This window comes from Nomascus leucogenys, chromosome 8 (assembly GCF_006542625.1).
Source record: "Nomascus leucogenys isolate Asia chromosome 8, Asia_NLE_v1, whole genome shotgun sequence".
In the NCBI taxonomy this organism is placed as follows: domain Eukaryota; kingdom Metazoa; phylum Chordata; class Mammalia; order Primates; family Hylobatidae; genus Nomascus; species Nomascus leucogenys.
In genome coordinates this window covers 9,843,075-9,915,163 of record NC_044388.1, presented here as the reverse complement: position 1 = coordinate 9,915,163, position 72,089 = coordinate 9,843,075, and the positions used below count along the sequence as shown (strand labels likewise).

Genomic DNA, 72,089 nt, shown 5'->3' with positions numbered 1-72,089 from the left:
ACGGGGGTCAAGGCACACAGGCCACCTGCCTCAGGACAGAAACACAATTCAGAGTGGGCTGAGGAGGGTGACTTGGGGCCCGTAGCTAGACATGAGATCAAAGTTAGCTCTGGACAAGACGCAGCATCCAGCCAGGCCTTGATGTTATGCCAACCCAATCGACCTTGACCTAGAAGCCAAGCTATATTTAATCAGCAGCCAGACAGAGCTGCCATCAGGGAAAGGAGCCCAGGGCCAGGTGTGTGATCAGCACGGTCAGCTAGTCTAATCTGGGACTAGGCTTTGGTTAATCACAAACTAGGTTTCTAGAAGATGCTCAGGTGTAAGGCAAAGGCGGAGGGGATCAGCATGCGGGAGTTTTCCATTTGTTTCCTTTTTAAGATTTAATTTGGGAAAACTTGGTTCAAACTCAGAGAAAAAGGGTATTTTTCACATCTTCATCAAGACACATGGAGACGGAAGGAGAGGATCAAAATTATCTTGGATTCCAGTACCTCCATATTTAACCTGGAACTGCACAAATACCCTAAAAAATCCAGGTATGTCAGGTCATTATTACCAACAGCAGCCGCAGCAGCAGCACACTAGTAGTCTGAAATCAAAGTTTGATGGTGAGTTTATTATGGTTGCATCTCTCAGTCCCAGGTAGGGAGACTGCCCAAATGGGATATGCCCTGTTATTATCAATCACTTCCTCCAGCAAGTCAACCCCCACATGATTAACCCAGCCCAACTCCAATCACCACCTTCAAACCTCAGAACTTATGTACATTTATATCCCTCACCAGGCTCTGTTTTGAGAAAATGGGTTTGTATTTATACTCTGTTTTAGCTAGCGCACCTTAGGAACAAGAGAAACCCAGCTGTAAATATTTTCCTGTTTGTCATTTGTTTTTTTAGTTTGCACATGGTATCTTTTTGCCACACAGAAAATTTTCATTTCTATTATCAGATTAATTAATCTTTTCTTTTATGCTATCTAGGTTTTGTGCCATGTTTAAATAAGCCTTCCTCATCCTAAAGTTATATATTGTTTAGAGTCTCACATGTTTTCTTCTAAATTTTTTATGGTTTCATTTTTTAAATCAACTTTATCGAGGTATAAATTACATATGAGAAAATGCACCTGTTTCAAGTATACACTCCAGTGAGCTTTGACAAATATATATAGCCAAGTAATGCATTATAAGTAAGAGCAGTCCCATCCCCTTAACAAGTCTCCATCCATTGCCGGGCTCGGTGGCTCACACCTGTAATCCCAGCACTTTGGGAGGCTGAGGCAGGTGGATCACTTGAGGTCTGGTGCATGAGACCAGCCTGACCAACACGGTGAAATCCTGTCTCTACTAAAAATACAAACATTAGCTGAGTGTGGTAGCAAGTGTCTGTAATCCCAGCTACTCGGGACGCTGAGGCAGGAGAATCACTTGAACCTGGAGGCGGAGGTTGCAGTGAGCCAAGATTGCGTCATTGCACTCCAGCCAGGGCGACAAGAGCAAAACTCCAACTCAAAAAAGAAAACAAAACAAACAAACAAACAAAACAAGTCTCCAACCCTTTATACTTAATCCCCACCCCGCCCTCACTCCTAGGCAACCATGGATCTGCCTTCTTTCTTTTTAGATTCGTTTTGCTTGTTCTAGAATGTCATGCAGAATTGTACAGTATGTGTTTTGTATCCAGCTTCTTTCACTAAACCTAATTAATGTCTGTGAGGTTCGTTTATGTTACTGTGTATATCATCTTTCTTTTTTATTGTTGAGTAGTATTTCATTGTATGGATAAACCACAATTTACCTGTCCCTTCACTTGTTGGATATTTTCTAGTTTTGGATTATTATGAATAAATCTGCTTGGCTTCACTTTGTTTTGTTTCTTTATTTTCTGATGGCTTACCTTTTTAAAAGACTTTATTTTTTAGAGCAATTTTAGGTTCACAGCATAACTGATGAGAAAGTACAGAGTTCCCACATATGCCCCGCTGCCACATGTGTATAGCCTACCCCACTATCAACATTCCTCCTGCACCACAGTTGCATATTTGTTAAAATCTGTGAACCTTTAGTGACACGTCATTGTCATTCGAAGTTCATAGTTTGCATTGGGGTTTAGTCTTGGGGTTGTACACTCCATGGATTTTGACAAATATATAATGACATGTATCCACCATTATAGATTCATAGAGAATAGTTTCACTGCCTTAAAAATCCTCTCTGCTCTAGTAAAACAAACTACCAACAGAGTAAATAGACAACCTACAGAACAGGAGAAAATATCTGCAAACCACGCATGCAACAAATTGGATCCAGCAAATCCAAAAGATTCTGCATCCAGAATCTATAAGGAACTTAAATCAACAAAAAAAAAAAACAAATAATCTCACTAAAAAGTGAGCAAAGAACATGAACATACTTCTGAAAAGAAGACATACAAACTCCACCAAACATATAAGAAAATGCTCAGCATTACTAATCATCAGAGAGATGCAAATCAAAACCACAATGAGACACAATCTCACACCAGTCAGAATGGCTACTATTAAAAAGTCAGAAAATAATAGATGTTGGCAAGGTTGCAGAGAAAAGGTAGTGCTTATACACTGTTGGTGAGAATGTAAACTAGTTGAGCAACTGTGGAAAGCAGTTTGGAGGTTTCTTAAAGAACTTAAAACAGAACCACCTTTTGACCCAGCAATCCCACTACTGGGTATATACTCAAGGAAAATAATTTATTCAATCAAAAAGACACATGCACTTGTATGTTCATTGCAGTATTATTTACAATAGCAAAGACATGGAATCAACCCAAGTGCCTATCAAGAGTGGACTAGATAAAGAAAATGTGGTACATATACATCATGGCATAGCATGAGCCATAAAAAAGAACAAAATTATGTCTTTTGTGGCAACATGGATGCAGCTAGAAGCCATTATTCTAAATAAATAAATATAAAAACAAAACAAAATAACACATATTCTCACTTATAAATGGCAGCTAAACACTGGGGACACACTGACACAAAGATAGGAACAATAGGCACTGGGGACTCCAAAAGGGGAGAGGGAGGGAGAAGAGCAGGGGTTGAAAAACTATATGTTCACTATTTGGGTGACAGGATTAATAGAAGCCCAAATCTCAGCATCATGCGATATATTCGTGTAACAAATGTGTGCATGTACCCCCAAATCTAAAATTTAAAAGAAATTAAGTATCTAATAAACAATATATCTCATCCATAAAAGAAATCCTCTGTTCTCTGCCTAGTCATCCTTTGTTCTCCCCAACTCCTAGCAACTACTGATCTTTTTACTGTCTTCATAGTTTTGCCTTTCCAAGAATGTCATATAGTTGGAATTATCTAAGATGTAGTATTTTCAGATTGGCTTCTTTCACTTAATGATATGCACTTAAGTCTCCTCCATGTCTTTTCATGGCTTGATAGTGGGTATCTTTTTACTGCTGAATAATATTCCACTGTCTGGAAGTACCTCCATAGTTTATTTATCCATTCACCTACAGAAGGGCATCTCGGTTGCTTCCAAGTTTGGACAATTATGAATAAAGCTATTATAAACATCCATGTGCAGGTTTTGTGTGGACATAATTTTGTAGTTCATTTGGATAAACAGGACATGGTAGGAGAAAGTTTAGTTTGTAAAAACTGTCCAACTATCTTCCAAAGTGGCTGTGCAACTTTGCATTCCCACTAGCAGTAAACGAGAGCTCCTATTGCTCCACATCCTCACCAGCATTTGGTATTGTCAGTGTTTTCGATTTTGGCCATCCTAATAGGTGTGTAATGGTATCTCATTGCTGTTTTAATTTGCAATTCCCTAATGACATATGATGTTGAACATCTTTTCATATGCTTATTTGGCATCTGTGTATCTTCTTTAGTGAGATGACCAGGTCTTTTGCCCATTTTTAAAATCAGGTTGTTTATTTTCTTATTGTTGAGTTTTAAGAGTTATTTGTATATTTTGGATAACAGTCTTTTTCAGATATGTTTTGCAAATATTTTTTCCTAGGCTGTGACTTGTCTTCTTACCTTCATGACTTGGCTTCACTTTTTTATTTAAATCTTTGATCCACCTGGAAATTATTTTGATCTAAAGAATGAGGTTAGGAATCCAGGTATTGTTCAGTTTTTATAGATATGCTAATTCAGTTATCTCAACACAACTTCTTGAATAATTTATCTTCCCCCAGTGATTTGAAATGCCACTTTCATGCTAAATTTTCATATGTACTTAGATCTAAAAAACAGAATGCTTTTTAAAGTCTGTATTTTGTGGTTACTTAAAATAGAGGGCACCTATATATACCTAACATTATATATATACCTAACATTATATGTATATACCTAACATTATAAACCTAACATTATAAACCACTGTTGTGTAACTGCATTGGGCTGGGATTTCCAACTGCATTGGACTTACTGGGGACTCCATGAGAACAAAGACCATTAGCCTGGGAGCTCCTTGAACTTGTCTACTCTTTCAAACTGACCATTCCCTAAGGACAGGAATCCAACTGTACCTATAAAAAGGCCTTCCCACAAAAAGATATTCCTTCCCCCATTAGATAAAAGGGCCCTTTTGCTTCTGCGAAGATGAGAATGCCAAAGGCAGAGGCTGTGGCCTTTGTACCATCTCCACAAATCACTGGATACCTGCCTGGAATACTGGCCATTCTCTTCTCTTTATTGATTGTCTCTCCATTTCTTAAAACTGTGTTCCTGGCCCCAGGGCCTTCTGAAGAGAGAGTGGCAATGTGTGTTGTGGACCAAGTAGAAGTAATGACCACCTCTGTTTGGTGTCCAGAGCTGACATTCCTCCTGGACAGCAGACAACCACTTGGGGATAGAGGGTTGTCTTCCCTTCAAAGTCAGGTCTCTCAGGAAGTCAGGTTCCTTACTTCTTGGCCAGCTCAGTGGTCTGGGCAGGAAGAAAAGGTCTTCAGCTTCGTAACCACTGCATGTCCCATTCCTCACCTCCTCCAGAACTGCTTTGCTTTTCCCTGCATTGCCAGCTGCTGCCCTCCCCACCCTGGGCTTCTCCTTCCTTTTGAATGTTTTATTTCCCTTTTCATAAAAGATAAGTTTGCAGCTTTCCTTAAGAGATCCGGATGGAGTTGATCAGAGAGTCCTCTAGGTGGAGTAGTTATCTATGGAGACACAAAGAAGGGGATGTTGATGAAACCCTCAATATCATCAGTTAGGGTTTCATCAATATCCCCTTCTTTGTCTCACCATAGATAACTACTCAGGAACCTGAATTGGGGGAGTTTCAGTATTTTCAAGAATTCCACATGTCAAAGTTACTCACTGCTGCCCAGACTTTGTGTTAGCAAAAATTCATTATTATTATTTCATAAGGAATAAATTAATAAAACATGCAGTCAAATGTTCCCTTTTAGCAACTCTATATCATTAAGGCCTGCAGGCTCGGGTCCCCACTGCTGAGCTTGCTCCGCAGGCAGATCTGAGACAGAGGCTCAGCTGCTCAGGTGAGATGGGGCAGCCAGCAGCCCTCCGCTGAGCCCCACAGTAAGCAGTGGAGGGCGCAGAGGACAGAAGGGCACTAAGGGATGTCAGGGAGGGGTTGGGAGGTCGGAGGGTGCATTTCCAGCTCTGATACCCACCACTGTTTTCACTAGAGTCTCTGTTTCTTCATGTCTAAGATGATGGTGGCAATTCCCTCTCACATGATTGTCATAAGGATGAAATGAAGCTGCATATAAAGCAGGTATCTGGCATATACGGACTTGAATGGCACTTACTATTCCAATCGAGTCATCCAAGACTCATTAGAGTGGCCTTGTTGTAGTCATGGAAAGTGTTCATAAATTAGCACCTCACACTGCAATGATGAATTTGGGATGATAATTATTTTACTTTATTTTATTTTTTTGAGAGGCAGAGTCTCGCTCTGTCACCTAGGCTAGAGTGCAATGGCGCAGTCTCGGCTTACTGCAACCTCCGCCTCCCGGGTTCAAGTGATTCTCCTGCCTCAGCCTACCAAGTAGCTGGGATTACAGGCACATGCCACCACACCCAGCTAATTTGTTGTATTTTTAGTAGAGACGGGGTTTCACCGTGTTAGCCAGGATGGTCTCAGTCTCCTGACCTTGTGATCCTCCCACCTCAGCCTCCCAAAGTGATAACTATATTTTTATAAAAGATGCCATGCTTTTTCTCTTTTTGTTTGTTCTTGATTGACTATAACAGCAGAAGGTGCCATGTACTTTCTTCCTCATCCCCACCCACTTACTCTCCCCCTTATCTTTGGCCCTCCATCTAGCAGAAAATCTGTATTCCTCTATGAGTACTCTAAGCCACACCTACAATCACCCTAATCTAATATGAGTGATGTCCTTATAAGAAGAGGAGACTGGAACACAGATACACACTGACAGACAACCATGTGGCAGGGTCCCAATGAGAAGGCAGCCATCTGCAAGCTAAGGAGCAAGACCTTAGAAGAAACTAAACCTCCCAAAATGTTCATCTTGGGCCTCTAGCCTTCAAAACTGTAAGCAAATTTCTGTTGGTGGAGCTACCTGATCTGTGGTACTTTTTGTTATGGCAGCTCTAGCAAACTCATACTACCCACCTCTTCACGTGTCTGGCTCCTTCTTATTCTCTGTTTTCAACATGAATGTCATATCCTCAGAAAGTGTGCCCCTAACCACTCAGTCTAAACAACACCCTCCTCTCATTCGTTTTTCCATAAAATTGTTTACATTGTAAAATTATTTTACTTACTGACCAGTGTATTGTCTGTTTTACAATAGAATATAACTTCAGCGACAGCTGTCACCTTGTCTGTCTTACTGCTCTGCTAGGACAGTACTTGGCACAGGGTAGGCATGTGGAAAATATTTCTTGGATGTCCATGTTGCCAACAGCCAATGAAGCTACAGAGACAAATATAAGATGGCTCCCAGCCTGGGACGGCACAGTGCCTTTTGTATGCCAGGAATCTTGGCACTCAGGGAGTACATGAGCCCAGGGTGTGGACAGAACGGGGTCTGGTGAGGTCAGCCCAGAGCTGCGGAGGCCTAAAGTGGGGGAGAGAGATTTTCCAGAGGGAGGCATATCTGAAAGCCCAGAGGAATGAAACAACTGTGTGAGTATGAACAACACCAGCAGCTCAGCAGGCCTAGAGTAACTTGTGCTTGTTCAAGGCAGGAGGGTGGGAGGGAGAGGTAGACAGGGACTTCACCATGAAAGGCTTGAGTGCCAAGCTAAGGGATTTGGACTTTCTTTTATCTATTCCCACCCCTCCTGTCCCTTATAAGTAGAAAAATGAATAAATTCAACCTACAACGTTTATCTCATATACTCATATGTGAGACAATATGTTACGTAAAAGCATCCGCCAATATGTCAGATCCCTAGCTGATAAAAATCAGTTGAATAAAAGTTAGTTGCGGAACTGTCAATAGACATTTTCCTTCTTAGACCTAAATGGATGGTGGACAATTTCTCACCCACAGTTACAATTCTACCAACTTATCACTTCTTCAATTATCTACCTATTACATACCCACATTTAGCAATTACTTCATTCCATTTTCACATCCTCTCTTTGCCCTTATAAGGGTGGAGTTGCACACATACTTAATTTAAGGAATCAAACTACATGATCAGTAGATGCACTCAAGCCTGAAACGATGCTACAGTTCAGCTAAAATCATCATTTCTGATTTAATTCCATTGTTCAGAGAACATCATTTGTGTGACTTGGGCCCTTTTAAATTTTTTGAGATGTGTTCTGTGGCTCAGAATATGATCTATCTGGTAAATGCTCCATGTACACCTGAAAAGAATGTGCATTCTGCTGCCGTTGAGAGAAGTGTTCTATAAAAGTCAATTAGGAGACATTGGTGGATAGTATTGTTCAAAGTTAGTATATCCTTGCTGATATGGTCTGTCTACTTGTTCTATGACAGAAGGGTATTAAAATCTCTGACTATGGTTGCAGATAGAATTTATAGTTCTATCAGTATTCACTGTGTGTATTTTGTAGCTCTGTTATTGTATAAATAAATATTTAGAATTATTCTATCCTTTTGAACTAATTCTTTATCATTATGAAATGACATTCTCTACTGCTGGTAATATTATTTGCTCTGAAATGTATTTTGTCTAACATTTATACAGCTACTCCTGCTCTCGTTTGACTACTGTTAGCATGGCATATATTTTTCTGTCTTTTTACTTTTGACATGATTGTGTCTTTATATTTCAATTTGGTTTCTTATAGGCAGCATATAATTGGATCTTGCTTTTTTGTCCTATTTGAATATCTCCTCCTTTTGATTGAGATGTTTAGGTCATTTACTTTTAATATGATTATCTATATAGTTAGCTTTAATTCTATCATCTTGATATTTGTTTTCTATTTGGCCCATTTGTTCTTTGTGGCCTTTCCCTCTTTTCTTGTCTTTTATTTGATTGTGTATTTTTTTATGATTCAATTTTACCTTCTTTGTTGGATGTTAGCTATAACTTTGTTATGTTACTGGGTACTTTAGGGTTTATAGTATACATCTTTAACTTATCACAGTTCACTTCAAGTGATACTATACTTCACACATAGCAAAGAAACATACAATAGTATTTTTGGGTCACATTTTCCTGCTTCTTTGAACGGATGCCAGACATTATAAATTTTATTTTGTTGGGTACTGGGATATTTTTGTATTCAATAAAATACAAAATACATCCCTTTGGTCTGGGATGCATTAAATTGCACACAGTTTAATTCTTTCGCATTTCACTTTAAAGATTTATTAGGCAGGATTAGAGCAGTGTTTAATCTAGGGCTAATTCTTCCCTACCGGTGAGGCAAGACCCTTCTGAGTACTCTACTTAATGCCCCATGATTTTTGAGATTTTTCATTCTAGCTGATGGGAATAGGCACTATTCCTGGTCCTGTGTGAATGCTACAAACTATTCCTCCTCATTCTTTGAAGAGGATCTTTTCCTTCCTCAGGTAGTTTCCTCACATGCATGCACTCATCAGTACTCAGCCAAAATGTCAAATAAAACTGTCAATATCTGGGGTTCTTGGCACTCTGACACACAAATCCTAACAACCTGGTCTTCCTAGACTCTCAACTGCATGTTCTCAATCCAAGATGTCTGTTCCTGCCAGGTTCTGCCTGGCTCCCGTCTTCCTGTGCTGTGGCTTGGAAACTCTCTCCAGATAATAAGGTGTTGCAATTATTTGACTTGCTTTGTTTCGCATCTCTCAGGAATCATTGTGTTTCATTACCCAAGTGTCTTAAAAACCATACATATACACGTGTGTGTGTGTGTGTATGTGTGTGTATAAATATACGTGTATTTATATATACGTATATGTTTATATATACATATATATAAATACACGTATATGTATATATCTCCTGGGTGTTTTTGTTGTTGTTTTGTTGGTTGGTTGGTTGGTTGGTTTGAGACTGGGTCTTGCTGTTGCCCAGGCTGGACCGCAGTGGCGTGATCATGGCTCACTGCATCCTCAAATACCTGGGCACAAGCAATCCTCCCACCTCAGCCTCCCAAGTAGCTGGGACTATAGGTGTGCACCACCATGCCTGGCTAATTTTTTACTTTTTGTAGAGATGAGGGCTTACTATGTTGCCCAGGCTGGTCTCAAACTGCTGGGCTCAAGTGATCCTCCTACCTCGGCCTCCCAAAGTGCTGGGGCTGGTTTTTAATGTTATCTCTGATCCTATTACTCCATCCTGTTTGGAAATGAAAGCCTTACTCAGCCAAAATTATGAAAAAACTGTGAAAACAATTTTAAGTATTTCACAATCAGTGACAGAATGAAAGACAAACTATTTAGCTGTGGCCAAGAAATTGAGTGGCAATGGTTTCACTGACATCTTGGAAGAAGATACTAAAAGATACATTGAAGAGCACAGATAAATATTAGTACAAAAAAAGAGTATCTCCTACTTCTGGGAGATTTCTAGGCTTTTCAGAGGTAATTCTGACTATATGTTGTGGGGTTTTCCCTTCCAGCACTTATCTTTGACCCTAACCCACGCACGATGAGACTCTCCTGTACTGTTCTCCATTTCCTACCTGTTCACCCAACTATTAAGCAGAATAAGAGGGGGTGGCTTTTAAAAATAAGAGGCTGGAGAAGCCAAAAAGTTGCTGAACTGGTTCTCTTAACCCCAGGCTGTAAAATGAAGCTGTTATCACCCCCTTCCTTACCAAATATTTGTCAGATGCTGCTTCTAACAGCAGTGCTGCCAAACCAGAAGTCTATCCTTTAAACTAATGGCTCTTGACCCCAGATGCTGACCCAGTGCTAACATTGTGCCAGGTACTGTAGGGGAGAAAAAATATCAATCACGCTTTTTGGCTTTGGGGAGGGCTCAGAGACCCAAGGTGGCACCCATGAAACCATTAAAGACAGTCCTAGGGCAAATTACATATTTTCCTTTTCAGACTGCAAAGGCCCACAGGGTACCCAGCACAGTAAATGTAGAGACCCCACCAACATCATGATACCTTGTGTCAAAAAACTTCCTAAAGCCAGAGATAAAAAAATATATATCCTAAAGGTTTTGGGGAAGATGGAACAAGAAAAAATGGGGAATAAGAAAATGGAGTAAGAAAGCTAAATCTGCATTTATTATAACCAGAAGTGTAATAAATAATATCTGAATTTAAGAAATTCAGAAAAACATCATACATTACTATTATTGAGAACTATAGAACTAAAGAAAGAGGAAAAAGTTGAATGTGGTTACTTCTAGGTACAAAAATGTGGAGACAGGAAAAAAATGTCATAGGGGGTCTGATGTTTTTCCTTATAACTTCTCCAGTACTACACATTTACTTTTTTATAACCATGTGCATCACCTGTAATTTTTTTTATTGTGGTAAAATATATGCATATAACATAACGTTTATCATTTTCATCATTTTTGAGTATATAATTCAGTGGCATTAAGTACATTCACATTGTTCTGCAGCCATTATCACTATCCATTTCTGGAACTTTTTAATCATTCCAAATGGAAGCCCAAACCCATTAAACAATAGCTCTCCATTTTCTCCTCCCCACAGCCCACAGAAACCACTATTTCTTTCTATGAATTTGACTATTCTAGGTACCTCACATAAGTGGAATCATTACAATATTTGTCCTTTTGTGTCTGATTTATTTCACTTGGCATAATGTTTTAGTTTCATCCATGTTGTAGCCTGTGTCAGAATTTCCTTTCTAAGGTTGAATAACATTCCATTGTATGTATGTACAACATATTGTGTATCCATTCACCTGCTGATGGACATGTTGACAAGTTGTTTCCCTCTTTGAGCTATTGTAAATAATGATGTTATGAACATCGATGTGCAAGTATCTGTTGGAGTCTCTGTTTTCAATTCTTTTGGGTGTAGACAAAGAAGTGGAATTGCTGGGTCATACAGTAATTCTATGTTTAACTTTTTAAGAAACTGTCATACAGTTTTTCACAACAGCTGCACCATTTTACACTCCCAGCAGCAATATGCACGAGTTTCCAATTTCTCCACATCCTGGTCAACACTCTTGTATCTTCTGGGTTTTTTAAAATATGCACATTTGTTTATAGCCATCCTAATGAGTGTGAAGTAGTATCTCATTGTGGTTTTGATATATGTTTCCCTAATGATTAGTAATGTTAAGCATCTTTTTATGGGCTTATTGCCATTTGTATCTCTTCTTTGGATAAATGCAAATTCAAGTCCTTTGCCCATTTTTGGATTGGTTGTTTGTTTGTATTATTTTTTCAATAAAAACAAGGAGTTAATGTTAAAAGCAAGATCTACATGCCAACATGGAAGCTGAGTTTCAAAGCAGTTGCCCTTGATGAGGCCCCTAGATGGGTTCCTAAATGGGAAGCAGGGTACTACTCTATTACCACAGTGTTGAAGAACTAGGCACGTCCATGCAAAATAAAAAAGTGTGTTACACCCTCTTCTCAATGAAATCTACATATTTCTTTGCAAGGCCTTCCCTGTCTTCTAATACCCTTCTCCTGAAAGATAAGAAAAACCCTGTTCGTTTGTTTGTTTGTTCGTTCATGACTCCTGGGACACTGTCCTGAGAAATACAAGGAAAATGTCGATTCACTATGGGGGAAATCCATTTTTACAAGTAAAGCTTCTTATCTAGCCCCAGTACTACTTCTGTAGGCTTGCCACCATTGTATCTAAGAACAATTAAACATTATTGATTCAACCTCATTCTTGTTGGAAAAAAAAAGAAAAAGAAAAACTTTTGAATACACAGAGTGGGTGATAGGAGTGGCAGCTCCAAAAGGAAATTAAGTCTGCATTAGGGAGCAATTGCCCTCATGACTTTTCATCTGGAGCTCAGATATAAGTGAACATTTTCTCTTCTTGGGCACCAGTTTCTCATTGTTGTTGTTGGTGGTGGTGGTGATTGTAGGAACTGTGGCTTATATTTTCAATCAACAAAGAAAACTATCGAAATGGTGTAGAAGAGAAGGTAAGAGTGTAGACTTTGGAGCCAAACTGCCCATGTTTCCATCCCAGCTCAGTTACATTCTAGCTAAGTCACCTTAACAAATCCCCTGACCTCTCAGTTTCCTCATCTCTAAAACGGCACCTCATTAGGTTGTAGAGAAGATTAAATACTGGCAAAGGGCTTGAATAATGCCTCTAAGTGTTGTATAAATCTGAAGCACTTTGAGATAATCACCAGCTTGGCACGGAGAGTACCCAGAAAAACATTCACCCAACTGTTGGGATTCCCCTGAGGAGCGGGATTTAGGAAGAGAGGTTGATGGGAGGATTTTAATTTCTATCTCATGCACCTTTGTACTCTTTGAATTTATTAGTTTTTACTAAAAGTAAAATGAAGAAAAAAATTAAATAAGATAGCATATGGCTAAGAGAATATGAACAAATCTCTTCCAATCTCCCACTAAAATAGCGAAGAAGACATAGAAATAAAATAAATAAGAATAAATAATAGAAATGAAATCAATAAAAATAAAAAAAAATAAGGAATTTTTTTTTGACCCTGGATGTTGACCCAGTGCTAACATTGTGCCAGGTACTGCAGGGAAGAAAAAATATCAAGCACACTTTTTGGCTTTTCCGAAAAGCCACAGGAATTTTCTCAACCCACAAGACCAACAGAGGCCAAGGGGTAGGGGTTGGGGAGGATGACATCAGTGGTCCATCTAAGCTCTATTCCACTATAGGTATTAACAACTTTTCTTCGGCTTATTAGCAATTAAAAGTTGAGACCAGTACTAACCTGGAAATCTAGTCCCCTTTACTTCGTAACGAGTTTGCTTGTTTGTTTTGAGACTGGCATTGGGTTGAGAACACCCTGATGGTGAAGATCCATTTCTCTTTCTTTATTCAATAAGAAACTACAACTCCCAGAAGGCCCGTCAGCAGGAATAGGGGGCGGGAGGAGGTGAAGATGCATCTAATACCAAAGCCTGGTCTTAGTCCCACCCACCCTGCCCTAAGGACTTTCTTCTGGAAGCATGTTTGTGCAAGGGGCACGGGCTCCAGAAACCTCGCGTTTGTACTGATCTTGAAAGAACCACTTGAAGAAGCACTCGAAGCAACAGGAACGAGGAGGACGGTTATAAAAGAGTGGGCAGATCACGCTTGCACCTCAGCAACTCAACCCGGGAATCCCAGCAAGAATGACGACTAAGGCAACCACACCCAAGTGGGCGGTCCCCAGGGATACCAGCCAGAATGCGCAGAGGGCAGAGTCGACTTCCATGGTGGCTTCTGAATCAGGTTCAAAAGGAACCCGTCACATTAGGAATTGTCATTGCCCATAGAAATAACTCTTATTGCACGTAAGAACTCTGGCTCCCTCCTTACCAGTTTCAGAAACTTCATTAAGTGTAATTACTATGGCATTCACTATGTCAAAAACATGAGCTACAGCTATTGCCTTAAATGAAATACACCTAAAATGCTGCAGCCACTTTGGAAAAGATTGGCAGCACCCCAAAAGGTTAAACATAGGGTTATGTGACCCAGCAGTTCCACTCCTAGGTGTATGCCCAAGAAAACTGAAAACATATGCCCATAATAAAGCTTGTACAAGAATGTTCATAGCAGCATTATTCATATAAACGGATAACAAACAAGCAGAAACAATCCAAAGAGCCATTGATTGAGAATGGATAAACAAAATGTGATATATACATAAAATGGAATGTTATCAGTCATAAAAGGGAGTGAAGTACTAAAAAACACTGCAACATGAATGAACCTCAAAAATGCTATGTTTAGTGAAAGAAATTGGATACAAAAATGCCTCATATTGTATGATTTATTTGTATGAAATGTCCAGAATAGGCAAAACCAAAGAGTTAGAAAGTAGATTAGCCAGGAGATAAAAGAGAGAAATGGAAGTGACTGCTAAAAGGTACAGGGTCAGTTTTTGGGTGAGAAAAATATTCTGGAATTAGGTAGTGGTGATGATTGCATAACCTTGAAATATACTAAAAACCACTAAATCATACACTTTAAGTTGGTGAATTTTATGGTATGTGAATTGTATTTTCATAAAGCTGGTATAAGAGAGAAATAGCCCTCAAATGTTAATGCAGTGGGTTTTTGGAAAGTATGGCCAGGAGTGCCCCAATTTTTATTTCTACTTTTCTGTTTTTGACAAATTTTGTCAAGTTTTCCCCTTCTGACGGCAGCTTGTTTACCAACTGAAACTCTGGAGTCAGACAGACTGGTGGATTCAAATCCAAGCTCCCCTTGGATGAACTGGATAATCATGACCAAGTCACTTACTTATTCTAAACTCAGTTTTCTCATGTGAAATTAAGGGGATTGTATCACTTATCTCATAGGGTAGTTGTGAGAGTTTAATGAGAAAATGTTATAGCTGGGCATGGTGTTGTATGCCTGTTGTCCTAGCTACTCAGGAGACTGAGGCAGGAGGGTTTTTGCATCCAGGAGTTTGAGGCCAGCCTGGACAACATAGCAATGTAGCAATTCTAGGCAGCAAAGAGAGATGCCATCTCTAAAATAACAAAGAGAATGTTATAAAGTGCTTAAAGCCTGGCACATTAGTAAGTCCCCAAGAAATATCAGCTACCATTTTTAAATTTTTTTTTATGAGACAGGGTCTCACTCTGTTGCCCAGGCTGGAGTGGAGTAATGCTATCATAGCTTACTGCAGACTCTAACTCAGCCTCCTGTTTTATTTTTTGTAAAGACAGGGGCCTCACTGTATTGCCCAGGCTGGTCTCCAACTCCTTGCCTAAAGCAATCCTTCTGTCTTGGCCTCCCAAAGTGCTAGAATGATAAGCATAAGCCACAGCACCTGGCCCATTTTTGTTATTAGAAATATGAAGGATCTTGAAAAGGTTCATGGAAAATGCATATTATAAAAAAAACTATGCATCCCGGGCAAAATGGCCAAATAGAAACAGCTCTGGTCTGCAGCTCCCAGCAAGACCAAAGCAGAAGGTGGGCAGTTTCTGCATTTCCAACTGAGGTATCCGGTTCATCTCACTAGGACTGGTTAGATAGTGAGTGCAGCCCACGGAGGGCGAGTGGAAGCAGGGTGGGGCATCGTCTCACCCAGGAAGCACAAGGGGTTGGGGTACTCCCTCCCCTAGCCAAGGGAAGCCATGAGGGACCGTGCTGTAAGGGACAGTGCACTCTGGACCAGATATTACACTTTTCCCACAGTCTTCACAACCCACAGACCAGAGATTCCCTCAGGTGCCTAAAGCACAAAGGACCTAGGTTTCAAGTACAAAACTGGGCAGCAATTGGGGCAGACACCGAGCTAGCTGCAGGAGTTCTTTTTCATACCCCGGTGGCACCTGGAACGCCAGCAAGATAGAACTGATCACTCCCCTGGAAAGGGGGCTGAAGCCAGGGAGCCAAGTGATCTAGCTCAGCAAATCCCACCCCCATGAAGCCCAGCAAGCTAAGATCCACTGGCTTGAAATTCTCGCTGCCAGTACAGGAGTCAGAAGTCAACATGAGACGCTTGAGCTTGGTGGGGGGAGGGGCGTCTGCCATTACTGAGGCTTGAGTAGGCGGTTGGTTTTCCCCTCACAGTGTAAACAAAGCTGCTGCAAGTTCGGACTAGGCAGAGCCCACCACAGCGCTGGAAAGCCACTGTAGCCCGACTGCCTCTCGAGATTCCTCCTCTCTGGGCAGGGCATCTCTGAAAGAAAGGCAGCAGCCCCAGTCAGGGGCTTATAGAGGAAACTCCCATCTCCCTGGGACAGAGCACCTGGGGGGAAGGCGCAGCTGTGGGCACAGCTTCAGCAGACTTACACGTTCCTGCCTGCCGGCTCTGAAGAGAGCGGCAGACTCCGCTAAGAGACAGACTGGCTCCTCAAGTGGGTCCCTGACCCCTGAGCATCCTGACAGGAGGACAACTCCCAGCAGAAGTCAACAGACTCATCACACATGAGAGCTCTGGCTGGTATGTGGCGGGTGCCCCTCTGGGACGAAGCTTCCAGAGGAAGGAGCAGGCAGCAATCATTGCTGTTCTGCAGCCTCCGCTGGTGATACCCAGGCAAACAGGGCCAGGAGTGGACCCCCAGCAAACTCCAGCAAATCTGCAGAAGAGGGACCTGACTGTTAGAAGGAAAACTAACAAACAGAAAACAATAGCATCAACATCAAAAAAAAAAAGGACGACCAAGCAAAAACTCCATCCGAAGGTCACCAACAGCAAAGGCCAAAGGTAGATAAATCCATGAAGATGAGGAAAAACTAGTGCAAAAAGGCTGAAAGTGCCAAAAACCAGAACGTCTCTTCTCCAAAGGATCATAATTCCTCGCCAGCAAGGGAACAAAATTGGATGGAGAATGAATTTGATGAATTGACAGAAGTAGGCTTCAGAACAACTCCTCCAAGCTAAAGGAGCATGTTCTAACCCAATGCAAGGAAGCTAAGAACCTTGAAAAAAGGTTAGAGGAATGGCTAACTAGAATAACCAGTTCAGAGAAAAACATAAATGACCTGATAGAGCTGAAAAACACAGCACGAGAACTTTGTGAAGCATACAGAAAGAAGTATCAATAGCCAAATCAATCAAGTGGAAGAAAGGAGATCAGAGATTGAAGATCAACTTAATGAAATAAAGCATGAAGACAAGGTTAGAGAAAAAAGAATGAAAAGGAACAAACAAAGCCTCCAAGAAATATGGCACTATGTGTAAAGACCAAACCTACATTTGATTGGTATACCTGAAAGTGACAGGGAGAATGGAACCAAGATGAAAAACACTCTTCAGGATATTATTCGGGAGAACTTCCCCAACCTAGCAAGAGAGGCCAACATTCAAATTCAGGAAATACAGAGACCACCACAAAGATACTCCTCTAGAAAAGAAACCCCAAGACATACAATCGTCAGATTCACCAAGGTTAAAATAAAGGAAAAAATCTTAAGGGCAGCCAGAGAGAAAGGCTGGGTTACCCACAAAGGGAAGCCCATCAGACTAACAGCAAATATCTCTGCAGAAACCCTACAAGCCAGAGGAGAGTGGGGGCCGATATGCAACGTTCTTAAAGAAAAGAATTTTCAACCCAGAATTTCATATCCAGACAAACTAAGCTTCATAAGTGAAGGAGAAATAAAATCCTTTACAGACTAGCAAATGCTGTGGGATTTTGTCACCACCAGGCCTGCCTTACAAGAGCTCCTGAAGGAAGCACTAAATATGGAAAGGAAAAACTGGTACCAGCCACTGCAAAAACAAACCAAAATGTAAAGACAACACTATGAAGAAACCGCATGAACTAATGTGCAAAATAACCAGGTAGCATCTTAATGACAAGATCAAATTCACACATAAAAATATTAACCTTAAATGTAAACAGGCTAAATGCATCAATTAAAAGGTACAGACTGGCAAATTGGATAAAGAGTCAAGAGCCATCAGTGTGCTGTATTCAGGGGAACCATCCCACATGCAAAGACACACATAGGCTCAAAATAAAGGGATGAAGGAAGATTTACAAAGCAAATGGAAAGCAAAAAAAAAAAAGCAGGGGTTGTAATCCTAGTCTCTGATAAAACAGACTTTAAACTAACAAAGATCAAAAAAGACACAGAAGGGCACTATGTAATGGTAAAGGGATCAGTGCAAGAAAAAGAGCTAACTATCCTAAATATGTATGCACCCAATACAGGAGCACCCAGATTCATAAAGCAAGTTTTTAGAGACCTATAAAGAGACTTAGACTCCCACACAATAATAGTGGGAGACTTTAACACCCCACTGTCAATATTAGACAGATCAATGAGACAGAAAATTAACCAGGATATTCAGGACTTAAACTCAGCTCTGGACCAAGTGGACCTAATAGACATCTACAGAACTCTCCACCCTAATCAACAGAATACACATTCTTCTCAAGACCACATAGCACTTATTCTAAAATCGACCACATAAAACACTCTTCAGCAAATGCAAAAGAATAGACATAATAACAGTCTCTCAGACCACAGAACAATCAAATTAGAACTCAGGATTAAGAAACTCACTCAAAACCACACAACTACACGGAAACTGAACAACCTGCTCCTAAATGACTACTAGGTAAATAACAAAATTAAGGCAGAAATAAATAGGTTCTTTGAAACCAATGAGAACAAAGACACAATATACCAGAATCTCTGGGACACAGCTAAAGCAGTGTTCAGAGAGAAATTTATAGCAATAAACGCCCACAGGAGGAAGCAGGAAAGGTCTAAAATTGACACACTAACATCACAATTAAAAGAACTAGAGAAGCAAGAGCAAAAATATTCAAAAGCTAGCAGAAGACAAGAAATAACTAAGATCAGAGCAGAGCTGAAGGAGACATAGACACAAAAAACCCCTGAGAAAAATCAATGGATCCAGGAGCTGTTTTGAAAAGATCAACAAAATAGATAGACCGCTAGCCAGACTTATAAAGAAGCAGAGAGAGAAGAATCAAATAGACACAAATAAAAATGATAAAGGGGATATTACCACTGATCCCACACAAATACAAACTACCATCAGAGAATACTATAAACATCTCTATGCAAATAAACTAGAAAATCTAGAAGAAATGGATAAATTCCTAGACCATACACCCCCACCAAGACTAAACCAGGAAGAAGTCAAATCCCTGAATAGACCAATAACAAGGTCTGAAATTGAGGCAGTAAGTAATAGCCTACCAACCAAAAAAAGCCCAGAACCAGATGGATTCATAGCCGAATTCTACCAGAGGTATAAAGAGGAGCTGGTATCATTCCTTCTGAAACTATTCCAAACAATAGAAAAAGGGAGACTCCTCCCTAACTCATTTTATGATTTTATGAGGCCACCATTATCCTGATACCAAAACCTGGCAGAGACACAACAAAAAAAGAAAATTTCAGGCCAATATCCCTGATGAACATCGATGCAAAAATCCTCAATAAAACAGAGGCAAACTGAATCCAGCAGCACATTAAAAAGTTTATCCACCACAATCAAGTTGGCTTCATCCCTTGGATGCAAGGCTGGTTCAATATACGCAAATCAATAAACACAATCCATCACATAAACAGGACCAATGACAAAAACCACATGATTATCTCAGTAGATGCAGAAAAGGCCTTTGATAACATTTAACACCCCCTCATGCTAAAAAACACTCGATAAACTAGGTATTGATGGAACGTATCTCAAAATAATAAGAGCTATTTATGACAAACTCATAGCCAATATTATACTGAATGGGCAAAAGCTGGGAGCATTCCCTTTGAAAACCAGTACAAGACAAGGATGCTTTCTCTCAACACTCCTATTCAACATAGTATTGGACGCTCTGGCCAGGGCAATCAGCCAAGAGAAAGAAATAAAGCGTATTCAAATAGGAAGAGAGGAAGTCAAATCATCTGTGTTTGCAGATGACATGATTGTATATTTAGAAAACCCTATCAACTCAGCCCAAAAACTCCTTAAGCTGATAAGCAACTTCAGCAAAGTCTCAGGATACAAAATCAACGTGCAAAAATCACAAGCATTCCTGTACACCAATAATAGACAAACAGAGAGCCAAATCATGAGCAAATTCCAATTCACAATTGCTACAAAGAGAATAAAATACCTAGGAATATAACTTACAAGGGATGTGAAGGACCTCTTCAAGGAGAACTACAAACCACTGCTCAAGGAAATAAGAGAGAACACAAACAAAGGGAAAAACATTCCATGCTTATGGATAGGAAGAATCAATATCGTGAAAATGGCCATACTGCCCAAGGTAATTAATACATTCAATGCTATTCCTATCAAGCTACCATAGACTTTCTTCACAGAAATAGAAAAAACTTCTTTAAATTTCATATGCAATCAAAAAAGAGCCCATATAGCCAAGACAATCCTAAGAAAAAAAGAACAAAGCTGGAGGCATCATGCTACTTGACTTCAAACTATACTACAAGGCTACAGTAACCAAAACAGCATGGTACTGGTACCAAAACAGATATATAGACCATTGGAACAGAACAGAGGCCTCAGAAATAACACCACACATCTACAACCATCTGATCTTTAACAAACCTAACAAAAACAAGCAATGGGGAAAGGAGTCCCTATTTAATAAATGGCTAGCCATATGCAGAAAACTTGAACTGGACTCCTTCCTTACACCTTATACAAAAATTAACTCAAGATGGATTAACGATTTAAATATAAGACCTAAAACCATAAAAACCCTAGAAGAAAACCTAGGCAATACCGTTTGGACATAGGCATGGACAAAGACTTCATGTCTAAAACACCAAAAGCAATGGCAACAAAAGCCAAAATTGACAAATGGGATTTCATTAAACTAAAGAGCTTCTGCACAGCAAAAGAAACTATCTGGAGTGAACAGGCAACCTACAGAACGGGAGAAAATTTTTGCAATCTATCCATCTGACAAAGGGCTAATATCCAGAATTTCCAAGGAACTTAAACAAATTTATAAAAAAAAAAAAAAAAAAAAAAAAAGCCAGTCGGGCACAGTGGCTCACGCCTATAATCCCAGTACTTTGCAAGGCTGAGGCGGGTGGATTGCCTGAGGTCAGGAGTTCAAGACCAGCCTGGCCAACATAGTGAAACCCCGTCTCTATTAAAAATACAAAAAAAAAATTAGCTGGGCATGGTGGCGGGCACCTGTAATCCCAGTTACTACGGAGGCTGAGGCAGGAGAACCATTTGAACCCAGGAGGTGGAGGTTGCAGTGAGCCGACATTGCACCATTGCACTCCAGCCTGGGTAACAAGAGCAAGACTCTGCTTCAAAAAAACAAACAAAAACAAAAACAAAGCAACAACAAAAACAATCCCATCAAAAAATGAACGAAGGATATGAACAGACACTTCTCAAAACAAGACGTTTATGTGGCCAACAAACATATGAAAAAAAGCTCATCAGCACTAGTCATTAGAGAAATGCAAATGCAAACCACAATGAGATACCATCTCACGCCAGTTAGAATGGCGATCATTAAAAAATCAGGAAACAACAGACGCTGGAGAGGATGTGGGGAAATAGGAATGCTTTCATGCTGCTGGTGGGAGTGTAAATAAGTTCAACCACTGTGGAAGATGGTGTGGCTATTCCTCAAGGATCTAGAAATACCATTTGACCCAGCAATCCCATTACTGGGTATATACCCAGAGGTCTATAAATCATTCTCCTATAAAGACACATGCACACGCATGTTTCTGGCAGCACTATTCACAATAGCAAAGTCTTGGAACCAACCCAAATGCCCATCAATGTTAGACTGGATAAAGAAAATGTGGCACATATACACCATGGAATACTATGCAGCCATAAAAAAAGATGAGTTCATGTCCTTTGGAGGGACATGGGTGACGCTGCAAACCATCATTCTCAGCAACCTAACACAAGAACAGAAAACCAAACACCCCATGTTCTCACTCATAAGCGGGAGCTGAAAAATGAGAACATATGGGTACAGGGAGGGGAACATCACACTCTGGGGCCTGTCGGGGGTTGGGGGGCAAGGGGATGGATAGCATTAGGAGAAATACCTAATGTAGACAACGGGTTAATGGGTGCAGCAAACCACCATGGCACATGTATACCTACATAACAAACCTCCACGTTCTGCACATGTATCCCAGAACTTAAAGTATATTAAAAAAAAAAAAAAAAAAAAAGGAACTGGTAACAAAGAAAATCTCAGAAAGTTTCTTACTCTTTTCAGTTAAGAGAAGGATGGAATATATGTAAATTTGAATTTATATAAACATTTTTCCTAACTAAAAAAAAAAAACTATGTATGAATTTCAAACTTTTTTGCACCAAAAATTCGTACTCACTTGTTATAATGTATCTGAACGAGATCTAGTTTGAGGCACTAAAAAGGATAAGACATCAGCTTGAAAACAGCCCCTATCAGAGCAGCATGAATTCAAGTAAGAACAAACATCAAATTTATGGTCAATATTGGGTGGAAGAATGGTGAAATCAAGGATGCTTTACAAAAGTTTGATGGGGAAAATTCCCCCAAAGAAATCTGAAGTTTACAAATGGATAACTTGTTTGCAGAAGGGATGAGACAATGTTGAAGAGGAAGCCTGCAGTGGCAGACAATCCACATCGATTTTTGAGGAAAAGATTATTCTTCCGTGTGCCCTAATTGAAGAGGACCCACAATTAACAGCACAAATAATAAACAACACCATAGACATCTCAACTGGTTCTACTTACACATTTCTCACTGAAAAACTGAAGTTGAGCAAACTTTTCACGCGATGGGTGCAAAACTGTTGCACCCAGATGAGCTGCAGACAAGAGCAGAGCTTTCAATGGAAATTGTAAACAAGTGGGATCATATATTGAAACATTTCTTTGAAGAATTGTAACAAGAGATCAAACATAGCTTTCTCAGTATGATTCTGGATCAAAGCAATAGTTACCAAGAGGTGCAAGTGGTCCAGTCAAATCAAAAGTGGACTGGTCAAGAGCCGAAGTCATAGCAGCAGCTTTTTGGGATGCTCAAGGTATTTTGCCTGTTGACTTTCTGGAGGGCCGAAGAACAGTAACATCCGCTTACTACAGGAGAAAGTGAAGCAAAGCTTTAGCATATAAACACCTACGAAATCTTCACCAGAGAGTTCTTCTCCATCAGCACAAAGTTCCTGCTCATTCCTTTCTTTAAGTAAGGGCATTTTTCCAGGGATTTCGATGGGAAACTATTAGGTATCCATCTTACATTCCTGACCTGGCTCCTTCTGACGTATTTTTGTTTTCTAATCGTGAAAAATCTGTAAATGGCACCCATTTTTCTTCAGTTAATAACGTAAAAAAGCCTGCATTTTCATGATTAAATTCCCAGAACCCTCAATTCTTTACAGATGGACTAAAGAGCTGGTATCATGACTTAGCAAAGTGTCTTTAACTTGATGGAGCTTACGTTGAAAAACAAAGTATATATTTTTTAAAGTTTATCTTTTAATTCCATTTCCCATGAACTTTTATTCTTTTAAAAATAAACCCGATTGTTTTAATTCTACTTGCCTTTTTTACTTATTACACACTTGGGGAGATTTTTTGCCATGTGGAATCACCTCATCTCTTGTCACGATTGCATAATATTCCATAGTAGGAATGTTTCATGATTTATTTCTTCATTCCCCCACTGATTTCAATTTTCCGCAACTGCAAACATTGTTCATAATTTTGTACTGTTTGTGAGCCTATACAGGAGTATCCATGCACAAACCTTTTTATGCATTGTGCGAGGGTTACTCTGAGATAGACACCAAGGGAATTGCTGGGTCATAAATCCAATTTTTTCAAAGTAAATCCGCTTGTGAACCCGGAACCAAGTCGATTTTTCCCGCCCCGCCAGTTCCCTGCTCAGGAGAGTGCAGCCGTGATTGGCGCTTTCACTTAGGCCGGGGGCGCCCCAGGTCTCAGGTGCGAGGGGCGCGGTGAACTACCACCCTCCGGGCACGCGCTCTGGCCACGCCTCGCGGCCCCTTTCATTGAAAGAGCCCATAGGGATCACGTGAAAGAGCACGGCAGAGTGCGTGATGTCACGATGCTCAGGCCAATGGGAGCCTCTGTTTATGTCGCGAGCCGTCAAATAGTCATCTTCCCCCTACCATCCCCCGCCCACTCTCCGTCGCGCTGCGCCGCGTCGCTCTCAGCCTCTGGTGAAGGGCGGCGCGCGTAGGCAGGCGGTGGCGCGGCTGGAGTGCCGCGGGGAGGGCTGTGCCGGTTGCTTTCTGCAGCCGCGTCTCGGCCAGCTCTCCTCGCCGTTCCCGGGGCGCTGTGCGTCCCCGGTCCGGGACCGAAGCCGCTTGCCGTAGCGGGCGGCCAGATCCGCGTCCCGCCTCAGCGCCCGGAGGACATGCGGGAGAGAGAATGAGCCAGAGGGACACGCTGGTGCATCTGTTTGCCGGGGGGTAAGGTCCTGGCGGGGCGTGCGCACTGGGGCTGAGGGTGCTGGGGCCGAAGACGCAGGCGAGGGAGGCGAAGGGGGCGGGAGTGAGGCCTGGGCGGGGAGCTGCCACGGGCCTGCGGGTGAGGGGAGAGACCCAGCCCGTGGGTGGCGAGGGGGGCTCCAGTTCGGGGCAGCAAGGGGGTGAGGCCCGGGCCCGAGGGCGAGAGAGTGAGGCCCAGGCAAAGAGGGTTGAGGCATGAAACCCGGGCCGGGAGTGAGGTTTTGGGCCCGCAGGGCCGAGGTGAGGCGGAGGCCGAATCCATGCGTCTGAGGAGACGCGGGCAAGAGCTGGTGTCGGCGCTTGATTACTCAGACGCCGCTGGACCTGGCCGTACGTCTCAGTCTAGCGGGCGTCGGGGATCCAGGGCCGCTTTGAGGAGCCTGGCTTCGGATTTCGCGTGGGTTGCATGGCCCAAGGGGACGGGGCGGAAAGTGCGGAGGCTGAGGACAAAATGGGCGCCGGGGCCTCCTTCAGCCATCGCTCCTTGCCGCGCTCGCTTGGGCCTCTGCACGTCACTCACGCCCCACCTCGGACCTCGGGCCGCTCATTTCCGGGCTCGGCTTTGCAGGGTGGGTGGTAAGGGGGCTACGGGATCGAGTGGGGAAGGCTTTGGTATTCTCCAGTGGTTGCTGTAGGGTGTTTCTAGCCCTTGGAAAATTTCTCGCCCTAGCTTTTCCAGGTGGTGAATGGGGTGCAAAGCTTTGCAGTACCTTTGGGGTCAGATTCCTTTCGAGAAAACCACCCCTCTTGTACACCATTTGCTTTTCTGCTGCTTAGGAGAAAGTACAAGTGGAGAGAGGTCAGATTTTTCTAAGATAGTGTTAATAGTTACTATGTGTGTGCAAGATTAGGACTAGACCTAAAGTCTTAGTTCCCTGATTGCCAAAATGAGTAGAGCTTCCAGTTTAGCCTCCTGTTTAGATTTCCTCCTTCTAAATCATTTGGATAATCATAGCAATTTTAAGAGTTACTTATTTGGAAGATTATAAAGAGTTTTCTTATCAAAAATGCCTTCGGTGAATTATGCTGAGACTCTTACCGGCATCTTCTTAAATCCTACAGTTTTTAGATCGACCACTTTTAAGAATATGAAAGAAATGCATATGCAGTTCTATTCACGGTGTCTTGCTTTGAGTTGGACATATGGACTCTATTGAGCCAATGATGGCAATACTTTATTTAGGTTGGCATACTTTCATTCAACAAATATTTATTGTACACCAATTATGGGCCAGCCACTGTTCTGGCATAAAAACAATATTTTTCTATTAATCCGTGAGACCCAGTTTAGGCAGTTTGCTTTCCATATTTCTGAAATGTTTACTGCCAATAATCAGGCAAATTAAATCTTTTTTAAAAAATTCAGTAGCTCTGTAGATGCTCTTGAAAAGATCTCATGCAAATAATTGAGCTCCCTCGTGTAATTAGATCTATAACCCTGAAGTGAGGAGACCACAGATGTAGTCTAGCACTGTTTAAATTTGGGTGAAAAATGGACACTTTTATTTCAATTGCTTCATCTATAAAATTAGGAGGTTGTATTACATGATCTCTAAAGCCCTTTTCTAGCTCCTAACATTTCTATTATTCTGCGTTCAGGATTCATGTATCAAGTTTTGTTAAAAATGGGGCATACTTATATTTGAAATAAATGTTAGCTTGATTGCACTAATTTCCCACTTTGGATTAGGATCATTTTGTTATAAAAACGTGTAAATATAGGTTTTCTGGTTTAAGAACAGGAATGGGAGGTTTTTGTAGCATCTAAACACACAGATTAGGAGCTCCATCCATCCCCTCCCCCGAGTCTAGCATATGTAGTTAACTTAGAGTATTAAATGAGATATTGGTATGTAGGATCTGATACAAGATAGGTGCTCAGCCATATAATTTCTCTTCCTTTGCATCTCATCTTGATTTTATTTTTATATGTGGTTACATAAGTGAGTTCAGTAAAACACACCTTATCTTTTTAAAGGAAGCCCAGTATATTTTAAAAGAACCAAGAGTAACCTTTCACAGTGTATTTAATCTTAGGCAAGGGTTTTCTGAATATGGAGCCTTTGAGTTGTTTTTCTGATAAGTAAAATTGTAATATTCAAATATGTTTATCAGAATCCCACATCTCTAATAGCCTAGTAGCTGTATTGTTAAACACCAGCACTGGACCTTGGTTCTGGGTGAAATACTCACATGCATAACTCGTGCTTTCTTTAAGACACCCTTTGATCCCATTATGCTTTTGCCAGAGTTAATATTCAGAGTTTGTAAGGTCAGTAGTTAGGTTAATTGAGTTAAGGAACGATATCATGACAGCCTGTAAAAAAGGTGTAAATATGATTTAATTTTAGCTGTACCTCTAATGTATGTATATAGAGATGAAAGCACTATGAAATGTATTTTTAAAGACTGATAGAATTGTACATTGTCTAGTTATTGTATCAGCTGCATATATCTACAGAGGCAGCTCATTTTTTTCTATTTGAGGGAGATATTGTCTCAAATAGGAGCTATATACCTTAAGACTTTAAGTGGATGAAGTTTTTTCTTTGTAGCTCCTATGACAGATAATTTAATATATGTAGTGAGTAAAATCAAAGATGATCTAAGAACTGTCTATTTTTATATCCTGGAGCTCATTCATTTGCTCAATCATTATTATTTATTCAGTAGGAAACTCCCATTTGGGTATAATGAATGATATTTGTTAAATTATTTCACCTGTTTGCTTGAAGATCAGGGCAGAAGTAGAATACTTAAAAGTATAATTAATGTGATTTATTTCCGCTTCACTCTGACCATATTTTTATTAGTCTCATTTCCTTAATTTTTACTACCTCTCCTTTTCCTCTGTCTTGCTCTGTTTAAGCTGCTATTACAAAATACCAAAAACTGGTGGCTTATAAATAACAAATATTTCTAACAGTCCGGAAGGCTGGAAAGTTCAAAAGTAAAGCAATAACAGGTTCTTTGATGATGGTCTACTTCCTCATAGAAGACACTGTCTTGCTGTATCCTCACGTAGTAGGAGAGGCTAGCCACGATCTCTGGTGTCTCATAAAGGTACTAATCCCAGACGTCAGGGCTGCAATCTCATGACCTAATCACCTTGAAAGTGTCTACCTCCTAATACTATCACCTTGGGATGTGAGTAGGATTTCATCTTATTAATTCCGGAGGAGACAAACATTCAGACATCCTCCTCCCCTTTTTTTCCTTCTAAAAATGCATTCTGTTCTTACTAATAGACTACAAAACTAAGGGAAGTTTCTTAACCTGTTGGAGAATATTCTCAAACCATTTTTCTGTAAATTACTGTAGCACAGCAGCTACCATTTTTCTGCAAATGGATTAGTGTAGCACAACATTGTGGATCAGGGATTCTCCTTCTGGAGACCCTTCTTGTGGTCTGAGTTTAAAACTATTTTCATAAAAATACGTTATTGGCGCAAATTTGTTGACATTTGTCCTGATGGTGCAAGAGCAATGATGGGTAAAACTGCTGATGCCTTAGCATGCATCAAGGCAGTGGCATCAGACTATGGTCATCGTATTCACCTCCAGGTACTTGCAATTAAAAAAAAAAAAAAGCCAGTTTAACCTAAGAATGCTCTTGAAGGAGTAAAAAATACTAATTTTATTAAATCACAACCTTTGAATACCTCTATATTTAATATTTTGTGTGACAAAATGGGAAATAGGCATGAAGTAACTGCATGCCGAAGTGTGGTTCTGCGTTGTTAAAATTGTAGGCTACACTAGCTTCTTTTTTTCATGGAGACCCATTCTTAACGATTAATAGACTGACTACTCAGACTAGACATTTTCTCAAAAACTGAAGGAAGTAAGCCTTTTTAAGGAAAACCACTGATAGCATTTGTTACCGATGATAAAATTCCAGTTTTCAAACAGAAATTCGAATTTTTGAATTGACCCCTCTCCCCCAGCCTTGCAATACCTAAGGATGTTTCTGATGAGATGGTGATAGTAAATGTACATTTTTTTAATACTTTTAAAATGTTTTGGAAGACCTGCAAACCCAGTGTACCAGTATTTTTCAAATGACCAATATATATATGATGTCATGGAGTCAGCCATGGGTAAAAGAGTCATTCAGATTTTAAAATAGACCAGTGGATTTTAATATAACAGTACAAAAAGTTTACTGGTATAGTTCAGATTCTACATTGCAACTAACCTTTAAGAACCTACTACTTGTCCGGTTTTAATATAGTATTGAAGAATATCGACAATTATCTAAAAAGGGACTGTCTTGTCTAGTAATTGTTATTAACTAGAAGGTGTTAAGTGCTATGGGGAAAAAAATGGTGCACCTTAAAGGACTGTGGTGGGAGTGCACTCTAGTACTAAATAGAATGATGATGAATCTTATTGAGAAGATGACATTTGAGTAAAGACTTGGAAGGGAGAGAATTAGCTATACAAAAGGAACTAGCCCCAGTAAGACCCTAACCCCGGTAAGAGTGAGATAATGAGGCAGGTATGGCCAGAATGATAGAGCCTTCTTAGGCCTTTAAAGGACTTTGACCTTTTCTATTGAAATGGGAGGAGTCATCATAGAATTTTTAAAGGCTAATTGGTCTCTGCTAGACTATGCATGGGACAGGGGCAGAAGTAGGGAGTTGATTGGGCTATTTCAATAATCCACTTGACTGATAATGGTGATTCAGACTAGGTTGGAAGCAATGGACATTGTGAGAAGTGGTTGAATTCTAGTTAGATTTTGAAGGTAAAGATAATAAGATTTTTGACATATTGAATGCAGTGTAGAAGAGCGAAGAATAACTCCAGGGTTTTTAGTTTGGGCACCTGGAAGGGTGGAATTGCTGTCAACTGAGATGGGCAAGATTGCAGATGGAACAGAGTTGGGGTGAGGGGAGATCAGAAGCTCCATTTTAGACATGGTAAGTTTGAGAAGTAGAGAGGTCAAAAAGCTGATTGTTTAAGTGATTGGACATACTAGCATGGAGTCCAGGAAAGAGGATTGGACTAGGGATATATATTTAGTAGTCATTGGAACGTAAGTGGTGCCGTGAGCCTAGTTGAGATCACTAAGGGAGTCAATATAGAGAAGAAGGGACCACGAACTACCCTCTGGGGACTTCAATAAAAGAGATCAAGAGAAGAGGAATGAGGAGAAGAGGAGGAACCAGCCAAGTAGACTTCATAGTGACCAAAAAAATATGGTATCCTAAAATCCAAATGGAGCAAATATACAAGATCTGGAAAGGAGTAAGTGATCAACTATCAAATGTTACTGTCATTTAAGATGTCTGAAAGCTGTTAACCACTGAATTTAATTGAGGACCTTTGGTGACTTTTAGTAATTTCCAGGGCAGGGGAGTAAAAGTCTGGTTGGAGTAGGAGAGAAATTAGAGACAACAAATAGACAGTTTGAAGGTTTGCTGTAAAGGGTAGCAACGAAAGGGGGAAATTGACTTTTACTAAACCTGCCACATTCCCTCAGCCTATTTTGTTCCTATAATGGATTTTTTTTTTATTTCTCAGTCTCGTATCTTATTATTTTTCCTTAAAATAGTAAGCACTTTGAGGGTCCCAACAAAGGCCTTTTTCTTTCTTACAAGACCTATTTGCACAGAGATTTTAGTTTTTGTTTGTTTAAACCAGTCTTGGTTACACTGTGCCTAGCTTTACGAAAACTAAAAAACACTCTAAATAGTAAAGACTGTACAACTGCATCTTGGGTTGTATGATACGGCTTGCTTCCATGTTTATCTAAGTTGGCTAAAATTTTCAGTATTACTAGTCTTGATTTTGCTTTATCATCCAAAATAAGAATAACCTGTTAATTTTTTCCTGCATCAGAAACACTTCCCATACTTAAAAAAAAATGCTGTTTTATTCTGAACCATGCATTGCTGACTTTTCATAAGTTAGTCTGTCAGGTATATAGATGTCCATCACCATTTCAAAAACTTGTATTGCTTCTTGTCTAAACAATAAAGCTTCAGAGGAAATTATTATACAAATGTACTACCAGAGAAACAATTTTTGGTAAGACGTCCTCAATGATTTGCATAGAATTTCAGGGACAGTCTACATGTTTGTTTTTTTTTTTAATATTATTTTTTGAGACGGAGTTTCACTCCTGTTGCCTATGCTGGAGTGCAATGGCATGATCTCGGCTCACTGCAATCTCCGCCTCCCAGGTTCAAGCAATTCTCTTGCCTCAGCCTCCCAAGTAGCTGGGATTACAGGTGCCCGCCACCACGCCCAGGTAATTTTTTGTATTTTTAGTAGAGACAGGGTTTCACCATGTTGGTCAGGCTGGTCTTGAACTCCTGACCTCAGGCGATCCACCCACCTCGGCCTCCCAAAGTGCTGGGATTACAGGCCTGAGCTACAGCGCCCAGCCCAGTCTACATGTTTTAAGATTGAAAAACTCCTTAAGTTTGGCTAGCATTTTAAAGAAACTTCATCTTTAGTGATTGATATTTTTTTTTTTTTTTAACAATTTTTAGTAGAGATGGGGTTTCACTGCATTAGCCAGGTTGGTCTCCATCTCCTGACTTCATGATCCGCCCACCTTGGCCTCCCAAAGTGCTGGGATTACAGGCGTGAGCCACCGTGCCCGGCCAGTGATTGATATTTATTAATGTAACTAATGCCTTAAGTAGAGTATCACTGCAGGCAGAAAAATAAAATATTTTATCCTATTCATCTTGCTTTATAAAGCTAAACACTGCTTAAAATTAACAAAATGAATTCTGAAGGACCTTTTTAAATAATATGCACATACAAATATTGTGGACCTCATCAGAAAATATTTTGTTCATCTGTCTGTTACCTTGCCTGTTAAAAACAAGTTTCCTGATCCATACATGCTCAGGAGGTTAATATTGAGGACATATATCTAACAGTGCTTTGGATTTTTTCCAGTCCTTTTAAAGCTAGGGGAGCCAGCTCTAGTGGTTCAGCAGCTTAGGACTATCTAGTCGATAGGGTTTTAGGTCTATGTACCTGTCTTAGGGATTCATGACTGGGTATGATGGCTGAAATTCATCTGCTATTCATATTCACTTAGTGAACAATTTCTCTTTCTCCTTTCTCTCCCATCTCCCCACCCTCAACTTTTGATTCCCATGCTTCAATAACTAGTGTGGGAGAGCACTTTGAGGCTCCCAACAGAGGCCTTGCTCTTTCTTAGAAAACCTGTTTGCACAGGGTTGTTTTATTTGTTTTGTTTTTTTAACCAGTTTTGGTTACACTGTGCCTAGCTTCAAAAACAAACAAAAAAACACTCTATCTTTTTGCCACTCCTTTACTCAAGAGGCCCATAAAGGCCCTTAAGGTAGCTAGACCCCCTGGCATGCTAGAATTTTTATCTTCATTATATGCACTAAGTAGAAGCAACATTTGAAAGTTTTTAGACAGTTAAACTCTAAAAAGTTTGGCTTTATTAGCATCTGCAGTATTACCATAGGCTAGAGATGTGTCCACATTCCGGTAAATTACCGAGATGACTTGATAAACTTACTGTACAATTTGGCAAACATCGTGAAAATAAAATAGTTTTAAATGTCTTATAAAATTCTTTAGTAATAACCATATTAAACAATTTTATTCTATAAGATCAATACATAGCTATGTGATTATTTGACTCACCAAGCGATCTTGGCCTTCTTATATCTTTTAAGATATAAGACATTTGCCTATAAAACTTTAAATGAGTGTCAATCCAGGTAGTTTCACTACGAACATAAAGAACATGTAGTTATTTCTAATCTGGGTATACCAGGGGTATAGTGATGGGGTATAGTGACATTTAACAGTGTTATTAGATTCATAACCAAGGAACTCTCCTTTCTGAATTTTTGATGTTACAAAGTAATGAACTTACGCCCTTCTGTTACAGACTTGGCTATTCTGTCTTTGGAATTCTTTGCCAATCAAGAAAACACACAGAACAAACCAGTGACTGTTTTATAGAAATAACTTTGAATTGTAACTTTTTAAAAATAGTAAAGCATCCAACCTTGAACTATGTTATTTAATAGCAAATTACATTGGCCACACCTTGCAACTGATGTCATCCACATCACTGGATCAGAGGGAAGTTAAGACCAGTAATGAGTGCCTGCTTCTACTCCACCATTTTTTTCTCTATTGCTTTTTCTTGGTTTTCAAATTAATACATTATACATTATCTCTCTGTTCTGGTAGATGAGGATTTAGTTATATTGTACCACTCTCTTGTTTCCTCTTTCTTTACATCCTCTCAATATATAATTTGATACAGTTTTTGTTAAAAACCAAAAGTCAGTGCTTACCTTATTGTGACAATACAAATATTGTTAACTGCAGAGCTAAGTTTAAGTTGTCTATTATGTTGACCTTTCCTTTCTTGAATAACTTCATTCCTCCCCGCCCCCGCCCCACCCCCAACTGCCCCGAAGTTAATAATTGCCTCCATTAAAAAACTTCTGCTTAGTTATGTGAGTACTCATACTTGAACATTTGTTTTCATACGGTCAGCTGAGTTCATCTGTCAGTCTTTTTTCCTGGAGACTTTTGTCCCACTGAATTCTGTCATCCTAATCCTATCTTGATTGATTTTTTTTCAGATTTGCCATTTCACTATCATCTTGGGACGTCTTTCTCTCTCTTGGGTTATTCTGTTCCTACATTTCATTCCCTCCCCACCACCATCTTCTTTTAGTTTACTGTCTTAATTTGTGGAATACATTTTTTAGTTAGCTGTGTAAGAAAAGGGTATACAGTAGGCAATTTCTTGAATACTTCTTTGTCCCAGATGTATAGTTTGGTTTGGTATAGAATTTTAGGATAAGTAATCTGCAGTTGTCGAGAAGTGTGATGCTAATCTGGTCACTTTTCCTCTATTATGTGACCTTTTTTCTTTCTGGAAGTTGAAGTCCTTGAAAGATTGCAGTAGTGCATCTTGGTGTGGATTGTTTTTGCATCCTTTGTTCCTGCTAAACCTAAGCTCAGAAATGTTGAGTTTGTGTTCTTCAGAGAATCAGCTTTCTGCCTAGGAATATAGTTTTATCCAGCGTGTGTGTGTGTGTGTGTGTGTGTGTGTGTGTGTGTGTGTAAGGCATAGAGCGACACTGGGCATCCTACCTTTGTCATACAGCCTGCGACAGCAGCCAGTCCTTCTGTTTTCAGTTATTTGCCTTAATTCCTTCTTGAATACTTGGTGCCCTTAATCATTAGGCCTCCTAGGGATTCTGCAGGGAAAAACTCTGCTGCTTTTTGGTATTTCCCTCTGCAAGCCTTTCTTCCTCTTTTCTAAGTTGTCTTTCCCATTTGCCTCATTGGTTGAAAACTTGCAGCTGCCGATTTCTCTGGGGCTCTCTGTTCTTCTGTCATATTCCTTTAGACAGTGAGATTTTTGACATGGAGAAAAGATGAATCTAATGTAGTTCATCCCAACTTTATTGAAGCATTAGTTTTGTTCTCTACATCAATTCTGATTTCAGTGTGCATAATTATTTTTAAATTGCAGCAAGAGAAATACCAGAGTGTCACCCCTATACTACACGTCTATTGCATTCTATAATGTAAAACTGCTTCAGGACAACCTAAGTGCTTGTGCATATACCCACTTATGCCACCCCCACCTCTGTACGATTTACTTATTTATTTATTTTTTGAGATGGAGTCTCGCTCTGTCACCCAGGCTGGGGTGTGCACTGGCGCAATCTCAGCTCACTGCAACCTCCGCCTCCCAGGTTCAAACAGTCCTCCCACCTCAGACTCCCGAGTAGCTAGGATTACAAGCGTGCACCACCACACCTGGCTAATTTTGTGGGTGTGTGTATTTTCAGTAGAGGTAGTGTTTCACCATGTTGGCCAGGCTGATCTTGAACTCCCGACCTCAAGTGATCCGGCTTCCTTGGCCTCCCAAAGTGCTAGGTTTACAGGTGTGAGCCACCACGCCTGGCCTTATTTTTTTGTTGTTTTTTAATTTTGTTTTTTGTTGTTGTTGTTGTCATTGTTTTGAGACAGGGTCTCACTCTGTGGCCTAGGCTGGAGTGTGATAGTGCAGTCACAGCTCACTAAAGCCTTGACCTCCCAGGTTTAAGCGATTCTCTTACCTTGACCTCCCAAGTAGCTGGGATTACAGGCATTGTGCCACTGCACCTGGCTGTTTTCTTCTTTCTCCCTTTTTTTTTTTTTTTTTTTTTTTTTTTTTTGAGATGGAGTTTCACTCTTGTTGCCCAGGCTGGAGTGCAGTGGCACAATCTCGGCTCACTGCAACGTCTGCCTCCTGGGTTGAAGCGATTCTACTGCCTCAGCCTCTGGAGTAGCTGGGATTACAGGCATGCACCACCATGCCCAGCTAATTTTTTGTATTATCAGTACAGACGGGCTTTTATCATGTTTGCCAGGCTGGTCTCAGGTGATCCTGACCTCAGGTGATCCACCTGCCTTAGCCTCCCAAAGTGCTAGGATTACAGGAGTGAGCCACCATGCCCGGCCTCTTTCTTTCTTCTTTTCAGAGACAGAGTCTCACTGTGTTGCTTAGGCTGGTTTCAAACTCCTGGACTCAAGTGATCCTACCACCTCAGCCTGGTCAGGCATCAGCCACCATGCCTGGCCAGTTTAGATTCTCATGTGTTTTACTTGCTGAAGTGTTTTTTAAATATCATAGTATTTACCTTGTCTGTAGGTCTGGCCACAAAATATTCATAAGACTTCTATTACAAAATTTCATAGTTACTATTATCAGTAATGGAGACACATAACTACATAGCTAGTATTTATTGAGCACTTTTTATGTGCCACTTTACAAAATGCTTTATGTGGATTATATCATCTTTACAAGCGTGTGAGGCATAGGTATTGTTTTTACCATTGTTTTGTTTTCGTTGTATAATATTTATTTTTTTGGAACCAGGAATGACTGGGTAGGAATCATGGCTTTATGTGCTCACGTTGCTTTTTGTTTGTTTTCATTTTAATTATAGAAGTAATTCATGTTCATTGAATACATTTTTTAGAAGTTATTCATATTCAAGAATACTCTTTCTTAGGTTTTACAGAATATAAAATCAAAACATGTACATGTTTATTATAGATTTTGGGCCTGTTTGTGGGTTTTATGTTCAATAAATTTACAAAGTAAGTACACTAAACTGCTAAAAAGAAATCGGGCCAAGACAAATTGAATTATTATGATTTGCCATAAATAGATCACTGTTGTAGTGTGAATATGGTATGGACTAACCCATCGGTTCTTCTGAGTTCTACATTGCATATACTCCAAGTATACTGTGTGATGATGACTCATGGCTTTTACCACTTAGCTCTCAACTCTTATCATAAGTAAATTTATGGCTTCTATTTAAGATTCTCCTTGTGGCCTCATATATAATGAGGTTTTAAGACTATTTCATGGCTGTTTGAAAATATCTTTTCCTTGTTTATTGAGTATTGAGGTTTCTAAGTTCTACTTAATTTTCTTTCAGATTTGCTATAATCCTACTACTTTTTGTCTAATTCTGTTGAAATCTGACCATGTAATTGTGGTTTCGACATTTTTTGGGGGGGGGGGGTTAAATTTTTTTAACGGCCTATTTAAAGCTATGAGTGGAATTTTTTTGAAGTATTAAGCTTATTTATGATTGAATGTTTCACATAATATAAATATATTGAGCCCCAGGTAGTTCATATATTAAGAATTCCTACTGGTTTTCACATATTTTTCAAATCAGGTTTGTCAGGGTATCGTTTACATACAGTAAAATCTACCCTTTGTTAAATGTATACAGTTTATTGACTTCTGGCAGATTTATAAAGTCATTTAAACACTACTATAGTCAGGATATTGGCTGGGCCTAGTGGTTCATGCTTATAATCCCAGTACTTTGGAAGCCTGAAGTGGGAGGATTGCTTGAGGCTAGGAGTTCAAGACCAGTTTGTGCAACATAGCAAGACCCTGTCTCAACAAAAAATAAAAAAAATTAGCTGCGCATGGTGGCATGTGCCTGTAGTCCCAACTGCTAGGGAGGCTGAAGCAGGAGGATTGTTTGAACCCAGGAGTTCAAGGCTACAGTGAGCTATGATCGTGCCACTGCACTCCAGCCTTGGTGACAGAGCAAGACACTATCCCAAAAGAAAAAAAAAAAAGGATATTGAACATTTTTTGTTATTCCAAGAAGTCCCCCATACCCCTTGCAGTCACTTTCTTCCCTCTCCTCTACTCCTTGGAAACCACTGATCTCATTTCTGTTCTTCTCATTTTGCCTTTTCTAGAATATCATAAAAATGTTTGCTTAACGAGGGGGATAATTTTTTTAATGTCAAAAATAAAAGACTTTTGTGCTTAGCTTTTTCAGTTAGCATAATGCTTTTGAGATTTATCCAGGTGGTGGCTTTTTACTGCAGAATAGTATTCTATTATATAGGTGTACCACAGTTTGCTTCCACTAGTTGATGGACATTTGGGTTGTTCCCAGTTTTTAGCTATGAATAAGTACAGCTATTATAAACATTCATGAACAAGTCTTTTTGTGGACATGTCTGTTCATTTCTCTTGGGTCAGTACCTACAAGTGAGATAGGGTTGTGTGGCAGTTTTACGTTTAACTCTGTAAGAAACTGACAAACTGCTTTCTAAAATGCCTGTACCATTTTTAATTCCCACCAGCAGTGTAAGAGATTTCCAGTTGTTCAGCGGCTGGCTGTTGGTCAGTCTTTTTAATTCTAGCCATTTAATAGATGGGCAGTGATATCTTATAATGGATCTACTTTGCATTTCCCTGATGACAAATGATTTGCAGAATTCTATGTGTTTATTTGCATCTATATGTCACTATCTGTTAAATCTCTTACTGAATTACTTGATTTTATTCCTGATTATAAGCACTTTTGCAGTTAATGATTTGCAAATATTTGTTCTCAGTCTATGGCTTTCATTTTATTCTCAGTTTCTTTCATTGTGTTAGCAGTTTCTTTCAGAACAGAAGTTTTTAATTTTGGTAAGGTCCAGTTTTTCAGTTTTTTTCTTTAATGATTTGTGCTTCTGTTGATGTCCATATAAGAAGTCTGTGCCTAACGCAAAGTTAAAAGATTTTTTTCCAGATGTTTTTTCCTAGATGTTTTATAGTTTCGTCATTTTAAACTTAGGTCTATGATCCATTTTGAGTTAATTTTAAAATGTAGTGTGAGGTAAGGGTCATGTTTTTTATTTTACATATAATGTTCTTTATTTCTTAATAGCTTTGTTGCATAAGTTTTTCACTCTAGTTGCATACAGTTTGGTTTTATCTTCTTTTCTTGGTGGCATATACTAATACATCAATATGACATTTTTATCTTTTAAAATTTCTTTTACATTCTATTTGTAGTGATATTAATATTGCCATGCCTGCTTTCCTTTATATATATATGTGTTTTTTTTTTTTATTCTGGAGGTAGAATTGTTTAGTGTATTATTGCATGGGTTGCTTTTCTTTTTCTTCTTTTAATGCCCATTTTGAAGGTTCATGTTAACGTGACTCAACTAGCTTTTCTCTTTCACCACACTAAGAGCTTTTCTGAGTGATTTTCCCTTTTGGTTAGAAAGCAGTTCTAAAGGCTTCACTTGGTAGCTAGTAATGTTTTAAGAGGAAATTATTTTCTACTCTTGTATTTTAAAATAATAAAATAATAATTACTCAGCCTATATCTTACATACCTTTTAAACAGTTTAATGTCATTCGGAGCTTTTGTTATTATTGTTCTGGTGAGCAGTCCTTTTATTTAAGTTGGATTCTGCTAACAAGCCTACCTACATTGTACAGTTTTCCACATGTAGACCTGACAGATACTAATTGTGAGACTCAAATGCCAATTTTTTTCTTTTTTGAGACAGGGTCTCACTCTGTTGCCCAGGCTAGAGTGCAGTGGCCTGATCATATTCACTGTAGCCCTGAACTCCTATGCTCACGCAATTTTCCCACCTCAGCCTCCTGAGTAGCTAGGACTACACGCATGCCCCACCACACCTGGCTAATTTTTGTAACAAATTTTTTGTAAAGTGGTGTCTGGCTATGTTGCCCAGGCTCATGTCAAACTGGCCTCAAACCATCCTCCTGCCTCCTCCCAAAGCTCCGGGGTTACATGTGTGAGCCATGCGCCCAGCCCTCAAATGCTGTATTTTTTTGTAGGTGAAATACTTCTGAATATTTGGGTATTTAAAATAAGAGAACTATGTATGGTTAACTATCAGTGAGTTCTTCTTTATTGCTAAGAAGACCATTTCTTCAGTTTGAAAGGACAGGAGTTTGAAAGATAGGATATACTTCAAAGAATGGCCTAGATTTTAACAGAGCTACAAGTTATATATACATGAGTACTAAATCACACCTTAGGACAGTATTTAAAGCCATTATGTGACTTACCAGTACAATTTTAGTAACAGCACCTATCAGTTGAAGTGTTTAGCAGTTATTCTTGCCAGATAGTTACTAAGCTGTGTTCATTTTAGTTACTGAAGATGTTTGTATGAAATCAGATAATGGAATCTCTTAAAAATTTGTTTAGTCATCTAACATTAAAAATTATAAATTTTAGTATGTTGGCAAAGCTCCAGGTACCCATGTGGATTACAGCTCTGGGCATATGTACTAACTTATGAATTAAGTGGATAAACTGTGTTCTTTGTGTTTTTTGTTTTTTGTTTTTTTTTTTTTTTAGATGTGGTGGTACAGTGGGAGCTATTCTGACATGTCCACTGGAAGTTGTAAAAACACGACTGCAGTCATCTTCTGTGACGCTTTATATTTCTGAAGTTCAGCTGAACACCATGGCTGGAGCCAGTGTCAACCGAGTAGTGTCTCCCGGACCTCTTCATTGCCTAAAGTGAGAGCATAGTATTCAGGAGTCTTTTTTAGTTTGTTGGCATTAGTGATTTCCAGATGTTTCTTTACTTATATTCTGCCACATTGAAAATGATTCTTTATAAACCTATTTACAGAAGTTACTCTGAATTGTACTCATAAGGAATGATAATCCCTAATGGAGAAGAACAGTTAGATAGATAAGATAAAGTGTAATTTTACTTCCAAATCATGTGTATTTAGAATATTTCTACATTTATCCAGTGGAGTTTTTTCTAAAGCTATTATAAGTATTTAATTTTGGATTATTCATTTACTTTTGAAATGTGATAATGTTTAATGCTAACTCCTTTCGTGTGTATTTTTAATGTTCCAAGTACTCTCACAAGTAAGTACATCCAGTTAATGACAATCTGTGATTTTTATGTAACCTAAGTACAACTGAGACAGCAGAGTTCTAATGCTATTCAGGATTTGTTTAACATTTCCTGATGGTTTGGCAAAGATTTATTTTTACAGTCTGCCGTACTTCATTATGTTGCAATTAGATTTGAAATTTCAAAACTATTAAAATTAGGTTTTGCATGTTTATACTTGTAAATAATGGAATGCCTTTGTGTCTGCCTTATCAGCTCACTGTTTGAACTTAGTTCAGTAGTGTTTATTTTGTAATAGCAAATAAACTCATTCTGTGTATTTACCTTTGGTACTAAAAGGTTTCATCAGCCTTTTCTTTTTTCAAACTTGTTTACATAAGTACATGAATAGGTAGAAGAAAATTGATAACAGTTTTGAATTAAAATGCCATAATTGGGCCGGGCGTGGTGGCTCACGCCCATAATCCCAGCACTTTGGGAGGCCGAGGTGGGTGGATCATCTGAGGTCAGGAGTTTGAGACCAGCCTGGCCAACATGGTGAAACCCCGTCTGTACTAAAAATACAAAATTAGCCAGGTGTGGTGGTGCGCACTTGTAATCCCAGCTACTCAGGAGGCTGAGGCAGGAGAATCACTTGAACCAGGGAGGCGGAGGTTGCAGTGAGCCGAGATCGCGCCACTGTATTCCAGTCTGGGTGATACAGTGAGACTCTGTCCCAGAAAAAAGATGCTATAGTTATAGATAAATACTTCTATCTGATTTGTAATAGGAAAAGTATTTTAATATCATGATTTTGATATTTACTACCACAGATTGCCTCTCCTTAAAATTCTTCTTTTGACCTCTGTGATAATACTTCTTAATTCTCTTTTTCAGTGGTTTTGCCTTCCCTTCACAGGAACTTTAGTAATCCTTCTGGGCTGTGTTTTAGTTCCTCAGTTTTTCAGGCCCTCTTTTAAGCTCTTTATATATTAATTTACTTAATCCTCACAGTAACCAGTAAAGGGCTACTGGTTTTTTTTATTTACTGCTGATGAAACTGAGTATGAGAGAAAACTTATTTCAGGGTCGTAGAGTTATCCGTTACCAATATTGGGCTTCATATCTGAGAAGTCTGGCCACTCAGTTCAGGCCTTAAATTAACCATTAGACCCAACTACCTTTAAAAAGATGCCTCTTAAGCAGATAGATGTTTGAGAACTACTTGGCCTAGTCTGTTAACTCTGAATTAAAATACCTACTCTTCAGTTTCTGTTCCTTCTCACTGCCAAAACTTCATTACTCCAAGAAAGCCTTCTGTGACTTACACATGGCTCTGTTCCTTTCTCTGCTGGGCATATATGTATCTAGGTTGTATAGTATTTGCTTGTTAATATGGTCTGTTATTTGTTTTATTATAATTCTTTTTACCAAAACAGAACAGCAAATTTCCCAATGTCAGGGGCCTCGCCTTCTTTTTTCTATCTACTTACTTTTTCTAGTTATAAACAGCTAATTATACAGTTAAATACTCAGTATAGCAACGGTTAACTGAGTGGCAGGAGAAATAACAGGCCAACCATTCTGGTACCTTAAAGGACATTAGGGTGATAGATTCTGCTACAGCATTTCAATGGAATGGGGATGAGATAATACTGTAGTACTAAGAAGTATTGTCCAATGTTGAGTAAAAGACCTGAAAACTAGGAAGGAACTACATTTCTAATTGGCGGGTAGTTATTAAGCTTCCAATTTGCTGGTAAAGATAGTAAAATTAAGGAAATCGAAGATAAGAGTAGCATGATCATATGAAAATAACGTACAACTCTTTATCATTGTGTCTTAATCTTTCAGGAAAGAATCTGAACAGATTTTTTAATCATTACTAGTAAATCTAGTATCAGTCTTCAACAATTTATGCTGTGTCGTGAAAAAACAGTGTTTTGTGTGTGTGCGTGTTTTCTTTTTCTTTTTTTTTTTTTTTTTTGGAGACGGAGTTTCGTTCCGTCTCCAGGCTGGAGTGCAGCGGTGCAATCTTGGCTCACTGCAACCTCCGCCTTCCAAGTTCAAGTGATTCTCCTACCTCAGCCTCCTGAGTAGCTGTGATTACAGGCATGCACCACCATGCCCAGCTAATTTCTGTATTTTTATTAGCAACGAGGTTTCACCATGTTGCCCAGGCTGGTCTTGAACTCCTGACCTCAAGGAATCTGCCTGCCTCAGTGTCCAAAGTGCTGAAATAACAGGCATGAGCCACCATGCCTGGCCACAAGTTTTTAATAAGTAAGGAAAACTCACCAGAGAAGCATAACACAAATACACTGGATTTAGACTCTGTATACAAAGTAATAAATAAAGTACCAGACTTTGAAAGATATTTCTAATAGAATTTTTTTTCTCTCTTTCAGGGTGATATTGGAAAAAGAAGGGCCTCGTTCCTTGTTTAGAGGATTAGGCCCCAATTTAGTGGGGGTAGCCCCTTCCAGGTAAAAAAAAAAATTGTTTAAAGTTAACCAAATTATGGCAATCTCTTTTGTTTCAGCACACCTGGATTTAATCATTTATAGATACAGTTAAATTTATAAATGTGGTATTCAATGTTTATGGGAAGTTAAAATACTTAATTTTCTTTTTAAGAATTTCAGATTCTAGCCAGAACAAATTTATATAATAAAGTAATGTTTGGTGGTAGGAAATGGTACTGGATATTTTGAAGACTAACAGTATTTCAGTGCTGTTAGAAATTAACAGTAGTAATATGCATACAAAGGCTATGTTTCATAATGTAAAGGAGAAGGTATAGTATTTGCATTAAATTATTGATAGTCTTATACTGGGGGAAAATAATAAAGTATCACATATTATAGCTTGAAGTTTAAGGAACACTGTATTTATGGATAAGAGTTTTAAATGTTAAAATTCTATAAATGGACCTGAGATTTTTTGGGGGGAGATGTTGTAATCAAAGTTGAAAATAATGAATATATTATATATCTTTATATTGCATAGACTAGGAGATAGAAAATTAGTAATATTTGCAAGATAAATCTGGAAATACTCTCATATCTAGTGGCAGTGTATTGAGTCTTCTGGGGAGAAGCTTATCCTCTCATCTGACCATAGGAGTTGGAAGAATTTGGGGGTGCAGAATTGAAAATCTACACAGGGCTAAGGCTGCGAAATACTCCTGATATTTTGAGATAAGTGTTTGGTAGATTTGTGAGTTTAACTAAACCAGCTCTTGGATCTTGAAAAATTTTGACTCTAAGAAAGGTAAGTATTCTTTTAAACAAATATTTTCCTTGGGCCGAAAGGCATTTAGGATATCTCGAATTTTTCTGCTTTTCATAGCTATCCTGCTCTGCGCTCCACCTGAAGTTAGTTTTCCTTTCTCACTTTCCACATAGAAATTAAACTTCAAAGAAACAAGATAGAAAATAGAACCAAAGGACTAGGAAGGATGTCAGGGCTTAGAACAGAGTTGAAGAAAGAGACAAAAAGTCTAAAAACCTGAGAATTTGTGTATCGTTGAAGGGCAGTAAGTGGTGTACATGGCCTTTACCATAGTAAAAAGGAAGCTATTCAAGGAAGATGCTGAAGAGATGTCAAGGTGATAAGGATAAAGAACTGCGGTGTAACAAACCTATCAGTAACCATCTAAAAGGATGGGCATGGCACCATGTGTAGGTGCAAAGGACCACATAGTAAGATCATTGTAAAGCAGTTTTTATACAAAGTCAAAAGACAGAGAACAAGCAAAGGAACTAATAACTAAAGGAACAACCAAAGGAACTAGCAGTAAGAAAGCGGAAGATCTGGAACTCTTAAAACTAAGTCATTGTTTGGCTTATGGGGCAAACCAAACAGATAGAATGGTTGCATTCCCTATTAGGAAGCCAAAAGGACATGAAAACGTAACTTCGTCATTTTTCTCTGACACCATTGCATCTTAGATTGTTAACCTCTTCCACGATAGAACACTGTACAAAGTTCATATTTAGAGTGAAAATGCTTTCTGTATCAAACCATGTACCAGATCCATATCTTGTTATTTATGAGGTTTCAACTTTTTATGGGTTCTTTTCTCTCTTTAAGAAAATATCCAAAATTGCATCCTAATTATAAAAAAAGTTAAAAGAAAAAAACACCAAATGGAGTGGCTCATGCCTATAATCCATCTTCTTGGTAGGCTGAGGTGGGAGGATCACTTGAGACCAGGAATTCAAAACCAGCCTGGGCAACATAGCAAGACTCTATCTCGTAAAACAAACAACAGAAAAAGTATAGCATAAATTTTCTACCCTAAACACATCATCTCTCATCCTGTGTACCTTCCCAAACACACTTCTCGTAGATAATAGACAGTTCATGTATATTCTTCCAGTAATTTTTCTCAGTTATCATATACATAAAAACATGTATTCTTAATATTTATTGTGCTTTACATAAACTGAGTCATACTAAATGTTTAACCTAATTTAACTGAAGTTTTCCCATGATAATATGTGGGGTGATTTTTTTAAAATTGTATAGTATTCCAGCATTAATAAACATTTCCTTATTATACATTTAGATTATTTTTAGATTTTCATCGTATAAACAATGGTTCAGTAAACATACCTCAACCTTTATCTTTGAATACTTTGCGAAGTACATTTTTTTAGGATGGTTACCTAAAATTAGAATTTCTGGATAAAAGCGCATATGCATATTTAAGACTAGTGAATATTGACCAGGCGTGGTGGATCACAAGGTCAGGAGATCGAGACCATCCTGGCTAACACAGTGAAACCCCATCTCTACTAAAAATACAAAAAAATTAGTCAGGTGTGGTGGCGGACACCTGTAGTCCTAGCTACTCGGGAGGCAGAGGCAGGAGAATGGCGTGAACCCGGGAGGCGGAGCTTGCAGTGAGCCAATATAGGGCCAATGCACTCCGGCCTGGGCGAAAGAGTGAGACTCCGTCTCAAAAAAAAAAAAACAAAAAGCATACTGGATTTTTATCCCTTATCCATACATTGCCTTACCAATGCTGGCTACTGTCTGTCTTTTTTAAATACTTACCAAATGGACTAAAAGGGATTTTTCACTGTTTTAATATGATTTATTTAATTTTTGGTGCAGTCATACTTTCTTGTAATTTGTCATTTGTATGTCTCTCCTGTGAATTGCCTATATATATTGCATGGCCATTTTCTCATTAGGATTTCTTTTTTTCTTACCAATTTCTAGAAATGCATTGTTTATTCCTCTTCCCAACTTGGCATCAAGTGTATCTTATGTTTTTCTTTCCCATAAAGTAGAATGTTTCATTTTAAGTTATATTAATTTTCCTTTTTTCTTAAGTACATTAAAAAAGGTACAACAGTGAAATTCTCATTTGTATTTGTCACTCTGTTTCTTATTGGATGAGTAATCAGGATTGTTGGGGAAATAACAGGATATTTCATACAGCAAGCAAGTAATTCAAAGCATGGGAAGTTAACATAGAGGTGGTAGTGGGGATGCATAAAATCGTAGTCAGTAAGTTAAAACAATGAGGGAAATAATTAAATTTCACTCAGTGTTTACAAACATTGGAAAACATATTCTGACCTGATGGGTCTGATTTCTTTTGTTGGAATTGTTTTGTCTGTTTAAGGATAATGTGAATTACTGTGTGTGTAGTATAATTAGAATATACCACAGTATCTTAATTGTTTAGCATATACTTTAATCAGTTGGATCTGCTTCACCCTCTTCTCCCCATGGAAAAAAATATATGTTAAGTGCTCATACCATATCTACTTATCTTCAATAACTATATTTAGCCTTAACATTGCACCAGCCTTACAGCCTTATTCATTCATTTAGTTTCTAAACATCAAAATCTTAAATACTTTTTGTTTAAATTAGTTGTTATTTTGTTTTTATTTTCTTTTTTTTAAATTTCATTTTTTCTTTTTATCTTCTTGGATACCAAGTTTTAGTGAGTTAAGTGGCTGTCAGAGTATTGGAAGGAGGTCTGTTTGAGGATGAATGGTAGGAACTTTACATTTGATACTGTCTTATTTTAATGAGTCAATACAGAAAGTACTTCAGAGTATTTATGAAAAGTGTAAATCTAATGTTACATGAGAATGTGGCTAGGACTTTGTTTATGGTTTTTAAATTTCTCCATTCTAAAATTATGAAGATCAATTTATATGTAAGTCTTATGCATTAAGAACATGCTTATTGATAAATCTAAATCTCTATTTTAGAGCAATATACTTTGCTGCTTATTCAAACTGCAAGGAAAAGTTGAATGATGTATTTGATCCTGATTCTACCCAAGTACATATGATTTCAGCTGCAATGGCAGGTATGAATGTATAATATTAAAAAACAACAAACTGTCTGAAACCTAGAGGCTTAATATTGAATTATAAGTTTGTAGTGAAAAGTTGATGATTAATGTGCTTTTCATTGATTAGATGATTTTTACATTTATCGATATAAACCAAATTAGGTATATGTAAAATCTGTCATCAGTTGACATTTTTGTAGTTAGGAGTTTACATGCTAGGGTACAAGTAATATATTTATATTGCCTTGTGTAGTCCACTGAATGTTTAGTGATCATTGTTAACAGTTTTAAGAATCCAACCATAATTACACTATAAATAAGTTATGGAGCTGTAATTTACTCTTCTCTCCTCAATTTCTGTTAGTGCCTTTTCCCTTTTTGCTACATGTTTTGGCTTCTGTCTGAAATGTGTCGGCAATTCTTGGTAAAGTATTCATTTTGTCCTGTGCTCAAATGCTGAAATTTTTGTGAACGATGTATTATTATTGATAATTCAGTTACTATGTGTATTTTTTAAAATTGTTTATTATTCTACATAATTCACACTAGACAGCACCTGAAATGTAGACACTGGCTATGTGTACATGCTTACTATAGAAATGTTTCCAGGAACTCTGTTTCTGTCATCACTGATAAGTATATATGATTCTGAATTAAAATAACTAGTTTTAGGTCTTTACACTGCCATAAAGATAGACAGTTGGTTTGACCAATCTAGTTCTGGAGTCATTTACTGCTATGCATGTTAGACAAAGCCATGAACTTTGGTTTTCTGTAGAAAATTCTCCCTAATATCTGAGATTTATTGCATATTTACTCATATCTCACATTTTCAAATTATGCTGTAACTTTATAAACTGTAGCTGCTTTCATCAGCTATTGATCAGTAAATTGAATGTCAATTATGTGCTTAATAATGAGTGCCTTAAACTGTTAAACACTTTTGGTTTAGAAATAAATTGAATCAATTTGACCTATATACTTAATGAAGTAAGTAAGTTTGAAATACAAATTTCTGAAAGGTCAGTAGCCCTTATCGTATTACAAATTGTTTTTAAGGCTTTTTGTATTTATTAATTGTCGATTGATTCACTGAAGCTTTAAAACTGGAAGGGACAATCTAAAGGTCAAAAGAGTGAAATACAATCATTTACCAATAAGGAAACCTTGGGCAAATTATGTAATTTATATGAACCTCTCTTAGCTTACCCATGGAATGAGTCAAGTGGTCCACATAGATTTGGATTTTGAGAATTAGTTCTTTCATTTAGTGTCATAGAGATTATTTTGTTACCACTAGAATTATTTTTAATGTAATTTTTACAGATGTTGAATATTAATAGGATTTTTTCCCCTACGAATTTGGATGTAAGGTAAAGGTTGGTGGCCAGTGACAAACCTTATAACCACTCTATCAGGTTCTTTAAAAATATATTTCGGAATTACCAGTGATTATGTTTTTGGCTTATAACCTCAGATAATTATAAAAAATGTTAATCTTATTTGAAAGAATTGGAATCTAGAAAGTTAGATAAGCAGTCATTTTAAATTGATATTTGTTATATCAGTATAGCAAATGCAGAGGTTCAGAATATCTTTATTTCCACTGGAACATCTTATTTCATTAGAGTATCTCATCAGAATTTATTACTGTATTTGTATCACTTTGCAAAGAATTTCAGTAGAATTGTCAGTTTGCACTTTTTTCTCAACTGTGTACAAATGTTAACATATAGTTCATTTTTATCTATACATTGATGCCATTTCCCAACTTGAATTCCTCGAGTTTTGGTAAACTTATAGTCTCATACTTGTTCAGAGGTTATTGCACTGTACACTTATTGTGTAGAAAATACTGTTTGAATTTGTTTGCAGTTACATTGTTCTGAGAACCGTGCTTTCAGAGCTTCTGTGCACTATTCATGAGCATTAACATTTAGCTTTGCAGTTTTATACATAACTATATGGTTAGTAAAACTGAATGGTCCAATGCAGACTCATTAAAGTAGGCTTTTGCCCCCTTTGTTCTTGAAATAATCTAGACCAGATTACTCGGGGGTTTTTTAAGGATTATTTTTATAGGTCTAAATATGAATGATTTGGGGGTATGAAGTACTTAAAGATAGTTCTGTGAAAAATCATTTTCAGCTGTCTATTCAAGGGAAAAAATGCTAACCTTGTCACTTTAGTACACAAAAACACACTAAAATAAACCATTAATGATACTGCCTGCAAGATTTTAACACACCAGACAGCACACACATTAAGGATTTATAAGGCACTGTACGTAATTTTTATTCCAAGTGACTTCTCAATTCATTTTCATTTTGTATTTTATCCATATGAACTCGTTTAATTTAGATACTAAAAATTTATTTTATTAAAAGGACAGTTTATTTAAAGTGGGTCTTTTTATTTGTTGTAGTGCATACTATAAGAATTTGTAAGCTTCTAAAATTGAGCTATAAATTTTCATGCATTAAAAATTTTTTTCAATTGTGAGGATATTTAATCAGATTAAATAATGTTGACTCTTAATATTTTGCCTGCCTTTTTTTTCTCCTACACGTGACCTTTGAGAGACTAAGTATATCTCAGCTATTGAGGGTATCTGTTTTGTTGCCTATATATTTTGTTTAAATTAACTTGTATATTCCTCTGTATACACCTAGGCACAGATGTATGCAAAAAAATTTATTAAATTACTTCTTTCTTTATAGTAATTCCCAATTTTTTAAAAGATTTTATCTGGCATGTATATACTTTTATATAGAACATTATAAATGTAAAGGAAATGAATTCTGATTTTAATTGGATTATGTATTCATACAGTTACTTCTCAATTTTTAAAATACTAATAATGTAATCATTGAATGTTTCCTACATATGTAGTGGGTTTTATTTGCTTACAGCATACACTGTTATTTTTCAATTTAAGTTTTTCTATTAGACTTAAACTTCATAATAAAGGCTTTTACTCATTAAATACAGGTATTGTCTTGCATTTATGAAATATTTTTAAACAATATTTTATTTGTCCATGGCAGTTAATTCAGCCAGATGGATGGTTGGACAGATGTTTTGTGTGTTTGTGTGTAAACATTCTTCCTGTTTTTTGTTTTGTAGAACACAAGAAATTAAATACAAAATAATGCAAAATATTTCATAAGTATGGATGTGCAATATTACTGGCCATAGTGCAAAAGGTGAAAGGTACTATTGTAGCAATGTATTCTTTATTTTATTAAAAATTTATATAAATAGCTCCAAAATGAAGTTACTTGAATATTCTGTTGGTTTTTTTTTTTTTCTTTAAGGTTTACTAAGTAGGCTGATTGTTAAAGGATAGAAATTGTGTTTTCACCTCCTTAATTATAATAGATAATAGTGGTAGGAAAATGGGAGATGATGATCCCCTCTAAATATTCCCTTTTGACAAGGTTAGCATTTTTTCTTTAAGGCAGAATTGATCTTCTTTTAGGTAAGTATTTAGATTCTGAAACTGCTGCAGATGGCAGGATTTTCAGTACTCGGTACATTTTTTTAAATGGCCCATTTTGATATTCCTTTCTTTTTTTTTAACTTAAAATTTTCAAAAAAGTTAGATCTCACAGTAAATATTTCTCAAATCCTTCCAATGGGATTCAATTTGTACACATGTTTCTGATGAGGTCACTGCTTGTTGTTATGATACAGAAAAGCCTGTGTCTATTTTAGGCATTTACTGTACATTTCTCCCGAGAAAAGAGTGAGATCGTGTCATCTCATGCTCCCCATCCGCAGGTCACTTCCTGTAGAAATATGGACTAACTTAAACCTCGTGAGTACTGATCTGAGCATCTCTTGCAGCCTGTAGTATAAGAAACCCACCCTGGGATTTTATGATAGCTGTGGAATTAGAAGGCGGGAAATTAACTTTTATTTCCTGAATTTGTGTGTGCATTGCATATTTTATAAAGGCTAAGTCTGATTCCTTTATAATATTCCTTCTAGAAGGAAGAATGAGGCATTTTTCAGTCATCATGTAATAAAAGCCTGGGGTCTTCAGCTTGGCCATAACAGCCTTGACCTCCAAAGAATGTAATAACAATATATATATAGCTGTAAATGATATTATACTATCTTAAAAGTTTTAGATAAAATCATAGTTCTCTTTGCTGAGCATAACATATTTAAAAGCCTAATACAATGCTTTCCATTCTTTTTTGTCTGTTGATACTTGGCTTTCTTAGAACTCTTTTGCAAAAAAAAAAAAAAAAAGTTAATATCATTACTTTGCAAATAAATGCAGGATAAGAATATATGGGATCTTAGCTGTTTTAGTTTTAATTACTTTCAAAAGTGGTGTTAATACATTTAGGAGGTTAGGTGGGCTTTGTTCTTACAGAAGTTAGTTGAAATAAAAAGTACTGAAAATGCAACACTACAGGTATCACTCACTTAATGAAATCAACATTTTCAGCAAGTTTAAGCAGAATTTTTCTGTTAATATGGTTTTTAATTGGTCAACACTGTCAAATGGAATCTTACTTAAATAAAGCAAAACTTTTAAAGTAGCATTTAAAAAAATTTTTTAAGCTTTCTAACACACTAACCACCCTACTAACAGTATGGCCAATATATTGGCACTTTTGCTTTAACTGACTGTGGAGCAATATTAATTCTTCTTAACTTACAAATGGATCCCTCATGTCGTCTTAAGTTCATTTTCATGTTTCACTAGGTGCTCAGAATCTTAATATAAATTAGCATATTATCAAAATATCACAAAATTAAAATGCAAAATAAAAAGTAATAGGCAATTTCTAAATTTCAGGGGCACCATTCCCAGTATCTTTGTGTGTGTTTGTCTTATAAGTAGTGGGAAGATATGTTTAGCTTGGGCTAACCTCAAATTGCCTTACCATATATAATGCTAAGTTACGATAAATTTTTGTTTTTTTCCATTGGCTTCATTTCTTAGATTATTAGATTATATTTATTAGATGTAATTAGCCTAGTGATGTCTATTTAGTTTGTTAAAGTGTCTTTGGTTAGGAGAAAGTAATAGCATAAAACTCAAGGGCCTGAGTTTTAAGCGGTAAAGGGCTAATAGCTAAAACTCTGTGGATTGTGCCTAGATTCTTTACCTAACCCAATGGTTTGCTGGCATTTAGGTTAGTGTCTTTATAAAGAGCTAGCTCTCATTGGGAGAGTTGAGCCAGAGCAACCATAGTAAACATAGCTTACTGATAATAGCAATTACGTAGGGATAAGATAACATTCTCTCACTTACCTAAATTTTAATGTGTCCTGTTACATAGGTTAATTTGTGCTTGGAAATGAATTTTAGTTAAGTGAGAAATACCTGTTGTTTGCTTTCTGACACTATAGTAATATGTACAGAGAATAATTTAAAATTATCATTTATGGGTCTTTAAAAAAGTTTTGTTCCTAACATTTATAAAAATTTATTGTACTATTGTAAAGTTTTTTATATATGGGTTTTTTTCCAGCCTCAAATTCTTTTGTGACTTGGAAGAGTATTATGGACAGAAGCCTGGGTATTTAAAGTTTATGTTTTTAGAAGTAGAACTTCTATTTAAAAAAAAAAAACTTAGGTGCTCATCTTCTTTTCAAATAAGTATAATAAGATGAACGAGAATTTTTACCCAGATGGGCTGTTTTTTAAAAAGTTTGATGTAAAGATTCCCAGTTTTAAGCTTTTAAAATTCAATAAAAAGCAAATAGTTTTTCTTAAGATTTCTATAAAATGATTAATAAAAATCATTGTAGTAATGCAGAATATTTTGTTGGTTTATGCTGCTTAGCAGCTTTTTACTAATAAACCCTTAATTTTGCTGTACAGACATTTAGCTATTACAAATATTTAAGTTTACAAAGCAAGAATCATTAAATTGGAGTTTGACCAGAATATTGATATCTGATTGCTTTAAAATATAATTTGAATATCCTAGCCTTTTCATGTAGAAAAATGAAGTTCAAAAGAAGAGAAAAATAATACTCTATAACTTTATTCTCAGTTAAGCTAGAACCATGCAAGAAAATATTTAAACTGGTCTGATAGTTTCATGTTTTTCTTTTCTTTTCCTTTACCAAGAATATATGCATGAAAAGAACCTTTTATTTAAAAAGATGTTCCTGGCAACTTGCTCAACACTTTAAATTTTATCAATTTAGTACCTGCTGATGCGTCTAAAACTGTTGGTCCCATTCTAGTTTTATACTTACATATGTAGTATTAAAAGCACTTAAGAGAAATGTAGACTATATAATCTTTACAAAAGTATTAAAGGAATTATTTAAATTGAATTTGTATCCCATTTATCTTGCTTGCTAAATAGATTTAATTGGAGCATCCATCTGTGTAACGTCTGGCTATTTCTACAATGTTAAAACAGTGGGTTAAGTAAAATTTGAGTTAGTCAGTTACTGACATAGAAAAGAACCCTGTGAGACCAAATTCAGCTTTGTAAACAATTTAGTGTAATTATTTTGCATATGTGGATATACCTTTGAAAGCCAAGAAAGGTTTATAATTGGATCTGTACTATATTAATTTAAAAACAAATTATTCTTAAGTATATTGTAGCATTTCTGTTCCTGTAAGTACTTTACTCATCTTAAATGTACTGATCATTAGCCACCTTTATAAAAATAATGTGCCTGACCCGCTAGTATTTGATAGAAATATTAAAACAGTTAAGATCCTTAAACATTTCTGCATATAAGTTTTTATTGAGTAAAGGTAACTTAACGTAAGTAGTTCTATGAAGTCTGTGCAAATTAAAACCCTGTTTTGTGTAGATGAAGCAATCTTTATAAGTTTCTGTCATCAAGACTGTATTTTGTGTGCTATTTTTCCATAGCTAGGAAGGTGGCAAGTAAAACATATGCACTATCCTACAAACATACTGTTCCAGGTAGATCTTAATTTACTACCTGGAATGAGCCATCTTAGGTGACCACCATTCTGCACCAATACCTAGTACATAATACTTTAGTTTTAAAGTAAACTAGAGCTGTCTTCTACCCTGAGTTTATTCCATGTCTATAAAAGTAAGAGGGAACTTTCAATTTGTAACTTTTTGAACTTTTGAGTTTTTGTATGTGTTTAAGTAGATGACGATAGGCCTGTCCTATTAACCCTAACAAAAACCTTACTGCGATATGGTTATTTTAACAGTATTAGTAAGTTTATATGTAGAAAGTATTCATGGGGCCAAACAACAGTCTATTCCACTATATAATCAACTAAAGATCAAACTATTGGTAAAATTTGACATTTGTGTAGAATTCATTTTGAATGTAGTGATTTGGGATGCTAATCAAACCCCAGGTAACTGTTTTTTTAGCTGGTTTTAAGGATCCCAAGTGCATGCTTTTTAGCCGTAGAATACACAAAATGTCTATGTGTTTGTAGAGATGGATGTCTGAATTCAGCTTAGACAGTAGAGAGCACCCTAAAGGATATTCTAAGTAGGTTGGGAAAGCAATTTATATTCATTTTGCTTTTAAACGAATCTGTTAGTTAAGGACAGAATTTGAGAATTCATATAGATTGGAAGTGAAGACAAATGTTTGTCATATGGATTTGTAAAATGAAAAGTGTAATATATACGTAAATTAGCAGTTTATTTATATACATTTTCTTGAACGTAGATTATCTAATTTTTAAAACCTTAAAGTTAATAGTGAATTCTTCATTTTTACCAGAGTTCATTTTAAACATGTTTGTTTAGGTTTTACTGCAATCACAGCAACCAACCCCATTTGGCTTATAAAGACTCGGTTACAGCTTGATGCAAGGTATGTTAATTCCTTAAAATAAAATTGGTTACAGTGGATTTAACTAATTTTTTTCTACAAAGCTTTTCTTTCCTTTGCTGCTGAATTTGTTTGTTTTTGTAGTTTAATTTTGAAACTTGGGTCTGCCATCAGAAAAAAGATAATGTAAGAGTTGACAATCTGAGCTTTTCCAGGTGAAGAAAGTATGTTATTAATATGTGTTGTTTTGTTTTGTTTTGTTTTGTTTTTAAAATAGTGGCTAGAAAGATTCCGTAGAGAAACAGAAAAGAAAGAAAGAGATAGATTAACCCAGCACAAAAGGTAATACTTTCCCTACATGGGTACTTACAGTTGGCCTCGCAGAAGCTAAATAAGCCACAAGGTCAGCTAGTCTAGACTGAATCTTTGAGGATCATTGCTCAAATTTAGTGACCTTGTGAATAGAGAACCCTAGGCTGACAGACAGTTCTCATGTATCGTCTGTTACCACTGACCACTTTATAATAGCAAGATTCATTCATTCAGCAAATCTATATTAGCAGATACTGCTATGTCTTAGAGATGCACCAGGAAACAGTGGGGACTTATTTTAAATGGAATAATCAAGGAAAGGTTTTTTGAACCCATTTTAAGCAGAGGAACCAATCGGTGCAAACGTCAGAGGTTCTAAAGTGTAGGGCCTTTGGTGTTCTGGGAACTGAGAGTAGGCCAAAAGCAGTGCTGCATAGGGTCTTGCCATCTCAACTCTCCTATTGGCTTTAGAACAGAGACTCTTAAGTAGCGAGATGGTCCTATCTTATATGTTACAGTAGTAATGTTAATGGTTTTAAACTATTTTAGACTTTCAGTCTAGAGTAGGTTCTGTGTATAACATGTTTCCACTGTTTTTATATTTTGGTGTTTGGGAAATAGTGTTATGTCCTATAGGCTTTAAGTAAAACTGATCTAACAAATCATTAACAATTATGCCTGCTTAAATATCTGTTTTCCATCTTCTGTCATGTTGAACTATATACAGTTTGGAAACTTGAAATATCTAATTGTTTCATCTGAAATAGATCTTTTAATGAAATCTTAAGTGTTGTAGCAAAACTCCAAGTTTATTTCTTAAAGCCACATATCTGAAAAGTAATGGTAGCTAAGACTTATTCCAAAGATTAGAAAGTATAAGATGCTAGTCCACATTATTCTATTGTAAACTACCAGAGTTGGGTTTCACTATGTTTAGCGTTGCTCTGTAAGGAATCCAGGAGAAGCATGACTTAAAACTCTTTAATATTATTTTTTTCCACTTATAATTGTAACACAAGCTGGCACAATTCTTAGGCTTGCAGGGTTGGGGAATTGGATAGGGGTGGGGTAATAATGAAAGGTTGACTTGAGGATTCTAGTTTATAAGGCTGAGGGCTGGGTGCAGTGGGTCGTGCCTGTAATCCCAGTGCTTTGAGAGGCCAAGGCAGGAGGATTGCTTGAGGCCAGGAGTTTAAGAACAGCCTGGGCAACATTGCAAGACTTAATCTCTACAAAAAATGCATGCCTGTAATCCTAGCTACCTGGGAGGCTGAGGTGGGAGGATTGCTTGAGCCCAGGAGTTTGAGGCTGCAGTGAGCCATGATTGCACCACAGAGACTCCATCTGTTAAAAAAGAAAAAAAAAAAGAAAAAAATCAATAAAAAAATAAAAATAGCGCTGATATGTCACCTTTCAGGATTTGTATCTCTTTTAACTTTCTTGTGAGGAAGGATCTTTAATGGCAGAAACTAGTTACAGTTGGTTTGTGGATCATTTATCTAATAGATATTCAATATCTAAAGACAATCCATTCATAAAACTGGTGGAATCTGTAGGTAATTAAGTGGATGTTGTAGGTGTGGTTTTATTTTATGTCAGAAACAAGTTAGGTATAGTTTATAAATAGGTAAATTTTCTGTTTTTTTAATAGGTAGCATTTAAACCTCTCTCTTATAGATAAGGTCCTGTTGGGGGAATCAGTGTAAGGTAACAAATATTGTTAAAACTCAAAATTACATGTGTAGGAGATGTTGTATTCTATAACAGTAGGTGCTGCCCCCTTAAGTAGAACTAAGGAAATTGTCTTAGGCAGAGTACTGAATAAACACTTTATAATACTGCATGTTCTCATTTACTAGTCACCAGGGAGACTGATACGGCCATTGCCTTTAAATGATCATAGGGAATTTGACTTACATTCACCCCATCACTTCTTAGGGAGAATATGAGTGGGGTTGAAAGAGATTCCCTCAGGTGCACAGAATTTTAATTAATCATACTGCTTGCTTTATGATATTCTGTCATCATTAGTGTCTCAGTCATTCTATTTGTGTTACTAAATGCAAAGGAAATTCAGCTTTCTTAGAACTGGAATTAATACAATGTGAGGATTTTTGTTTACTTTGTTTTGTTTTTGTCTTGAGCTGCAGTCAGGGTGTATAGTTCCTAAAGGATTTTGTTGCTTATCCCTGCCATGTGAACCCCAATGAGGACATGAGACTGAAGATTCAGTGTAGTGCATTTTGCATTCAGTAAAATAAACTATTTACATATCACCCATTTAATATGACAAATTTGGGACAAAAGAATAGGAAATTAAAATATGAATATTGTTTTAAAATTCTAATTCTTCATGAGTTAAAGAAGGCCATTCTTTATTATTAGAGTGACATTTTATTATATTTTTCTTACTTTATTTAAAAATACCTATCAGTAAGATGTTTCTTTTTGCTTTTCAGGAACCGTGGGGAAAGGCGAATGGGTGCTTTTGAATGTGTTCGTAAAGTGTATCAGACAGATGGACTAAAAGGATTTTATAGGGGCATGTCTGCTTCATATGCTGGTATATCAGAGACTGTTATCCATTTTGTTATTTATGAAAGTATAAAACAAAAACTACTGGAATATAAGACTGCTTCTACAATGGAAAATGATGAAGAGTCTGTGAAAGAAGCATCAGATTTTGTGGGAATGATGCTAGCTGCTGCCACCTCAAAAACTTGTGCCACAACTATAGCATATCCACATGGTAAGAAGAGTTATCTATTAAATCAGAAATATTTTCCCACCCCAGCCAACAGCTCACTTATTAAAGCATTTATAATTTTACTGCATTCTGGTATAAAAAAATACAATTCTTGGGAGTTCATAATGAGATTAAATCTGGTTAAGTAATGTAGGCTCTATTAATAGGTCAGTATTATGCTATCAAATAGCATGGTGGTGATTGAGCATGAGCTCTGAAGTCAGTCAAATTCCAGCCTTACTCACTTCAGCTTGGTGACTTTTGGGCAAGTTTCTAAGTTTTGAAAAAAGCATGGATGTAGGTGCTATACTAGATAGTTTACATACATTACTAATCTACATAAAAATTCTCTAAAGTACTTATTTTCCCCATTATGCTAGAACATAACCAGAATTGTTCTCCTTTTCAAATTGAATACTGAAAAGAAATGTAAACATGAAATAACTTGCCCAAGGTCACATACCTCCTTAATGGTGAAGCCCAAATTTGAATTAAAGTCTGTAATCCCAAAGACCAAGCTATTTTACATTATTTCATGTTGGCAAATAAGTGTGTGTTAGTAATTCCTTTTATTTCTGTATTTAAATTTTATAATAGCCTATTTATTAATAGCTAGATAACTCACTTAAGAATTTATCTGCCACATGTGGAGGTTTTTTGGTAGCTTTTTTGGTTAAGTGTAGCTTTTGATTTTTGCATGTTTAAGATTTGTTTTTTAATGTAAGCGCTTCATTTTTGTTCACTTACACTGATTAATATTTACCGTCTCCATTGTATATCATAGGAAAAATGAGACAGGCCTAAAAAATGTGTATTTGCTCTAATAGTAATTTATGAAACCAACTCTTTAACCAGGTTGGACTGTGAACTTATCTCAGTTTCCTGAAGGAAGTTCCTGACTTTTCTAAAAGAAGTCAAAATAGGACAGTATCAGCAATATTGTTTAGATACTGACCTATGGGGTAGGTTAGGATGGTGGCCTGCTAAGGTGTAAGGAATAGAGTTTTGGGGTCTAAGCAGTCTTTTCCCTTGAAGTGAGATGAGATGATGTCATTACGGGAAGAGGTACAGTTGATAAACAAGATACGTTGTTCTTTTTTTTTTTTTTTTTTTTTTGCGATAGGATCTCACTGTGTCACCCAGGCTTGAGTGCAATCACATGATCATAGCTCCCTGCAACCTTGAACTCCAAGGCTCAATTAATCCTCCTGCCCCAGCCTCCCAAGTAGCTGGGACTATGAGCTCAGGCCACTATGCCCAGCTAATTTTTTAATTTTTAGTGGAGACATAGTCTTGCTGGGTTCCCCAGGCTGGTCTCAAACTCTGGGTTCAAGCGATTCTCCCGCCTCGGCCTCCCAGAATGCTAGTCAGGCATGAGCCACCACACCTGGCCAAACAGGACATTTTGGAGTTAAATATATAAATGGCACGAATCTTTAAGACAGAACAGATTTCAAGTAAATAGTTACAATTGCTGTGGGTTGCTTTAGACTATTTCCCTAGGCCCATCTGGAATACTGTGTTGAAAAAGTTTGAGAAATAGTGGATGTAAAAAAAAGTTAGTTACATAGGAAGCTGTGAATTCTTGTCCCAGCTTCTCCCCACAACTGGCCAAAATTTCTCAGTAGCTCCAATTTCTCACCTTTTAAAATGAGGAAAAATCAGACTGACTGATCTTTAAGGTTCATTCAGCTCTTAAAAATTTATGATTTTTGCTTACCTAATTCGCAGACTGGGTTTTATAGCTGGCAGCTAGTGTTTGGAACATTGTCGGCTTCTTTGTCCACATGATGTTTCACATTCATATATGTGGACTGTTTTGAATAGATTAATAATGCTATTGTTTCTTTGTACTACTCACTTTAAACAAATCTTTTCTGCTTGTTTCTCACTGTATCCTTTTTATATTCATCCTGGATGCCACCTCTTTACTGCCTCTTCACCTTTTCCTCCTTCTCATTTCTATTCTTCCTTTTATCTGTTTATCTAGCGTACAACTAATACTTCTCTTTTGTTATATTGTGTCTTTTTACATTCAAAGACTATAAAGTCTTATAATTAATGTACATGATTTTGGCCATATTAGAAGTTTGATGTTACTATAATGTAACTGGTTTCAATAAGCTACACATTAGAAGCCATCCTTTTTTATCCTGAGCTTACACTTACAGACTGATAAATGCGATGTGCTCAGTTATAATTAGAAGAGTGTAAATTAAATAATGTTTAATTTTATTTCTTTCCTAAACAGAAGTTGTAAGAACAAGACTACGTGAAGAGGGAACAAAATACAGATCTTTTTTTCAGACTCTATCTTTGGTTGTTCAAGAAGAAGGTTATGGGTCTCTTTACCGTGGTCTGACAACTCATCTAGTGAGACAGATTCCAAACACAGCCATTATGATGGCCACCTATGAATTGGTGGTTTACCTACTCAATGGATAGCAGCATGAGGGCTGCTGTACTACAAAAAAAGAAGACCAAAAGATTACAGTGGACCATGGAATATGGAAGCCAGCATGGCAGACAGAAGAAAAATAGTTTGGGAACATGTAACTATTCTAAGTGGAAGTTTTGTTGTAGGAATTATAGTAATCACACCACATTACTTGGCCTTTCAGTAATGTGGGGAAAAAAAAAAAAAAAAAAAAACCTCAGAGCCTCCAAGGAAATGCCTTTAGAAGCACTCGTCTCTCAAAATTGCCATTTTCTCTACCATGTCCACCAGACAGAGTTGGGTTTTGTTGATTTATGGCAGTCTTCTAAACAAAGCCATCTTTAATTTTACATACTGTATTGTAACTATCCAAAGATAGTATTGGCAGTCATAAATTTATAACTTCTGGCTTTTGTTTAATTCCAGTAAAATAACAACAATGACAATGAGATCGTTAGTATTATTTTCACATTTCCCTGAGAGGACCTGGCACAATATTTTAAATTTAATTATTTGGCAGTAGTCACTGTTTTTGACAACCAATGAAATAGCATCTAAATATCTTGTATATTTTTTAGCATCAAAATGTTTTGGTTTCCACTGCTAACAGGTGCTTGATGTTTAGCCTAATGTGGATATTTAAATTGTTAACATACCAAACACACCTGGTAATAGTTTGGGACAAAATAACTAGTAAAATGTTGATTCTTGGCTATTTCACTGACTGTGGCATGTCCTCATGTCTTCTCTAATTTTGTGGTACATGAATGAATGCATTTATCTTTTTAGTGACTTACTAGTTATGAACTTGAATTATCACCTGTTTGTCATACTTAAGTATCATTTACATAAAGTGTAAAAGATTTTTCACCTTTGAATCTTTACCTACTTGTTTTCACATTAAGAATTTGAACTTTTGGGTTTTTTCCAGGTCTATATATAATAGATTACATTTATTTTGTAGAGAAAATAGTAATTTAAAGTTTTGCCATTTTAAGGTGACATTAATATTTGGGACAGTATAAATACTATAGACAAGGGCCCCCTTGCTATCTGCTTTAGCAGGTAGTGACATTAATTGACTTCTAGTTTTGTGTAAATGAACAAACTGCTTTTGACAAGAAATTTATTCTGTCCTAGTTTCCTACGTGGTAAATCATAGAAAGATTCAAGTTCATTTGGGTTAAATGTGCTAACAGGATGTAGCTTTTAAATTTTGCTATTGAGTCAGCTGTACCTTTTAATACTTTAAATGTGTTATTTGTATGGCCCTTATAAAGGTGTTTGCTGTAATTCTGTTAAAAGACTTCGCCTATGCTATACTGGTGTATAAAAACTGCCGCAACTGGATGCCAGTGTGGTACTTGTTTCAGTATACCTGAGCTGTACATTTTGTGCAATGGCTTTATCTAAAAGAATGACGCTTCGTGAAAGCACTTTGTGGCCTTTTTTGGGGGGGAGGGTGAGAGAGTAGGAGAGAATACCATGTTAAGATTAAAAAAAAAAAAAAAAATTGGTCATGTATTAGGCAGAAACAGTGTTCATAACATTTTTCTGGGTTTTAAGTATGTTGTTTCAGAGATCCTTAATATAAATGTTTTAGGTATTCTGTGTACCCTGTTGTGCCCCCAACATTACAGAATATTGCAGCGTGTCATTGCAAGCTTTCTCTGCTGTCACCTGTGAGACATAGTGCCCTGTTAAATTCCCCCACTTTAACTTCCTTGTGATCAACAGTAACTGGATGTTTTTGAGGTGCTTAATTGGAATAAAAATATTCCAATCTATTTGGAGACCAAAGGCAAAATCAGTTTTCTTACCTTTGGAATTATTCATACCTTTTATGGTAAATTTCAGCTTTGATATGTATTATGAGGAACGTACCAAAAACGGGTTTGTAACACATCTGTAGAGAAGGTCTGAATCTATCGTGTTTGCCTTTTCAGGTGCCATTTCTACTGCCTAATACAGTGCCATTTGCCTTGTGAAGACCCATAAACATTCATTGTGTTGAATGTAAGATAGAGACTCTTCCCTAGTCTTACTGATCTCAGTACCCCACAAATGATTAAGAATGATATGAAAACCAGCAGCTAAGGAACATCTTATTATTTAGTTGTAGCATATTCATAACAAGTGTCCTTCAAGGATGAACATATATTCTCTTTCTATTTGTATTTAGCGAGTAAAACTTGTGTTGACCGTTAGTGCATTATATTCAGCTTTTAACAGTATTATGTATGTACTGGAAAGAAAAGAAATCTTAGAGTCTTGGACATTGTTTATTTGTGCAACAACTAGAAAGGAGCAATGAAGTTTATTTCAGTTGTATTTTTCCCTAAGCACAATCTGCAATAATTTATGTATGACAGAGATAATTCAAAAAGGACAACTATATATAAAAGTTGTATATAAAGTTTGTCTCTGAAATATTTCTTTGAAGTTTTTAAAAAATTGACTCATGTTTAAAAACAAAAACATATTCAAAGCATTGGACTTTTTTGACTTGTTTTCATCTGTTTATCATGACTTTTTTATTTCTGGTGTAGAGGTAGTCCACATTATTTAGATTGTTGTACTTTTAAATTTCAAAGTTCAAATCTGAAGAATTAGCAATTGTGATTTCGGGATACCATGCAGTGGTTTTAATCCCAAGAAAAAAACTATCACCAAAAGTTGGTTTGATTCTCATTATGTAACTTTGTAGAACCATCCTTTCTAGATGGGTCTGCCACAGTGGATTTGTAACTTTGAAGTCAGGATGGAATATCATTAGATTATCTGTGGAATAGCATTACTATGTTAGGACCAGCAGAGTTTGGGTTGGTAAAAATAATGTTTACTCTATTACTGGGTTACAAACATCTCAGCATTTTTAGATTGGTTTTAAATCACTAAAAATATTTATTCGGATTTGAAGGATTTAAGTGCTAAAAATCCATTTCTTGCCCTTCAAGAATTGTCCATGCCTGCCTTTTGTTGTTTACATGCTCTTCTGCCCGGACTGTTAGTAATCTAGGGACCCCCTTTGGATCTGATGAGTACAGTTCAGCCTTTTCTCCTCAAATGACTTTAACATTCCTAAGAATATGGGTATTTCTGAATGATTTAAATTTAAGGAATTTTAATACATAAAATACAGTGTACAAACTTTCTGCCCACTCAGATCTCTTCTCCATGATGTACTTAGTATTTCCCATTAACCTACACACTGACTTTTATGCTACTCCTTGTAGAAACAAAATTCTGGTTTGACTCAGTTTTTGTGTTTATAAACTTTTGGAATGTGTACCCCCGTGTATGTGAACAATTATGACCTATCAGTCATAGCTAAATAGTGAACCTCAAAAGTGTTAACTTTTGACTATTCGTGTGAGGTTTGGTATCTTGCATTTATGTACATGGCTGTAAATTATGTGCATTTACTCTGTATTTATGTTATCTAGCTGACTTTTACTTGAATTGTTCAAATTTTAAAAAATTAAAATACACTTATGAAAATACGGCTTTTTCTGTAATATATCAACAAAATTTTATTGAGAATATAATCACACTTTCTTGGATTATCCTATGTGTGGAACAAAAATCCGCTGCCATTTTCAAGTTAAGTTTTAGGCTCGTTTGATTCAGTCAGCAAACCTTATCTTGAGCACTTTGTATCTATTAGATCTAGTGATGTCTGAAGGAACCAAAAGGTCAAGTAATCCAGCTCCCTCAGTGTAGAAAGAAATCTTGCATATCTTCCACAGGTTTATTGACTTTTGTCCAACACTTTTCATGTTTTAATTTCAGCCTTTGTGAAAGTTGATATTAAAAATACAGAGGTGAGAACTTGTTAGAATAACCAAATGAATCCACATGTTAGATCAAAATACAAATGACACAGATAAAATGCTATGTAGTGCCTATTCTCTTTACATTTTGTCTATTTTATTTAAGTTTTTCTGAATTGTAGTCAACATCAAACATTGTCCAGTCTTGTAGGTGAGGAAACCAGGACAAAATATCTTTTGTATTTCAATATTAACATAAATCTGAAATTGTTGGTTCTACTAATAGTACTCTGCACTGAAGGCACTGGCAAAATAATGGTTAAGATTGAGCACAAGTGTTCCAAGTTGTGTGTATGTGTTTATTACTGAACACTGGGAGCCATGATAGAGGAAGTAATTTGTGAGTTCATGATTTCTTAAGGTTCTAGTGTGACATCTATACAACTGATAAAACTCAGGAAAGCAAAATGTAATTAAATGTTCCCCCAGCCCCCCCTTTTATATATATATATATATATATATATATATATATATATACACACACACACACACACACACACAAGAGTTTCACTCTTGACACCCATGCTGGAGTGCAATGACGTGATCTCAGGTCACTGCAACCTCTGCCTCAGCCTGACTTCCCTTCTGTTTCTTTATTTTTGCACTGTATAGACCAGCTGACTGCCTTAATATGTGTTGAATCAATTCAAGATTTATGTTCATAGAGTGCTGTGTTTACACAGTGGTTTCATGTGATTTCTTAATAGCCTATAGATGCAATAAATACAGAGGAATATTAGTTACAACTGGGCTTTTTGACTTGAGTGCTCTGAATCTTAGTCCTGTGTTTTTTTATTTACTACACTAGGTTATTCACCAGCACTTGACAATAGATTGATGTTTTAGAAACTTCATTCTAAAGGAAAGATGGATAGAAGTTGGCTCTGAATGAAACATTAGGAAGTAATCAGAAACAGTTGAATACATAAGAACAGTATGAACTGTCTAGAAGCTAACGTATATAGACCTTAGGTTACATCCTGAGGCCAGTGGGGAACCTCTCAAAAGTTTTTTTCTCCCAAAGAATGATTAGCAACATCCTAGAAAGCCAGACTTAATGGATACTAGTTTGTCTTATGTAAGTTGCTCTTAACTAATACTGTCTATGAGCCTCGGGAGTGTCAGAAGGTGATCTGTGTTCCCTGAAAGTATTAATTCTTTTAGCAAAATCTTGGTTGCATGGAGAAAATGGCATTTTAACTAGGCTTTGAAACATAAAAATTTTACAGGCTGATGTGGGGAGGGGCTTTCTTTGTTAAAGGTCAAAGTGTTTTAGCCCAAGTAAGGAAAAATAACCCATTTTCTTTTGTTCTTATCTCCTAGGAATTGACTCAAAAGGTGTAAATTTCTTGAGATTTTAAAACCAGGGGTAGACCAGGATTCCAAACCTAATCTAACTCAGGAGCTTATCAAATCCAACCAAACAATTTAGTACTAGACCCCTGATTTTCTGTTTCCCAGTCCCTTCCCTGCTCTTCCAATGCACTGTAGAATTACTCCTTGAGTCATTGTCAAGGATAAATAGCCCTAACGTTCTTCAACCATTACTTCTGAATCTTACCTTTTAAGGTTCTCCAATATGATCGATCTCCTTAGTATGAACTTAAGTGTTTCAGTGGCCCAGACTATTTGATCTATACCTTCCTAAATTAGATACTGATTTTTAGGGTGTGCTTTTTGTTGTTTTCCTAACTTGGAAAAATTGTGCTGGAGCAACTGGACATCAATATGAATTAAAATGAAGCACTATTTCACCTCCACAATCCAATCACCTCCCGCCAGAACCCCCACTTCCAAAATTGGAGATTACATTTCAGTATGAGATTTGGGCAGGGACACACATCCGAACTGTCACCGTACATTTAAGATTTGTTCATGTTAAGCATTTTTAACCTAATGCAAAATAAAAGCATAAACTAGATACTTATCTCTTTAAAATACGTTGCCCAGAAGACAGCAAAGAGGTAAGAAGAGGACTATATGGAAAAAAAGTTAGGTATCATGGAGAATGGGATAAGTATGTCTAATGTACTTCTGATCGGAGTTCCAGAGTAAACGGAGAGGATGGAGAAGAGACAATATTTTAAAAGGTAATTGGAGGCCAGGCACGGTGGCTCACGCCTGTAATCCCAGCACTTTGGGAGGCCGAGGCGGGCGGATCACTTGAGGTCAGGAGTTCGAGACCAGTCTGGCCAACATGGTGAAACCCTGTCTCTACTAAAAATAAAAAAATTAGTCGGGTGTGGTGGCGGGCCCCTGTAATCCCAGCTACTGGGGTGGCTGAGGCAGGAGAATCACTTGACCCCAGGAGGCGGAGGTTGCAGTGAGCTGAGATTGCACCACTGCACTCCAGTCAAGGCAGCAAAGGGAGACTCCGTCTCAAAAAAAAAAGTAATTGGAAAACTCCCAGCGATGATGATAAACATGAATCCATAACTCCATGAATCAAAATGCATTCTAAATAAGATTAAAACATGCCTATAAACATTGTAGTGAAATGGAAGAATAGCAAAACAAAGATACTGATTTCTGCTACCTAGATGATGGGTTAGGAACGAGGGTGAAATAATAAAGACATCAGAAAAAAAAGGATGTGCTTTAGGCAGAAGGAATGTGATACCAGAAGAACTAAGATGGAAGAAAAAAAGGCAAAACAGGTGGGCAAGTGCAAAAGGTGATTTACCATATAAAAAGTAACAAGTAAAATATACACAATAGGCTGGGCGTAGTGGCTCACACCTGTAATCCCAGCACTTTGGAAGGCCAAGGCAGGAGGATCACCTGAGGTCAGGAGTTCGAGACCAGCCTGACCAACATGGTGAAACCCTGTCTCTACTAAAAATACAAAAATTAGCTGGGCATGGTGGCAGGCACCTGTAATCCCAGCTACTCGGGAGGCTGAGGCAGGAGAATCATTTGAACCCGGGAGGTGGAGGTTGCAGTGAGCCAAGAGCGCACCACTGCACTCCAGCCTGGGCCACAGAGCAAGACTCCGTTTCGGGGTAAAAAAAAAAAAAAAAAAAAAAAAAATATATATATATATATATATATATATACACACACAATATAGTCTATTACAATTTAATGAAAGTAAGGAGGGAGAGAAATGGAGTTAAAGAGTTCTACAAAGCATTGTGTTATCCAGGAAGAAGATGAAGACTAATTTTAATTTTTGTTAAGTATACATACGGTAATAAGTAGGGTAACCATAAAGAGCATAAATAGTGTAACTAGTATACTTGTAGAAGGAGAAAACATGAAAGAATTCTTTTTTAAAAATCAGTTCAAAGGAAGGCCAGAAAGGAGAAGCAGTATGAAATAATACAGTTTTAAATCCAAATCTATCAGTACCATTGACCCTTGAACAACACAGGTTTGAACTGCAAGGGTTTGCTAATACACAGATTGTTTTCAATAAATATATTGAAACATTTTTTGGAGATTGTAACAATTTGGGGGAAAAAATTCACAAACTATGTAGCCTAGAGGTAACAAAAAAATTAAGAAAAAGTTTCATATGTGTTCCATGACAGAGCCATATATGCAGACACGGAAAGAGCCTAGAAATCAAAGAATGAGGCAAATAAATCCAGTTTGTCAGTACAGGGTGATTGGTTTAGAGAACTTACCAACAGAAGCATGGTCTTGGGCCATTGCAAGACAGATAGAGCTTTGCTATTACCCTCAGCCCCAGGGCTTTATACCATAGAAAAAGGGGGTACATGCTCTGTGCAAGACAGTGAGAGACCACCCTCCAGAACAGGCAAGAGAATCCTGTGTGCATCATAGCCTATAATTTGTGCAATAGCATTAAGGTTGCTTTGATCTAAAGGCAAGATTTATAGTGAGTACATGCTCTTACATTAAGGATAGTAAATAAAGTGAAATCAGGAGGCATTCATGAGACTGGGGTCTATCATAAGTCAACACGATGGATTAGCATCCAAGGTGGTGTCACTTGTGTCTCCACAGTATGTGATGAATGCATGAAATAATTGTAGATAGTACTTTATAATTTACTACCATAGAATATATACAAATCTATTTTAAAAAGTCAAAATTTATCAAAATTTATGCTCACAAACAAACCATACATGGTGCCATTCACAGTCCAGAGCAATGTAAGCAAATGTAAAGAGGCAGGATTATAACCATATAAAATTAACTAGTACATACTTTACTACTGTAATAATTTTATAGCCACCTCTTGTTGCTATTGTGGTGAGCCCAAGTATTGCAAGTATCCATTTAAAATGCCGTGTGACATGACACTAGTCATCTCAAATGAGCAGTTCCTCTCTCCAGTAAATTGTTCATTGCAGTAAAAAGTGGTCTGTCTTGGTTCTCAGGTATTTTTTGTAGTGTTTAGTGCAATACCATAAACGTTGAGTAACACCATTAGACTCATGCAAAATACAACTATAAGTGCTGGAAGTGCTCCCAAGAAGCAGAGAAATGCATGACATTACAAGAAAAAGTTTAATTGCTTGATGTGTGCTATAGATTGAGGTCCGCAGCTGCATTGGCCTGCCATTCAAGATAAATTAATCTAGCTAAGGACCGTTGTACAAAAAGAAAAAGAAATTTTTGAAGCCATGGCTGTGGCTACACCAGTAGGTGTGAAAACCTGGCACTTTTTTTGTGAAATACTTTTTTATCTCATTGCAAATGCAGCTTTTATGTGAGGCAGGATTGCTATAAAAAAGGCATTACCTATAGACTAATAGGATTTGAGAAAAGGTGAAGTCACTATATGGCAACTTAAAACAAAAGGAAAATGAGGGGTCTAAAGCTGGAGAATGCAATGCCAGCAAAGGATGGTTTGATAATTTTGGAAGAGATTTGGCTTTAAAATTGTCAAGATAACAGAAGAAGCAGCTTCTGCCAACCAAGAGACAGCACACACATTCCCAGAAACCATTAGAAAAATCATTGAGGAGAAAGGATAGCTGCCTACACAGGTTTTTATTTTGTATTATTTCCATTTTTGTTTTCTAGAGAGTGAGTCTTGCTCTGTCACTTAGGCTGGAGTGTGATGGTGCAATCATGGCTCACTGTAAACTTGAATTGCTTCTGGGCTCAAGCAATTCTCTCACCTCAGCCTTTCAAGTAATTAGGACCATAGGCATGCATGACCAGGCCCTGCTAATTTTTTTTTTTTTTTTTTTTTTTTTTGTAGAGACAGGGTCTTGCTATGTAACCCAGGCTTTGAACAGGTTTTTAATGCAGACAAAAGTGCCCTATTATGGGGGATAAATGCCACAAAAGAGATTAATTAGTAAGGAAGGGAAGTGAGCACCAGGATTTAAGGCTGGAAGGGATAGGCTAACTCTACTGATGTGTGCAAATGTAGTTAGGTTTATGATCAGGACTGTCCTTACCTATAAAAGCTGCTAGCCCCCAAGCTTTAAAGGGACAAGTTAAAACTTAGCTGCCAGTCTTCTAGTTGTACAACAAGAAGGCCTGGACAAGAAGAACCCTTTTTCTGAACTGGTTCCATCAATGCTCTGTCCCTGAATTCAGGAAGTACCTTGTCAATAAGGGACTGCCTTTTCTTCTTCCTTTTTTTTTTTAAATTTTAAGTTCTGGGATACATGTGCAGAACATGCAGGTTTGTTGCATAAGTATACATGTGCCATGGTGGTTTGCTACACCTATTAACCCATCATCTAGGTTTTAAGCTCCATATGCATTAGGTATTTGTCCTAATGTTCTCCCTCCCCTTGCCCCCTACTCCCCGGGGACTGCCTTTTAAAGCTCTTATGATATTGGATAATGCCTCTGGCCACCCATGAGTTCAACCCGATGAATTCAATACCAAGGTCATCAAAGTGGTCTACCTGCCCCAAAGACAATGTCTCTACATCAGCCACTGACCACCAGATCATCAGAGATCTGGGGGTCATAAGGTTTAAGGTTAATTAAACACAGTATTCTGTGGAAGGGATTGTCAATGCTGTGGAAGAGAACTCTGACAGACAGAACATCATGAAAGCCTAGAAGAATTACACTATTGAAAATGCCATTGCTGTTGACATATTCTTAGATTGTTTCAGGTATTTCGGCCCTATGACATATTTTTTATAGACATCAGATTTTCAAGACAATCTAGTTAAGACAATTCATTTAGATTGTCTTATTACTTGAAACAGGAAATTCCTGCTGGAGAAAACTGTGTCCAGATCTTGTGCATGAATTCGGAGGATTCATGACATAGCCAATCACAGATATCATGAAAGAGACTGTGGCTGTGGGCAAAACAGATAGGGGCTGAAGAGTTTTAAGACACAGATCTTGGAGAAATTCAAGAGCAAATAGACACCATGCCAGAGGAATTAAGAGAAGGTGACTTCACAGAGATAAGTGCTTCCAAACCAGTGCCAGATGATAAGGATGAAGATGTAGAGGAGGCAGTGACAGAAAACAACTTGGCATTAAGCAATCTGGCAGAAGGATTCTGATTATTCAAGACTACTTTTGACTTCTTTTACAACATGGAGCATTCTATGATACCAGCAATGAAGCCAAAGCAAAAGGTGAAAGGAGAATTCGTACCTGATATAGTTAGGATATTTGTGTCCTCCAAATCACAATTTGATCGCTAGTATTGAAGGTGAGGCCTAGTGAGAGGTGTTTGGAAATAGGGGCCCATCCCTCATGAATGGCTTGGTGCCCTCCCCACAGCAATGATTGAGTTCTCATTTCGTTACATCATGAGAGCTGGTGGTTTAAAAGAGTGTGGCATCCCTCACCTTGCTTTCTCTTGCTCTCTCTCTCACCATGTGACACACTGGCCCCCCTTCCCCTTCAACCACAACTGGAAGCTTCCTGAGGCCCTCACCAGAAGCAGATGCTGGTTCCATGCTTTCTGTACAGTCTGCAGGACCATAGCCATATAAACCTTGTTTTCTTTATAGATTACACAGCTCAGGTATTCCTTTACAGGAACACAAAATGGACTAAGTGTCATACAGTAACATTTTTAGAGAAATGAAAAAGCAAAAATGAAGGGGCAGTTCCAAGATCGCCAAATAGGAATAGCTCCAGTCTACAGCTCCCAGTGTGAGCAATGCAGAACATGGGTGATTTCTGCATTTCCAACTGAGGTACCGGGTTCATCTCACTGGGGCTTGTTGGACAGTGGGTACAGGAGAGTGGGTGCAGCCCACCAAGCATGAGCCAAAGCAGGGTGAGCATCGCCTCACCCGGGAAGAGCAAGGGGTCAGGGAATTCCCTTTCCCAGCCAAGGGAAGCCGTAAAGGATGGCACCTGGAAAATCGGGTCACTCCCACCCTAATACTGTGCTTTTCCAATGGTCTTAGCAAATGGTACACCAGGAGATTATATCCCGCACCTGGCTTGGAGGGTCCCATGCCCACAGAGCCTCACTCATTGCTAGCACAGCAGTCTGAGATCGATCTGCAAGGCAGCAGCGAAGCGAAGCTGGGAGAGGGGGGCCCCACATTGCTGAGGCTTGAGTAGGTAAACAAAGTGGCTGGGAAGCTTGAACTGGGTGGGGCCCACTGCAGCTCAAGGAGGCCTGCTTGCCTCTGTAGACTCCACCTCTAGGGGCAGGGCACAGCCAAACAAAAGGTAGCAGAAACCTCTGCAGACTTAAATGTCCCTGTCTGACAGCTTTGAAGTGAGTAGTGGTTCTCCCAGCATGGAGTTTGAGATCTGAGAACAGACAGACTGCCCCTTCAAGTGGGTCCCTGACCCCCGAGTAGCCTAACTGGGAGGCACCCTCCAGTAGGGGCAGACTAACACCTCACACAGCCACATACCCCTCTGAGATGAAGCTTCCAGAGGGACGATCAGGCAGCAACATTTGCTGTTCAGCAATATTCACTGTTCTGCAGGCTCCACTGCTGATACCCAGGCAAACAGGGTCTGGAGTGGACCTCCAGCAAACTCCAGTAGACCTGCAGCTGAGGGTCCTGACTGTTAGAAGGAAAACTAACAAACAGAAAGGACATCCACACCAAAACCCCATCTGTATGTCACCATCATCAAAGACTAAAGGTAGATAAAACCACTCAAATGGGGAAAAAACAGCAGAAAAGCTGAAAATTCTAAAAATCAGAGCACCTCTCCCCCTCCAAAGGAACACAGCTCCTCACCAGCAATGGAACAAAGCTGGATAGAGAATGACTTTGACGAGTTGAGAGAAGAAGTCTTCAGACAATCAAACCTCTCCGAGCTAAAGGAGGAAGTTTGAACCCATCACAAAGAAGCTAAAAACCTTGACAAAAGATTAGACGAATTGCTAGTTAGAAAAACCAGGGTAGAGAAGTCCTTAAATGACTTGACGGAGCTGAAAAACATGGCATGAGAACTACGTGACAAATGCACAAGCTTCAGTAGCCAATTTGATCAACTGGAAGAAAGGCTACCAGTGATTGAAGATCAAATGAATGAAATGAAGTGAGAAGGGAAGTTTAGAGAAAAAAGAGTAAAAAGAAATGAACAAAGCCTCCAAGAAATATGGGACTATGTGAAAAGACCAAATCTACATCTGATTGGTGTACCTGAAAGTGACGGGGAGAATGGAACCAAATTGGAAAACACTCTGCAGGATATTATCCAGGAGAACTTCCCCAACCTAGCAAGGCAGGCCAACATTCAAATTCAGGAAATACAGAGAATGCCACAAAGATACTCCTCGAGAAGAGCAACTCCAAGACACATAATTGTCAGATTGACCAAAGTTGAAATGAAGGAAAAAATGTTAAGGGTAGCCAGAGAGAAAGGTCGGGTTACCTACAAAGGGAAGTCCATCAGACTAACAGCTGATCTCTCAGCAGAAACTCTACAAGCCAGAAGAGAGTGGGGGCCAATATTCAACATTCTTAAAGAAGAGAATTTTCAACCCAGAATTTCATATCCAGCCAAACTAAGCTTCATAAGTGAAGGAGAAATAAAATCCTTTACAGACAAGCAAATGCTGAGAGATGTCACCACCAGGCCTGCCCTACAAGAGCTCCTG

At 37.7% G+C, this 72,089-nt stretch overlaps 1 protein-coding gene across 3 annotated transcripts; it reads left to right on the top strand.

Annotated features, from left to right (window-relative positions):
• Nucleotides 1-24,182: 24,182 nt before the first annotated feature.
• On the top strand, nt 24,183-62,773 carry SLC25A36 (solute carrier family 25 member 36). Of its 3 annotated transcripts, XR_004031274.1 has the most exons (8): nt 24,191-24,458; nt 39,182-39,346; nt 42,089-42,166; nt 45,923-46,023; nt 49,792-49,828; nt 53,751-53,817; nt 56,547-56,836; nt 59,085-59,299. XR_004031274.1 is itself a non-coding variant. In XM_003265313.3 (7 exons), the coding sequence occupies exons 1-7, from the start codon at nt 24,418-24,420 to the stop codon at nt 59,276-59,278; spliced, it is 936 nt and encodes a 311-aa protein (XP_003265361.1). In that variant the 5' UTR covers nt 24,183-24,417; the 3' UTR covers nt 59,279-59,461. The 3 variants fall into 3 exon arrangements, 2 of the variants coding, with proteins under 2 accessions (XP_003265361.1, XP_030672597.1); XM_003265313.3 differs by lacking the exon at nt 49,792-49,828 and having other exon boundaries at nt 24,183-24,458; nt 59,085-59,461; XM_030816737.1 differs by lacking the exons at nt 24,191-24,458; nt 49,792-49,828 and adding an exon at nt 24,698-24,894 and having other exon boundaries at nt 59,085-62,773.
• Nucleotides 62,774-72,089: the final 9,316 nt, after the last annotated feature.

What these genes read in the sequence shown, in the direction of transcription:
- SLC25A36 (XM_030816737.1), top strand. Translation starts at nt 24,758, where the DNA reads ATGCGTCTGAGGAGACGCGGGCAAGAGCTGGTGTCGGCGCTTGATTAC. An exon ending in AGCCTGGCTTCGGATTTCGC is followed by an intron (nt 24,895 to 39,181) that starts GTGGGTTGCATG and finishes TTTTTTTTTTAG; the next exon opens with ATGTGGTGGTACAGTGGGAG. An exon ending in GATTTCAGCTGCAATGGCAG is followed by an intron (nt 46,024 to 53,750) that starts GTATGAATGTAT and finishes ATGTTTGTTTAG; the next exon opens with GTTTTACTGCAATCACAGCA.